General features: G+C 43.5%; 1 long non-coding RNA gene across 4 annotated transcripts; it reads left to right on the forward strand.

Moving 5' to 3' along the window:
- Positions 1 to 12,165: 12,165 nt before the first annotated feature.
- On the forward strand, positions 12,166 to 45,454 carry LOC146821302 (uncharacterized). Of its 4 annotated transcripts, none has more exons than XR_014962701.1 (5): positions 12,166 to 12,502; positions 13,029 to 13,163; positions 41,647 to 41,745; positions 41,945 to 42,068; positions 42,256 to 45,454. It is a non-coding gene; the product is annotated as an uncharacterized LOC146821302 (long non-coding RNA). The 4 variants fall into 4 exon arrangements; XR_014962699.1 differs by having other exon boundaries at positions 41,977 to 42,068; XR_014962700.1 differs by having other exon boundaries at positions 13,032 to 13,163; positions 41,977 to 42,068.
- The last annotated feature ends 26,635 nt before the right edge of the window (positions 45,455 to 72,089 follow it).

A 72,089-nucleotide genomic window follows, 5' to 3' on the forward strand; every position in this document is an offset into this window, starting at 1 on the left:
ATAGGGGCATGGCATGTGGACAGGCAGGGTGGAGGTGGCAGGGACAGGTTACAGTCATCTGACAATGCTAGGCAGGTGGGAGGGGAGTGGCAGCTCAACAGAACACTCAGAGTAGATAGGAGTGACAGGTCCATGGAACATAGTGGGCAAAAAGGATGGAGCAGGGGCATGCACAAAGACATTGGAGGGCAGGGGGAAGGAGAATAGGGGCAGCAAGCTAAGCACAGAGGCTAAGCAGGAGGTCAATGATGGGCCATAGAATTGGGCAATGGAGGGCAGGAGGAGTGGACTGGTACATCATGCGAAATGGAGGGCAGTGGCAGCACATCAGACCATGCATGGCAGGAGGGAGGAGGCTAGTCCATGGATTCAGACAACAGAGGATAGGGAGGAGGTGGATGGGGCAGCAAGCTAACTGTTCAGAGAAGGTGGGTATTAGGAACTTTATTGTTTTTAAAATGTGTGTCTGTGCGAACTACTTAAAATATGAACAAGTATGCAGCATAATCTCACTTTTATTCAGGAAGAAGAGGACGTTTGTGACTGTGACTCCGGGCTCACTTGGCAGAAACACCCCCTGACCCTCCACCCCCATCGCAAAATGTAATGCCCGTGAAAAGGGTAGGTGGACGCAGTGTTATATAGAACATAGTCCTGAGAGCACGATTGAAAATGAAAACTAGATGTAGTATATGGTATAAACTATGCACCAAAAAGTGTGATATAAGATGAACCGGGACATGAAATATAATATGCAATACATTGTGCGCAATGACAGATTCATTGGAGAGCGCGAGATAGCACAGGCACTAGCGCGTGCTATGCGATATGCGCCTTGGAGTGTAATATGCACAGGGCAGTGTTGTGTAACATAACTAGTCTCTAAAGTTGTAATATAAAATATGTGGTGGGGAGTGTAACGTTGCATATGCACTGTGACACAGATATGGATCCCAGATTGTAATATGTATGGCATAGTGCTGTGCGTTATAACATACACATCGAGGAAGGCACGTTAGATGGGGCAATATAACCCGTGCGAAGGCAAGTGTGGCATGACATATTCACGGGGTGGTGTTACAGTGCACATGGGCTAGAGAGTGTCATAGCATACGCACTAGCTGGTGGAATACAACACAGAGGTGTGAGGCAATCGGCGGGCACTGGTGGGTGTAACACAGCATTGGGCTCAGCCAGGAGCACGCTGTGACTCTCAAGTGAGGTTTGTCTCCTTTCCAGAGAGTAAAATAAAAAGTATTAAACATCCGGCGGTGGATGTGTTTTTTATTGGTGTGCGTGTATATTAAATGTGCCCGTCAATAGCTACCCATGTTTGTATAAATAAATGACAAGGGTGTCTACTTGGAGAGTACCCACCGGCGGGGGCGCCGGGATTAGGCACGGTAGGGCATCAGACACGTCAGAGCTTCACTAGCGGTGTAAATATATTCCATGTGGATTCATTCTATGCATAGTCGCCTTTTAATGAATATCACGCAAATCGTCATGGTGATAGGTACATACGGTTTGTCCAGCATGTCCTAGGTGTTCCTATAAATATATATTTTTTTAAAATAATAAAAAACAAAAGCCGGCCCCGGGGGATGGGGTCCCCGGAGCCATAAGTGGCCGGAGGAGGGGGGCAACGCAGCCCCCTCCTAAGAATTTAAATTAAAAAAAGGCCATGACCCGGGGGTTGGGGTCCCCAGGGCCGATTAAGGCCTTGGGAGGGCCAAATTTATTTTTTTCTGTGGTGCTTACTGGAGGTACCTAGTGGGCTAGTTGGACCCCAGGGACCCTCAGGATTCAAGGGGACTTAATCTCCCAACTTAAAACGGCCACAGGGCGTGTTTACACAGTGGGGAAGTGAGGGGACGGGGCCTGAGGTGACGTGTGCAAACACGCCGTGTGGCGCGTTTTAAGAGGTAGTTTTAATCCCCTGCCCTATTATATACTAGGGGCTTACAGAGGAGGTCATGCTGATCACAGGGGGACCCCAACGCATAGTGTTCCCTAGTGTATGTAGGTGTTTTCACTGTATTCTGAGTGTCTTTTAACATAGCACTGTCTCTAGGACTGGTTAGTCAGACTCAGTTACCACCAGTATCCGTATGAAAAAGTTGAGGGTACAGGATGATTTTGCAACAAGGCTTATTTCTGCTCTTCTGTTTAGCTGTTAACTCGCGCGCCCGCAATGCACTGCTGATGACGTCACATATTACATCACTCATGACATGGTCAGTGACATCTCAAATGACATCACTAATGACATCACTGATGACATCATCCTTGTGATAGAGTGGCAGACCTCCTCTTCCCCTAATATAACCTTCTATACACACATTCAAAAATAGAAACTGCAATGTTCAAAACAATGGACATACCAATACCAGTTACAACAACCTATTCAGTAATTCTAAGATCCACAGACACATCCACTCATTCACCAACAGTCCTATACAGTCACTCATACATGTACTCATTCATCATATGTACTCACACACCTATACATCCTGTTACACAACGCCACTCATCCATAGAGTTACTCACACACATAGTCACTCATGCTAATAAAGAATCAAACATCCATTTACTTGCATATACAGTTATACACACACCACCACACTTACTTCTACAGAAACTTACACATACTTAGTCTTTTAAACAATCACTCATAGAAACACATATTTATTCATACAGGAACTCTTTCGATCTCTCACTCTCACATATACTCTCTTATATACACCAATAGTCACATATACTAGTTTAAAACATATGTAGTTACTCATAAAGACACTATTGAGACAGTCTATCACTCACTAACACACCCATGCACACACTCATCCACCCATACAGTCCTGCACACATGCTGTCTTTAACACATACAAACAGTGAGTCACTCATTCATGCACCTATGCACTACGTAATACCCCCTACCGAACCATACAGACACTCAGACACTCATACTGATACTCAAAAAAACAACTAATAACCTATATAGACACTCATGTAGCTACTCACTAACCCATGCAGCCACTTATACACAAAGTGAGAGACTGATACAGATATTTACACATTTAAACATTACTCACTAAGCCATGTATTCACTAAGATACACTTAATCAGTCAGTTATACAATCAATTTTTCAAAAACAAATCATCCATTTAGACACTTATATACCCATTTATTCTTCCATCGACCTTGAGATATACATATATAAAACATAAGTAATTTTCAGAAAAACACACATTCACTGGATGATGTCATCAGTGATGTCATTTGAGATGTCATCAGTGATGTCATGAGTGATGTCACTGACCATGTTATGAGTGATGTAATATGTGACGTCATCAGCAGTGCATTGCGGGTGCGCAAGTTATAGTTAGCTGAACTAACTATAACGGGGGAATTTCAATGGTTTTGTACGAGTGAAAAGTCCAGCTAACTATAACGCCCCTGAAACCTATGTTTTTTTTCAGAGAATATATATATTATCTACTGGCGGTCGCCAGTAGATAGTTATAGTTAGGACCGTGTTTCCATAGGAAATCTCAAAATTCTATTTTTAATAACTTTGGCGCCGGTTGACGAATCTTCGCGAAATTTTCAAAACTAATGGGGCGCTCCGCTCAGCTCCTACCCTGAAAGTCTCGGGGGGATTCTTCAAGCGGGGGCCAAGAAAAAAGGGGGGTCCCAAAACGCATTTTCCCCATGCATTTTCTCATAGGACCTTTAGTCGAAGGTACAGCCCGAACGGCTGAACATAATTACTTGAAATTTGGCAGAGAGGTAGTCCTCAGGTCAGGGATGTGCCTTTTGCATATATGGAGTCAATCTGTTCAATAGTTCCTGAGAAAATTACATTTAAAAGCACATACATATCTATAGCTGCGCACCGTGCGCGCACCCTAACGTGCGCGAGCGTAATTCTGATTGGTTGTTACATGTTAGTCAACGTTCGAATCGGTCGAAATCAGGAAGTGTCGGCCGCCATTTTGTTTGTTTTCAGTGCGAGAGTGGAAAAGGAAGGTGGCGAACATGAAAAGGGGGCAGGGTAGAGAGTTCCTGACCCCCTAGCCTTTGTCAGGGGGTCCCTGAAGGACCCCGAAGGCAGAAAAAAACATTTTAATTTTTTTTTTTTAAATCGCGGCGGTGCGCGCACCGTGCGCGCACGGTGAAAAACCAATAAAAAATAAATAAATAATTTAATACATAGTTTATTGAAAAATAAATATATAAAAAAAATAATACATACATAACTTAGCATTTAAAAAAACGTACAAATTCACTGAAAAAACCATAGGTTTCACACACGTTATTCTTAAGAATTAGCATTTAAAAAACCTTGCAAATTCACTTAAAAAACCATAGGTTTCACACATGTTATAGTTAGGTGGATATTTCACTACTAAAAAAACCAATGAAATTCCACCGTTATAGTTAGTTCAGATAACTATAACTCGCGCGACCGCCACTCTATCACAAGGATGATGTCATCAGTGATGTCAAGAGTGATGCCACTGACCATGTCATGAGTGATGTAATATGTGACGTCATGAGCAGAGGATTGCGGGTGTGCAAGTTATAGTTATCTGAACTAACTATAACGGTGGAATTTAATTGTTTTTTTACGAGAGAAATATCCACCTAACTATAACATGTGTGAAACCTATGGTTTTTTAAGTGAATTTGCAAGGTTTTTTAAATGCTAATTCTTAACTATAACGTGTGTGAAACCTATGGTTTTTTCAGTGAAAAAAAATATATATATATATATATATATCAAAGTAAAAACGTATTTTTAGCACTTCCACATCAACGATGGGCGAACAGAGAACCACGAACCACTGGAAATCTTGACACTTTGATCTTTATTGCTCCTCAGAACGACGCATTTCGGACAACACTAGTCCTTGATCACGCTGACAGCGATCTTCAGCCGAGTCCCAAAAAATAACAGAAAACATATAAGGGGCAGGGTAGGAATACTCTGACCCCTAGGCTTACTGGGTGGTCCCAGAGGAAGCCCACCAGGGCAAAAAAACATTAAAAAAAATATATATATTGGCAGGAGCCGTGCTGGAGTGCCTCTTTAATAATAGGCCCCTGGGTGGACCACGTCCCAGGGACATGCGGAAATTAAAGGAGGGGGTGCACAGGCTTACCATCTCCCTGCGCTTATGTGTTAATAAAGGGAGGGCTGTTAAGACCCCCCTGGCCCTGGGGACAACCACCTCCATAGGGCCACATAGGAAAACTAACCTTGGGGCAGAGCAGAACCCCCCAGCCCCGGGGACCACTACCTCTAATGGGCTAAATTAAAGGTAATAGGGGCTGCGTGGACCTCCCGGGCCCCTGGGAACACCATCTTCCGGGGAGGGGAGGCAAGAAGTCCTCCTCCCAGGCCATAAACAGCTCAAGGGACCACCACCTCCCCGGGGCCAGCCTAGCTACTTCCTGGAGCAAATAATAGTCCTAGGGACTGCCACCACCCAGGGCCGGGTTCTACTAGGTGTCAGAGTGCCCACCCCTGGGCCATAGATGTTTACTGTGGCTTGGTGGGAGCTGTAACCACTCTTGCCAAGCTACAGAAAACACACTGCTTTGAGCAAGCAAGAGCAGTGAAAATGATCTACCCCTGCAGGAAGTGGAGCATATGTCTGTTTCCGTGCCCGCTGTCAAGACACAGGGAGCTGCATGTTTAGTAGCTCTATTGTGTCTAGAAGCAATGACGGCTCCCACAGGAGTCAGGGAGGCAGCAGTCACCACTGCGGCATTGAGGCTCCCCCACAGACCCAATGCAAACTGGGTGCTCTGGGGGCATAGAAGGCAAATGGCCGGGGCCCAGGGGATGGGGTCCCCGGGACTGAAATTGGCCCAGAGAAATCGGCTGTGAAGCCCTCTTTCCCATTTCTAAATGGTCAAGATCTGGGGGATGGTATCCCCGGTGCCAAAAGCGGTCCTATTAAAAATAATTTTCAATAAAGCCCGGGCCCTGGGGATGGGGTCCCCAGGGCTGTAATTGGCCCAGGGAGGGGGGCCGTGTGCACCCCTCCCCTAGTATAAGTAAATAAAACAAGCATTTGCAATGCAATCGGCCTCGTCTTTGGGACCTCATATGTATTTAGCTATGCAGCACATTAGCCTGGGCGCTGAAACATCTACTGTTGTTTAACATGGAGGTAAAGTAAGCACCAAACTGCGTGACACACCAGGTATTATTTTTGTTTTTTAAAACATAAATAAAAGGCTTTGTCAATTGCAATGCCAATAGCTTAAACTCATGTAAATGCGAGACCCATTGCATTGCAAATGCTTGTTAAAACTTCATTACCAGCAAGACCCGGCCCACTTAAAGCCCTGTATACTTGCCAACATTTACATGCATGGTGATAAATAGGATGGATAAATAAATGGAAATGTGATCCGGTCCCCAATCAATCCTTTAGTAAGTCCACTTCATTATTGCCAGCAAAACCTCCCGGTCTTTGAAGTGACATTACAAATTAGTGAAAACGTATTTAATATATTGTAATTTTTAAAGTGTGTTCATATAAATAATAATGAATTTTCAGTACTCTTTCATTGGTTGTATGTATTTAGAGGAGCAATACTATTTGGGAGAGTTTATTTACATTACCAACCAATGTGGATGGACAGAGTGGGATTGTTATAATGCTAGCGAGCAGTCCTGGCTCACAGACTGGAAGCAATATTCACCTCTAAGAACTTGGTAAATTACGTTTTGTTTCATAAAACCAGCATATGAATTTGTTGGAGATGTACTGACTGACACTACCTTTTTGAAGTGATTGTTGGTATGAGAAAATCCCTCATCCACTTGGAATAGATGATGACATTTGGTCAGAATGTAGCATATTTGTCTTATTTGCAATACTAAATCTGTCAAAGTTTTTTGGGCTGGACTTTCCTCTTCGTTTTGTGTCTAGAAAGATGTTGAGTCCATCATTGGGTCTCTTTTTTCTTGGTCATATATGTTTTAATTTATATTGACTTAACAGAGATGACATCAAAACTCGACTATACAAAAGAAGTTGAGGCAGCAGTAATGTCTGTACGGACCATTTTTAAGTTTGTAATAGAAGTTCTCACACTGGCATTTGAAACAAACTCTGGAATTAGATTTGAACAGAAAAAGAGCCCAGCATCAGTAAAATACTAGCTTATTTAACTTGCTGGTTTGAAAACAGCACTAAAATGACATTCACCAATACTGTGGAAGCCCTGAAAAATTGACACACAAATGATGGAAATCAACGGACATACCACAACTTGTTATTGAGTCTTTATTGTTTGAAGATGGTTACCAGGACATTTGTCACAGAAAGTCTTGCCACAGACATATTGACCTGTTACATGCAGCTCAGGGTAGACAATGTGGCTTCATTGGAAGGCTTCATTGAGAAAAAAAATGATGAAAAAAAATCTAAAATGTTCACGCTAGAGTTCAATCACTGTAATAGCGGAATGCAGCCCAAGGCCAACCAGAATTGCTACCTTTTTTGGTGCAGAGCAAAAAAATGGTAAAAAGTAACATAAAATGACTGGCTTCTACAAAGACCCCAGCCAAAGAGCAGCAATGTCTTATTGATTCAATTTATACTGTTGTAAATAATCATGCACCATTGTTATATAAAAGCTACAAGGCAGCATATAATTTTCATTCAGCTGTTTCGGCTTTAATGGGTGGCCCAACTGCCCAACACTATGGCAATCCATTTATCAATCTAGATGAAAGGTCAAGTAGGCCCCACCAGGATCTGTTTCTGTGACCACAAAGTAACAAATTAATCTAACAGGCACATTAGCCGGCAGAAATAGGTTATGGATGGCGAATGTTCATTTAATGAGTACTAGAAAAAGAAAACAAATCTGGAAGAAAAATAAACTTTAAATATGAAGTAGTCAGAGAACACCCTTTAAATGACAGATCTACTTAAGTTCAAAAACTGCATTGCTTAACATAATGTTCTTTTATTAAAAAAAAAAAATTAGATTGATAAATGAGAACCCTGTCTATAACACGAGAGTCAGTTGCGCACTGGCCTCATGATGGCTGGGGTATAACACCAGCAATATTTGTCAGTCAGAAATGTGTTCACTTTGATAATACCAACACCAGCTTTCATACACTTACTGATGATTTATGATGCAGATCTCCTTGGTGGAACAGGTTACATGCACACCCGTAAGTCACTGTGAAGAGGAAAGGATCAGATATTGCAGATGACTGAAACTTCAGAAGGATGACGAGACAGAGCAGCTCTGCAGATTTTACTGAAATAATGATCAGATCTGTAGACTGCGTGTGTGCTGCTGTACTGTGACATAAAGGTATTGTAACAATACGACTACTGTAAAGTCAGTGGCAGGCTGCCACTGACCAGAAAGTACTTACTTGTTGTGAACTTCAGTCTGGCTGCACTGAGTCGCAGGCGCACAGCTGTGCAGCACTGCCGAATGCAGTCTCCCCGCAGCGCCCATGCCTCTTGTGATGATCATGCCGCACGGCCATGCTGCCTGACTGACTGACCCTGAGTGAGAGAGTCACACTGTCAGGTGAGGGTCGTCGATGCTGTGCAGTCCCGCCGACTCTAATGCCACGGCAGGGTTCATATAATGTCCCTCCTGCGCAGGCAGCAGCGCACTCAGTCAGTCTCAGACTATCAGCTGACTGAGAGGGACGCCGGCCGCGCTGACGGGACCGTGACCGACAGGCTGCACAACTCCCCTGAGTCCAGTCGAGTCACCGGCACCGCTGCTTCTGACCGACCTCAATTCCTGTTCCAGGAGGACGTGAGGTCACATCCCCCCACGGCACCAGCCTGTAATATTCAACCCACTACTGAGGGCAGGCCCTGCACCCAGGTCTCGGTATTTTAATTGGGCAGTCAGAGTGACTCACAGCCGCGCAGGCTCCAGCGCAGCGGGATTTGGCAGCAGGCAGGCCAATATTGTGACATTGTAGCACCGAGGAGTCTGAGAGCAGAATGCTGTTTAACTGTTGAGCTGCTGCTGGCAAGTGAAGTGTCTGCTGCGGCCCGGGGTGCACAGTCCACAGTATGTGTGAGAGGTGCTGGCGCACACTAGCAGCTGGTGTAGTGGGCAGCCAGTTTCAGCCGCGCTGTCAGCAGAGTGCAGTGACAGTCAGTGGCAAATGCGTGACAACAAGGCAAACTATCCTCATCAAAGGCACAGGTGTGGCACTAATGGTGGGCATTTGCCGCTGAGAATGCCAGCCCCAGATAAACAGACAGTGCTTGGCAGGGGGGGCTATGCGCACGCGAAGAAAGTGCATGAACGGGAGTGTGGGTGGGAGGTGCCGAGAAGGACGACTGCGGGAGGGGGAACAAAATGAGTGCCCAAAGTAAAGGGGCCAGTAGCAGTGGCAGGATACAAATAACGACATGGTCGTCATGAGGCGGGACTAAAAAACATAAAACCTATCGGAAGGCTGCATTGAGGAAATAAACCAATAAGAAATATGGGCGGAAAGTAGGCGGAGCTTCCACAAAGCTTCCCCACTATAGTGTATACTGCATGCCTCGCAAAGCGAGCAGAGCATGCGCTGCAACGCTAGCCGAGGCCTAAAAACAGGCCGGTCCCAGGAGAAGTCGATGGTGGCCCCGCCCCCTCTCTCAACCACTCAGTTAAGGGGCATCCTGGCACACAACCGGTTAGGGGATGAAGAGGGTCCTTAGGGGCCCACAATCCATCCTGTTACCTCCAGTAAGTCCCACGCAGAGGAATTGCTGAGAGGTTGTCTGAGGCCCCACCCCCTTTCTCCACAACTTTCCAAACACATCTCCTGGTACACTACATGTTGGAGGATAATGTCCCCTTGGATGCTGAGGGTCCTTTGGGGCCAAGAACCACTCATGTAACCTCCAGTAAGTCCTACACAGTGGAATGGCTAAGAGCTTGTGGGAGGCCTCGTCCTCTTTCCCTACTAGTTAGGAAGCAGATTTAAAAACCTTGAAAATTCACTGAAAATATTAAAGGTTACAAGGACGTTATAGTTAGGAATTAACATTAAAAAACCTTGGAGGTTCACTGAAAAAAACAAAGGTTAGACAGACGTTATAGTTAGGAAATATAATTTTAAAAACTTTAGAAATTCACAGAAAAAAACAAAGGTTATCACAATGTTATAGTTAGTCTCAGATTTCCCTCATACAAAACCAGTGAAATTCAGCAGTTATAGTTACCTGAGCTAACTATAACCTATGCCCCCACAATGCACTTCTAATTACTTCACATATTACATTACTCATGAGGTGGTTCAGTGACATCACTGATGACATCACTGATGACCTCTCAAATGACATCCCTGATGACATCACTGATCCTCCCATGTCTCATCCTCCTTCCCTGCCCAGTCTCTCATTTCCTTTGCACTTTTTCCTCTTCCAATTCTGCCCCTTCCTGCACCCCTCAGCTTTCCCTTTCTTTCATTGACACCTTTATAACCTATATCTCTCCTCCTGCCTCTTACTATATAATGTGCATCTTACTATTTCCTCTTGTTTGTCTGTCCCTGTCCTTTCTTCCCCTCTACCTTTGCCTCAGTATCTGATCAGAGCCCCCTGGAAAAATGTTGGGGGATACGTATTCCTTCTCTCCCTTACCCATCCTGTCCTGCTTTGTAGAATACAACTCACTTGTTGCGTGACTCACTGGCCTGAATTTTCAGCATTGGAATAATAAGGTTGGATTTCTCCAGAGACACACAGCTCCCCAGCATGACAGAGTTTATACACACTGAGCACAATCATAGTAAAAGCATTCAGCATATGTCATGTCGAGTTGAGTGTGTGCCGCACCTTTACTTCAAACAGCACAATGCCAGCTGCTTTCTATTCCAGTGCACAGGTGCAATCCAGTGCTTAATTTGTAATAGAATAGGCTCCTGTTTTCTCCCTTTATGTCAGGTTTTCCATCTTTCTCTTCATGCATCTATCTGCTTTGTTTGTTTCTATGTCTCTTGCTCTCTGATGCAGAAAAACAAGTGCCAGTCCCCAAATATAAGTGCTGGTGCCCCCCACTGGTAACCTCAGGCTCAAATTAAGCGCTGGTACAGTCACAAAAGTGGGCCAGCTGTAATTACAAAAAAACAGTGCTTTCTATAAAAGCTGTACAAAAAAGTGCACTTTGCACTAATTAGCATGCGCTGCATGGATAGCATGGCGGGTCGGTGGTACAGAACTGACTGGCTTGTACAGACTAGTCACTTGGTGCAACAAAGGGCCCTTCTAAATATTTCACTTCCTTCTTCAAAAATGTCATGGTCATTCAACCGCCCAAATGGCAACATCCACACCACTGAATCCTTATCTGTATTGTGACAACTCTTCTCCATGATAATGAAGCCAGAGCCTCCAGTTGCCACCCATCACCAACCAACTCCACTGGTCCACCTTTTAATGACCGGCTCTCCACTTCTTTACTTGTAGGTTATGTGCAGAATGCAGATAAGGAGTTTGCAGAGCTGGGCTTCCGGGCTGTGTGGGAGCCCTGGCAGTATTATGAGAGCAGTGGGCAATGGAGACAAACTATCAGGACTCACCTGATGTTTCCACAGTAACGAGATGTAAGGAACTGATGAGCGAGCCCCTAGATCCACTCAACACTAGAATGCTCAACTCAGTCAAAGCAAAACCAGTGTACAAGAGGAAGAGGGGAAACAAGGGGAAGAGAAATGATGAAGATCCCTCTGAGAAACCAGGTGAACAAGAAGTCATCACTGGAGGGTATGTGTAACCCTGAAAACAGAAAACGAGAGTGAGACTAGGTAAGGGTAAATGGGTAGGTTGTGTGCAATTACTAGGTACTTAATATCTGTACTACCTGATTTATTCCCCTCTTCCACGATAATCCAAAAACTATTCCCTCGGAGTCCAGTATAGATCTGTAGGCAGGGATAAGCCAGTGTCTACATGTTCATATGCACTTAAAGAGTGCTTTGTAACATGTTTACCCTTGAAATAGAAATAGAAAAAGAAAAATATAGCCCAAAAATAATTCTCATGAATACATATAGTCACAGAGTATGGTTGATACATGTATATATTCAGAATCAAAAACAAAAAGTGTAAAAATGTGCAGGCTGTAATATATTTCTTTTCTTTATTTTACAGGAAAACTATTCACAGGCTGCTTTCCTCAGACTCAGCCATTAACAGGCAACAAAAAGAATACAGATGCCCCTCAGAAAGTTTTTGCAAAATGAAATGCAGCACCTGTGCTTTACCACCATTAGAAAGGGCTTAGGTTCTTTCATGTGTTTCTTGTCCTTGGCGAACGAAGCGACGAGGTACCCGTAAGGAGCCCTACGAGAGAGAGGGGGTAACAGGAGGCGTAGCACGTATCCCGGAAGATTCAGGAGGAGGCAGAGCTCAGTAACCGCCATCCGCCATCAGTGAGGTCAATGCGAAAGCAGCGAGGGAGTATTCCCAGGATGCTGCGATGACCCAGAAGAAGGTAGGTTTCACACGGATGTGAATGAATACTCGTGGATCTAGGACAAGAAGCGCTCCTTCCGTGTTGTCGGGGGATTTTAAACCTTTGCGGCTCCGCCCCTGCTGCAACCTGCAGTGGGCACGGAGCAACTCCGACACAAACTCACTCACACACACACTTCATGTTTGCAAGCACACAGTACAGGCACTTGTACACTCCGCTGCCCATACACAGCATTCAATATGTTAAATACATTCAAATATTATGAACAAATTCATTTTGACAGGCAGACAATATTGCTCTATTTTACAAAAAAGTACACTCCGCCATGTGGAGAAGGCTCCATTGCACCCATTCGAGTCGAACCTGGCCACAGGAAGTCGCCCTCATCACTTTTCCTCAGGACACACTGCCTGGCACGAGACACATAATGTGATTGACTGTGCAAGGCCTAATTAGACCCTGCAGTTAAAATCATGGAGTGGTGGAGTCTTCAGCAACAACTGCACCTATATAAAGTCTTGTACGCTTCCAATCTCCTCCACAGCAGATCCCTGCCCTGGTAAACAAACCTAGCATGAGCCTGCCATGCTGTCCATCTGAGTACCAGTACTCTACCTGGCTAAAGAGAAGTTCCGGAACCGATGGGTGGAAATTTCAGAAGTGCCGGTTCTCAGTACCGGTGAGTACCTGCCCATTTAAAGCACTGTTCTGAAGAAAAACAGTTACCATATGTCTCTATAAAAAGGTCCATACTTACCTAGATGTGTTACCTGGGCAGAAACGTCTACCTGTGTTGGTGAACTGATGCAGCAGTTCAGTACAGTAAAACTTGAAGGAATATGAATGTTTAATGTGGCCAGGAAGCAGGAAAACCATGTGAAAATCTACTCATGGAAACTTTTGAAGTTGTGTAGTAATTCAGCATCCTGAAATTACCCAACACTAAGTTGGAAGGATATGCTCAGACGTGAGTCGCTTGCTCACTTTGCCACTGGATTCATGCTAGCCTGGATGAATAGGGGTGTTGCCCTGTAACCGTCCCAGGATGCTTGTTTCCGGTCCAGGGAAGACCTGGCTTGGTAGGTCGGGCTACACTGTTTCCATGAGGAACAGGGTCAAGACTGATTTGCATATGGCTGGGTCTGAACTGGGGTGGCAAAGTGAGCTAAAGAACGATGTAAAAAAACGTCATTGCCACCACTGTCAGTACTGCACTGCCTGGTGAGCAGACAAAAGGAGGGACTGATTGGTGTGTCCTCCCAAACCAAAGAGCTCAGCTTTGGGTCGTAAACTGTTAAACAATCAGCCCCCGGCACACATGCTTGCAATGGCATTGCCCAGTTCAGTCTGAGGGATCAATGGATTAGATGAAAGGGCCTCAAAACAAATAGTAGCAATGTGTTTTCATTCTTGAGAGGCACACACTTTTTTATGTATGGTTTGCTTCTGGGATAAAAGGTGTTCCTGAGCACTGTGACAGATTTACAAGTATTGGAACTGTTCCTTAGTTCTCCTTCAGAACACCCTGTAAAAGCTGAGGCTTTTTAGACATTTTACTTGAAAAATTGTAAAATACGCGTCAATTCTCCCAAAATGTTTTAGCAGTTAGAAACAACCCTGTCTAAAGCTTAAAGGGCAAAGCAGGGTTTCCTGGTAAGCTCAACCTCTCAGACCAATAGGGCTGATTTCATGTGTCACCAGTGCTGCTTTTAGTTCCATGTCCAGCTATGTACACATCTAAAAATCAATAGATTTACAGCTATACAGGTATTAATGGTATATAGTGAATGGTCATCCCAATATAACTACTAATTTCTGCACTTATTGCAACACTGTACACAGTACTTAGGGGCTAATTACTAGTTTGGCGGTCTTGCAGCATGAGTTTCCCCCATGAAAAGTGTGGCATTGAGGAAACTAAAGGGGGCCTACATGGCCCCCTGATGCCTCAGAGACTGGGGTGCATGCAGTGGGGCACATGGTGTGCCCCTCTGTCAGTATGCATCCCCTGTTCCTGTACAGAAGGAAATGCACAACGTTTGGGTCGGGTTGTGGAGATCCCACAGTGGTGCCCTTCTAAGTCTATCAGGCACATGCATCAAGCCAAAATGTGCTCGCAAAATTAGCGAATAGCAATTTGCGAGCACATTTTTGCGTCTCCCAATGCATCAACCAAATAACCAAAAATCGCAATAATACCGACTCGCTAATACCGGGAAATAAGATATAGCGAATCCTTATCAGCGACAATATGAAAAGCGTGAGCAAATAACGAATCGCAAAAATTCATCGCTAATTGATGCATCAAAAATCGCAAAATGCGAATTCCCTGAAAATCGCATTTTAGCAAGTGCAGATTAAGGGGAATCAGAAGCAGGTGGTAAAAAAAATGTTTTTATTTCACTACAGCTGATAAGCTGGTGAGGGGTATTGAAACTGACCAATGAGTCCATAGAGGACGCACACAATGGCGGCACTCTACATGTTTGTGAGGAGGATGAGGATCCATGCAGCAGGCCAGGGCAGAAGGAGAATCCAGGAGAGGATATTCCGCCTGCGCATCACTCTGTTGTGACAAACTGATGAGGACATATATGATTAGTACAGGATTAACGCTGCCATGATACTTTAGCTCATAGCTGAATTCGAAACACTAATGCAGCGCCAGACACGTAGGACCCATGCCATCCCTACCCATGTCCAGGTGTTATGTTGCCTGCACCTACTTGCATCAGGAGGTTTCCAGGGGGTAGTGGCAGTAGCGGGAGGGGTATCACAAGGCTCCCTCTCACGTTTCTTTAGATCCTTCCTGGCTGCCATGATGACTCTGATCCACAACCACATCACCTTCCCCACAACCCAAAGGGAATTCAACCCACCAAAACTCCATTAATATCGATTAGCACAGTTCCCTAATGTGATATGATGCATAGATTGCACCCACGTAGCCATATGTCCACCAGCAGTCAATGAGTAGATCTTCCGTAACCGGAAATCGTATCACTCCATCAATGTCCAAGCAGTGTGCAATGTGAAAAACATCATAACCGACATCGTAGCGCAATATCCTGGGAGCACCCATGATTCATACATCTTCCGATACATTGGCATACACACACTCCTGCTCAGGGGGGTATATGGCGAAGGACACCTGCTAGGTAAGACAATATACTTATGCACACAAATTCATTCTGAAATGGCAATGCATACCTGACACTAACACATTGCACACTACCCGGTAGGTGACAGTGCATACGCCGTGAGGAACTATATAATGACCCCATAGTTGAACCCAGGCTCCCAACAAGAGCAGCGGTACAACGCAGCACACACCAGGACAGGTAATGTGATTTAACGGAAATTTGGATAGCTCATGTGTCGCTTCCACATCCTGCACAAAACTGGTGGTGCGATGCTGTACCAGCCGGTAACCTGCTGTAGGATAGTGGCAGCATGTGCAATGTTGCAAAACATAGCTACCAGGAGACGCATACCCATAGATGCGTACGGCACTGCGGACAACCAGCCCCCTGTACACCCACGACACCCGCATCCTGCAAACTCAGCGGAGGGGCAGAGGAAACGTGCAGACTTCACCCAACATTACTTCAGAGGTACGTAATCATGAGACAGAAACTATCATTCTTTACCTGCACAGTTTTTATTAGCACGTGAACATGGACTGTTGTGTGGCTAAACATAGACGTAGCTTAAGGGTACATTCACAGCATGTACCAAGGCACAAATCAAATAAGGATTCGGACTTCATTCCCAGTCCCTTGGTATGTCATGACCATGGTTACGCCACCATGGCTAATTGTCCGGACGTATGTGTGTGCTCAGCGTTCCTCCCACGCACACCGAGTCGTCTTTCGCCTGCATCGGCATCCCCGCCCATGGGTGCAAGTGTAGGTGTCGAGCGACGTGTACTACACCTCCTGCCAGTGCTGACTGGCGCTGACATGCTGCTCAGGCTGGATGACCCCTCATTACCCTCATCTCCAGTGACATTGCTGAGGCCACCAGCACCAGCCTGGAGCTGTTCAACAGCAGTGGTAACTTGGCCAAGGGCCTTGGCCACATCCCCACAACAATGCCCCATGTCAATCTGCATTGCCACCGACCTCCTTGACAGCAGTGCAGTAGCTTTGCACAACTTATTGTTGGATCTGGTATAGCCAGCCAAGCACGCCATGAATTGGCGATGCCTCCTCCTCTCGGTGTTGTGTCCCTCCTGCATCACACGCACAAGCTCCTGCAATGTGGCGTTGGTGTGCCTGTTGCCTTCCACAACTTCTTGAGTCAGTTGACTCACACGATCTGCCATGGTGGAAAAGTTCTTGTTCAATTTCGACATTTGCAGGTTGATGGCTCCCATGTGTCATGCTTGCTGGCGCTGCACTCTCATCATCTGCGACTCCACACCTCCCCAGACATTTTGAGTCGATGCCTCCTGTGCTGCTATGTGGCCCCTTGACCTGCGTCTTCGCCTCATCTGGACCTGTGTCTGAGGTGTGGTGGTGGTGGTCCTGACACTAGGCAGGCTTTGTGCAGGTGCCCTTTCAGGTTCCGGAATGCTCTCCATTGGCTGAAGAGGAGGGACTGTAGCACTGCGTCTTCGGGGTGCCTGGGATGTGCTGGGAGGTGTGACTGGTATGGCAACGGCAGTGTCTGCAGTGGTCTGTGTGCTCTCCCTGCATTCATTCTCATCAGTGTCTACTTCCTCTGCACATGTGGTGTGAAACAGTGCAAGATTAATTTTTGTTTGTGCTAATGTTTAGCAACATAATGATTTCGTTAGCTCTTAAGTTCTCACTGTCTGTAATCACTGTCTGTAAAGCATTTTTGGCACAATGGCCACACAATGTGGTATTTGACTCACTATTTGGTTCAGGGGACTACAAATCCCATGATGCATTAGTATCTGTATGTGAACTGTGGCCTGGGGTTGATTACAGCTGCTTGCCTTTTTATTACTGTATGGGCGCAATTAGTATTTACATTGATTGGTATATTATAGTGCCTCTTACCTTGTGTACTGCAGGCCGCGCTGGATGTATCCATCTGCGTCACTACCACTGCAGCTTCTGGCAGGATTGTGCCCTCCACCAGGTCCTCCAGGGCTGTGTTGTCCGGGACTGTTGAGGGTCCTCCTCCAGTGCTCTTCGCCTCCTTCAGCCTCTGTGCAATTCTCTCCTTGGCACGGCTCCGCAGGTCATACCACCTCTTTTTCAACTCTTCGATGCTGCGGTGTGTCACACCCACAGCATTGACTTTGGTTTTGATCCGGTTCCAGGTCCTTCTTTTTTCTGCCTCTGGGACTTTTAGTGAGAGCTTCCCAAAGAGCTTGTCATGGCTCTTTACAACCTCTTCAATGAGGTACTCGAGTTCCCTCTCACTAAATTTGATCTTTCTTTTTCTGGCCCCTGCCCCCTCTTCTGCTGATGTGTGGGCCATTTCTGGTGTTTGCAGTTGTCTGGATACAATGTATTCCTTTGCACAGCTCTCCACAGGCACTCAGCTTCCTGCTCTGGCTTCCTCTGGGCCCAGACTGCAACATGGGAAGAGTTGCTTCCTGGTTGTGAGGTCATCAGGCTGCTCCCAATGCGACTCGGTAAAATTGCGATCTCGCAAATAGCGATTTCGCTAATAGCGATCTCGCGCAATTTGTATGTTTACCGAGACTTGCAAATTTTTATGGTTTAATCGCTATTGTGTTTAGCGATTATTTGTGATTCGGTATTTTTTCGCTATCTGCATCATGCATAGGAGATACCGAATCCTTATTTGCGATTCCTTAAAAATCGCAATTAAGGACTCGCTATTTCTGAGCTTAATGCATGTGCCTGTATGAGCCTTAGAAAGGCACTGCCATGGGAACACAGCTGCAGGACCACCCCGACTTGTATTCCAGTCGGAATACAGCGGGCGGATTGACTACAAGTTTGGCAGTCTTGCAGTGGGGCAGTGGTGTGGCGGCCCGCTCCAAGACCGCCAAACTCGTAATCAGGCCCGTAGTCTCCAGGTCTATCCTCATTGTTAGCCTTCATCCCATAGTTAAAAAAATATTAAAAGCAGGTACAGACCACTTCCTCATCTTACGTGTTGTCACTATAGACTCTTCTTAGGCTCCAGGTATCCCTTTTCTCTCACAATATGATTAAGTAGCGGGTCATTTGACCATTTCAGTGTCTTAGCAAGTGACGGGATCCCCATGTAAGCCATTATTTTTGGGTGCGGCAGGGTTAAGTGGGACTACAAGACTCATTAAGCTCTTGACCGGCAGCCTGCGGGACTGATGGGCCAGAAGAGTTCCTCAACTCCACCTTCATGAAGGAGCGCCGTCTGTAATATTTTATAATCTCAAAATGATTGGTGGGGGTCGTTTTGCAAAAAGTGCATCTGCTAGAGTGACAGATGCAGTTTTGGGGAAAACTGAATAGTAGGCAGGATGAAGTGTTGTTAGTCCATTCAGCATTATCTTTGTTCTGCACAAACAAACCTCAGAAGTGGTGGTTTCTCTCAACAGAACAAAACATTTCTTTGCTGTGAAGAAGTTTTTTTCATTGCACATCAGGGCGAATTTTCTATTTTTCTGCCCACTGTCACAGTGCCTCATGCATTCATTATAGGCAAGAAACATTAGTGGTGAAGCTCTGCCGTAAGTATGGTAGTTTATCCACCACTGTGACTTGGCAAACTTTTGAAGGTAGGGCCGCTGAGTCAAAAGTTTCAGATTGCGGAAACAGTTGAGTCTCCACTGTTGGAAACTTGGCAGATCCTCCACTTTTAAATGAGGTGAGTGAGCCACAGGTTTGGCTGGGCTGACGCTTCAACAATATGTATCTGGGCTCCTGGTCGGCCAAATCTTAACTTGGACTATAAGAGTTCTGTGATTCAATGCTTGAAACATATGTATGAAGAGGGATCTCTACCACGTAATAATTCTCTGCGGGTACGTTGCTAAGTCTCAGTAAAATGGTCTTCAAGCTCACCCACAAAGTGCACTTTGAAAAGGTTAAAAAACAATGCAGAAGACTGCTGATGCACTTGGAGATGGCGCACTAACTGCATTTGGATTCCTTTGAAACTGGGACACAATCAGGTTCTGCATTCCTCTTCTGCATCTCCTGTCACTCCCACGCTCAGATTTACACTGAATAGTTGCAGTACTCACTCTCTTGTGTCATTGCAGTACTCACTCTCCATTGCTGAAAGCCAGGGGCCATTGAATGCGCTAAATCATAACATGGCGGAAGTGAAGCTAGAATGTTCTGCCCCGGTTAGAACAATATCACACAACACATGACCTGACAATACCTTCCAGTTGTCTACACCAATGAAAGAGGCCAACCAGTCAGAGCAGTGATACCGTTCAGTGCAGTGTGTTAAAGGAATCTAGCAATAGTGAGGTAGGATCAGGCTGACTGGTGTTAACTACAAGCTGACGCAGATACTCGTTGAGATACGACTAAGGCCAAGCAGTGCTTAATTTGTGCCAGTGTTTTCCGGTGCTCTGCACCGGCACTTAATTGTCAACACCGGCACTTAGGGCTGTCTGCCACATGCTGGCGCTGTTTGCTTGATATAGAGGTGAGTACAACAACGGTTGTTTATTAATTCAAAATACATTAGAAACGACTAGCGCATGGTATCCAAGCTATTCTTGTAGCTTTAGGGCCTGGAAGAGTCTGAATTATCACTCTTATAGGAGTGTGATTGTTGGAAGTTGTGTTGGTACTGTCCTTGAAAGCACAGGCAGGGGCAATGGGTATTTATTGCTTTACAAATTAAGCTATGAGGCCTAGCACCATAAAATAACTTGGTGTACTTGGCAGAAACCTATTAAAATTGTCTTCAAACTCAACAAAGGTGATCACAGAGGAAAGGAAAATAACTTTTACCAAGACAGAGAAAACCATAAGCCACAGCAGCTTCATCTGTCCATAGTTTGATGTTAGGGCCATGAGAATTGGAGAATGTAGTCGTGGATCTGCTGTTCGCCATAATTGATGAATTTCAGTGGTATTTACTTTTTGGACTGTGGCTATAGCGTCTATCCAACTAAAGCAGGAAATATTATTGTGTTTTTTGGGAAACATTTTTCTGTCATCTGAACGAATAAATAGCATGTTACTCTCTGCAAATCTGCATATATGCGTGTCCTAAACATTTTTCATGTGTACTTGTTTTAACAAGTTGTATTTAATCAAAACCAGGATGCAATCGGTTAAATGTGTACTGTGCAGCAAAATCACACTGAAGGGACGTGTGACTTTTAGGAGAGTTGCTTCTCTGTGTAAAGTAATTGTTACAGAAATCTGAAAGACACTAAAAAGGGATTTTCCAGCTTCAATGTAGCTGTACTTTCGCAATAACCTTGAATTTCACATTTGTAATGTAGTCATTAACGTGTGACTATTTTTACTACAACTGTTGTAAATAATTGTATTACTGGGCCACATTTATTTTTACTGCCACGGCATAAAGATAGACTTTAAATCTTTACACTTTTGTCAGCGGAATGTTCTCTATCCACAAAGTCGCAATCGACCTTGCTACAAAGTGGTCAGGTCTGAGGGAAGGTCCTTTAAAGAGAGTTGCTTTCAATCAGAAGTTGGGAAGCAGTACAACTACTTGACTTCCACAGGTTTTGTGGTTTCATCAAATTTACTCAAATAAGCACCTTTTATTTTCAAAAGCATATCACTGCACCCTATTTATAGGTATAATAAAGAAGTAGCTTTATAAACATATGTAATAAATGGAAAGCCATTTTATATTGTTAATGTTATGTTAAAAAAGATTTGTAAAGCGCACGTACACCGATTAGTTTCTTGGCGCTAGTTTATGGATTAGCCGCGACCAGGTGATAGGTAGTTATTCGTAAACCGGTACAAACAGACACGTTTTCAGGAACTTCCTGAAACTTAGTAGGTCAGTGCATGAACGGATCTCCAAGGGGAAAGAATTCCACAGTCTTGTTTCTTACTATCTTCCTATGCGCCAGTGTAAGTGAATTGGAGCAGTGAATTTAAACCTCCCAATAAATATCTAAGCGCATTTACAGAACTTGCATGTAGGTTCTCACGCCCCACCCCAGACCCAGGTTCTTTAAGTGAAGGATAAAATACACTAACTGCTGGCTATAAACATGTTTTCTCACCTCCAGGCAGTCAGCAGCGCCTACAAAAGAATTTATGAGGTGCTAAATAGTTCTTTTATTTTACCCAGTGGTAGTCTGCTCCAGCAATTAGAAAGTAACTGGCTGCCACGGATGCAGTGGCTGTTTTGGGAGTAATTGTTGATAGCCAGTTAAAACGATGGACAACTAAGCACTCACGCAGCATTTCCCTTTCAGGTTTTATGCCCTTATCGATGTGTGGCTGGGGCGGACTGACCTTTTATCTCATCGGGCATTTCCCCGGTGGGATGGGGTGCTTCTGTGATGTTAAGAGAGAGAGAGAGAGAGAGAAAGAGAGAGAGAGAATGGATGGGTTGGGCTGGAGTGGGGAAGACGTGTGGTGGCTGGGTTGCACATTTCTGCCGGGGCTGCTTTTGGTTCCCAATCCGGTCTTGTGTGAGCCATTGGAAGACTTGCAACAATCACTGCGTTACATTAAAAAAAAAAAGGCAAAATATCACATTAGACTGCATATCTAATATATATATATATACAGCATACAGCAGTTATGGTATTGATTCTGCTATCATGCTGCTCACTCAACTCTAAATATCACTACACACCTCAAAGAAACACACCTCGCTTCCCTTGACGGTAAAGGAGGTAAAGTTACAGATTCCGAGGAAATTAAAGAGGTTTTTAGGCAATTTTATGCTAAATTATATAGCGAAGATCAGTTAGGAGCTCCCTCAGATATCCAGCGGTATCTCTCGGATCTAATTCCTCCTCAGCTTTCTGATCATGATAGGGAAGCACTTGATGCACCTCTAAAAATCGAGGAAATTCTCGTGGCTCTTAATAGTCTCCCCTCTGGTAAGGCTGCGGGGCCTGATTTAATTCCTATTGAGTTTTAAAAAATGTTTCAAAAAATAATAAGTCTTGACCTGGTCGATACTATTTTGCAGGCTCAGTCTGAACACTCTGTCCCAGAATCATGGGCAGGGGCAGATATTGTGGTGATTTTAAAAAAGGGTAAGTCTTCTTTGGAACCAGGTTTATATAGGCCTATCACCCTCATGAACTCGGATGCCAAAATCTTCTCCAAGGTAATGGCTCTTAGACTGTCCAAGATAATAGCGCAATTGGTCAGCCCTACACAGCATGGGTTTATACCAGGGAGAGGAACTGCGCAACATGTTAGAAAAGTAATTACCTTACTCGACGCTACGGAAGTCTCAGGAGAACCCATGGCGGTTATGTTTTTAGACGCAGAAAAGGCATTTGACCGGGTCTCCTGGGACTACCTTTGGGCTGCATTATCATGGTGTGGTATTGGAGTAGGTTTCATTAAGACGATACAGGCACTTTATCGGTCACCCACAGCCCAGCTTAGAATTAATGGAGGGCATACACTGCCTTTCCAGATTAATCGAGGCACCCGACAGGGGTGTCCATGCTCGCCCTTGCTATTTGCGGTTTATATCGATCCGCTGATCCGTAGGCTCGAATCAAATAACCAAATTGCCCCGATTCGCTTCCAGGGCCAACTCTGCAAAACCTTGGTTTATGCAGATGATGTGGCGATAGTGACACCCTCCCCTACCAGGGCAATTTTGGAAGTAGAATTGGAGGCTGAGGTACTTGGACGGATCTCTGGATACGCTTTAAATGGTCCTAAGACACAGATCATAAAGAATTTTCAGGCGACCTGCAACGATGTGCGGGTAGTGAAATCGGCGGTCTATTTAGGTATCAATATTTCGGCAGACTTAGGAAAGATCGTGGAGCAAAACATTGAGCCTATAATGGTGAAATGCAAGAAAGATTTCGATAGGATTGACAATCTCCATCTTTCTTTAGTGGGGCGTTCTAATGTGATTAAAATGCTTATTTTGCCCAAATTCCTTTATTTGTTTAGGACAATCCCTCTGATATTTGAAGCTAAATGGTTTCTGGCAATTGAACACCTGATTAATAGATTTATTTGGGCACAAGGGAAAACTAGGAGAGCTCTTCGATTTCTAACTCTTCCTAGGGATAGGGGAGGATGGGCAGTACCGGACTTTAAGTTATATTATTGGGCATCAGCCATACAATATATGAGAGGGCTTATGGGAGGAGACACTTCAGATAGCCAGGTCAAGTCAGGATCAACTGACATTTATGCAATACTTATTGGTGAAGATGCTGGGAATTGTTTCCTGAAATATACTGATCCTGGGTACTATAAACGAACCAAATTTAAGACACTTGTAGCAGGATCTAAAATCTGGGCAGCGGTGAGTATAAAACTGGGGCTGGGTAGATTCAATGCCTACACTAGGATTGAGGGGAATAAATCTCTTCCAGTAGAGATATTTGGGGATGGAATTATGAGTGATTGGGGACGGCGGGGGATCCGGAAATTCGGGGATTTTATGGGAGATCAAGGCTTTTTAGAGTTTTTGGAAGTCCAAGGGAAGTATGGTATTCCTAGGAATAACTTCTTTAAGTTTTTGCAAGTTCGGAGTTTCTTGATGAATAAGAAGGGTGGGACTGCTGGGTTTAGTAAAAATAGGGTTCTGGATATGATTGAGGCTGGAGCAGATTGTTCTATAAAGAAAATTTATGCTGAGTTATCTTTATTAAAAGGTGACGATTTGGGAAAATATGGAAGGAAATGGGGAGATAAACTCCAGGTTGATCAGGAGTGCTTCCAGGATTCTCTTGAATTAGGGCGGACTATACTCTGCTCAGCAGCTCTACAGGCCCAGCATTATAAGACGATGTATTCACTTTATCATACACCCGATAGGATCGCTAAATGGGGGGGAACGACGGGAATTACGTGTCCCCGGTGTGATAGTAGTGAGGCTGATATTGTTCACATATTTGCGTTATGTCCCCAGCTTAAATTGCTGATTAAGGCTATTGAATCTTTTCTAGACGTAGATTTAGGAATAAATGTTGTTCTTACACCAGTATGGATCCTCCTGGGGGTAGGAGGGGCAGAAGAGCAGTCTGGCTCACCTTTCTTTTTGTTTGTGGCTATGTCTGTTTTTAGAATTTGTATTGCATCAGTATGGTTGGATAAGGCAGCTCCAACATTCCATCAATGGCTGGCCAGATTGTTGTCAGCATATAATCTGGAAAAGGGGATATACGATAGAAAGGGGAAAAAGGGTAGAGTTCTTGGCAAGCATATATGGGAACCTGTTAGGAGATGGAAGGAGGATCCTTTAAAATAAGGAGATTGTTTTGGGAAGTTAAATGCTGGGGCTGAACTAATGACTCCCTTTTCTTTCTTGGTTTTATGATCAATGTTCCTCCCATGCATTGACTAAATGCTGTGTGCAAATTATTTTGATTTGTTGAGTATGGAAAAAATTTAATAAACATATTTAAAAAAAAAAGAAACACAATAGAACTGAGAAAAAACTCTTTCTGTGTGTGGAAGCATTGAGATGCACTGCTCAAAATATGATGTTAGGGGTTCGTAATAGTGCTGAAAAAGGTACCCTCAACCTTCAACCAAAGGTGTAGATCTGCTGAGAGTACTGGCTGTACCCAACCATTTCTGAAGGTACTGAATAACAAAATACCTCACAAGAGAAGGAAGCGAAAAGAGAGTTAGGAGAGAGAAAACAAAGGAACTCTTACAGTCACTAGTAAAGGTATCTTTAATTGCACCACTATAAACATACTTGTTGAAAAAAAGTTTACAACACTAAGCCAAAAATGTCTAGAAAATTGAATATTGTTCAAGAGAAGATAGCCAAGAGGCCGAAACTCCATGAATAGTTATGGCTGATGACTCTGGGAGAGCATCCTGGCCCTTACACAAGGAATCTCTCAGTCAAGTAGTCGAAGATTTTACTCAATAGTTTTGATTAACCTTTGTAGCTGACATGAAGCATGAAAAGGGAGAAAACATCAACAATACTATTTAACTTGTGAAGCCTCTGTGGCTCCAGAATGAGGATCAGGAATCAATGAATATGATCAAAGGGTTTTATTTGGATTATCAATCAATCCTGTCAATATGCAAGCCATATGCAGATTCAATAAGTACACTAGTACAATAGGCAAAGTAAAATATCTCAGTTGATTGAGATGCAATTAAATGAGATACAAAATGTAACCACCACAAGCATATAACCAGCGTTCCTTATTCTTCAACATGCCAGAGAGTGCTTGGGATTGGCTGGACAGAAACTTCCCTGACACCTTACCCACTAGACACCCTGAGAACTCACAACAGAAACTGCAATGACCCCCTCAGAGGCGAAGAAAAGGACTTATGACACAAAGTACCGGGACTAGTCCTCCTTCCCGTCAGGTGGCATTGGAGGGCAGACAGAAAGCCCTCCGGTCTGGCTCTGCCTTGCGGACTCTCCGCCTGCCTATCGGCACCAGTCCCTCTGATGAGGTGAACTCCGACTCAGACTTGGGGGGAGTTTGGTGTTGTTCCCATCAGAGTCCTCGCAACTAAGTAATGATCCGCTGGCCTGAATCTGTTGTGGATGCACTGGGAGAATGTCCTTCCACTACTCAGATATTATACATATGCTCTGAGGAAATTTCTAAAATTGTTTCAGTTGGGGCCCCGGCCAGTGAAAAATATACCATGATAGGGATATATGCTAAGAGTCTGTACGGTTGTGTGACGGAACCACGCATGCGTTTACCACACATGCCGGTTCTATACGGTCTTAACCATGCATATGCCTTTACCATGTATGCCTTTACAATGAAATATGCGTTGTTAAGTCATGTATGACAAAGACAAATGTATGGTTAAGACTTTTCAGGTAAGTGCTACCCCCTGACCCCTGCACTCACCCTGAAACCTGAAACTACCCCCTCCCTCCTGCAAACCAACCCTCTACCCTCTAGCCCTAAAAACGTCCTTGCCCCAGCCCTAAAACTCCCCTGCCCTGCCCTCCCCTAAGCCCTTACAAATACACGACCTCCCCAAGCCCTAAAAACCACCCTGCCCCCATTACCCTAAAAAGTATTCCGATCCCTGCCTCCCACCCTGAGCCCTAAAACGGCCTCCCAAACCCCAGTCCTGAGACCTAAAACTACCCCCCTCCCTCCTGAAAACCAATCCCTTACCCCGAGCCCTAAAAACTTCCTTGCCCCCAAAGCTCTAAAAGCTACCCTGCTCTCCCCGAAGCCCTAGCAACTACCCTGACCACCCCAGACCTAAAACTCCCCCAAATCCCTCAGCCCTGGAAACAACCTGACCCCCCCAGCCCTGAAAACTACCCCAACCCTTAAAAACTAAAAAAAACGACCACAGCTCCACTTACCTCACTCCTTCCTTCCTCCTCTCCTGATCCTTCCTTCTTCCACCCATTCCAGGCAGCAGCTAGACCACGCACTGCCTTAACCACGCAGATGCATGGTTAAGGCATATGCGTGATTAAGGCAAGCGTGGTAGAGCTTGCGATATTGGAACTCACGTGGCTCTGCCCGCGTTGTTCCGACCGTTTCCCATCTGTACAGTAAAAATAGTTTGACACGTCCCATGGCCCGGGCTGTCCTGGGCAAATCCACCCATTGCAAATGATATATACGTATAACAGGTACGCAGCTTACCCCACTATCAAAAGCAATTGTTTCCATGAAGGTGTATTATGTTATTTTTTCTTGCACAGTTTGATCAAGCGAAGTTTAATCGTTTGACCCAGTATTGGGATATTGCTATATTAGTTAAACTGCCGCTGGTCTATCTGCTCGCAATCTGGGGGGTGTGGTCGGGGCGGGTGGATTAAAACTGCTCCTGTGTTTTTTACATGATGTCAATCGCCAAATCTTACACTATCATCTCCTTGAATGTTCGGGGGATGGGATCGATATACAAACACCATAGGATTGTAGCTCAATTACACCGTCGTCAAGCTCAAATAGTATATTTGTAAGAGACACAATTGATATACTCAGAAACTTGTAGATTACAGAGACGTTGGAGGGGCCAACTTTATGCAACTGCTTATTCCACCTTTTCAACAGGGACAGCGATCTGGTTACGGGCCGGGATTTCCTTTTCTCTCAATGAGAGCAGTATAAATGACCAAGGTAGATATATGCTACTACGAGGAGCCCTAGCTGGCAAACAAGTGGTATTGGGGTCCACTTATGCACCTAATGTTGATCAGGATGCCTTCCCATCCCGATTGTCCCATGCTCTCTCAGACTGGACTCAATATCCGTGGATACTGGAAGGGGATTTTAATGCGGTATTCGATGTCCAGATAGACAGAGCCCACCCTCCTCTATCGAACACAACTGCTATAGCACAAGCCACTAGCTTAACTGGATGGACACAGGGGTGGGGTTTACTTGATATCTAGAGATTACAGCATATTGGTATGAGAGGATATTCCTATTATTCCCACCTGCACTGTTTGCACACCCGTCTGGATCACTTCCTTTGCACACCAGACTTATTACCATCAATCATACAGAGTACTTATTTGGGGTAAACCATCTCAGACCATAATCCAATAGAATTGATATTTAGTTGGGGCCGGGTCCCCTCGCCTATTCCAACATTGCATTTGAAGCCCTTGCAATTAGAAGATCCAGTGTTTCATAATACACAGGCAACTGCCATCACTACATATTTTGACAAAAATGAGGGTACGGCCACGACTGGATCAGTGGAATGGAAAGCTGATAAAGTAACCATACGGTGGTCTCCATGGGGACGTTAGTAGGTTTCAGAAGGGAGATAGCCCGAGACATAACAGAGTTGGAAAGTAACTTGCAGGCGCTAGAGGTAGCTACCCAGACGGATATGAGGGAAGCAGAACAACTACAAGAGGCTAGAATAAAATATGCAGAACTAATAGATCGACTGCGAACAATTGATTTGAATGCATACACATTGCGCACATATGCAGAGGCTGATAGGGCCAGAACATTATTAGCGTGATTGATAAAACCACAAACATCACTCACACCAATCCTGGCAGTCCATGATAGTCACCACACATTGGTCACCTCCCAGGCAGAAATATACAGGGCATTTCAGGAGTATTATATGACTCTTTATGCAGTTCCTCCCCTTCATACAACAGAAGCAACCACTGTATTTCTTGGATCTATAGAGCTCCCTCTTTATTTATTTTGAAAGTTTTATAGAGCGTGAACAAGATCCTAAACGGATATCAGAGCGCTATACAGTCAATACAGTTACTATACAACAAATAGATGTCAAACAAAGCACATATACAAAGCCTCTTGTAGAAGCAAAGCAGTCAGGAGAAATGCAAAAACTATCCTGTTGTATTTCAGACGCAGATGCCAAGGATTTGGTGGCCCCGCTTTCCCTTGCTGCAACAAAAGCACTTGCTCGTAATAAAACACCGGTCCCGGATGGGATTCCCATTGAATTCTATTCAACATTTGCGATACAACTAGTTCCCAAAATATGACAATTCTATACCACCTCACTCACAGAGGGCGCTCTGCCCCCCACAACCAGAGAGGCAATAGGGACTTCCTTATTGAAACCCGATAAGCCCCCGACGGAGCTCACATCCTATAGACCCCTATACTCTCAATACAGAATATAAAATTCTCAGTAAAATCCTGACATCAAGACTGCTTCCCCTGCTCCCCAAATTAATACATACAGATAAAAGTGGTTTCATACCCAAACGTAGCCCCTCACTAAATATTCGTCGTAGCCATGTCCTGTTACACGTAGCCCATACCCTAACTCCACAAGCGGAATGTTTGTCATTGGATTTTCGTCAAGCGTTTGACACCCTGAGTTGGTCATATATGCTGGTTGTGCATACCAAGTTTGGGATTTCCCCGGAATACTGCAGATGGGTGGGTTGCTTTATACAGGACCTACGGCACGTGCAAAGACTGGCACCACCATCTCTCCCACATTTCTTATCTATTGTGGTACACAACAAGGATGCCACTTGTCGCCCTTACTGTTTGTGCTGGCATTAGAGCCGCTAGCGCAACATCTGTGCCGCGCTATGACCCCATATGTCATCCCAAATGGACCGACAATTTATTCTGTATCGCTCTATGCCGACAACATGTTGTCATATTTTGAAGACCTAAAGGCAAACATGCAACCAATAGCCTCCCTATTCTCGCAGTTTGGGGACGTTTCCGGCCTACATCTCAACGCTTCAAAGTCTGTGGCATACTCCTTTTATGATACCTATAATAGACCCAGTCTGCAGTTTTCCCTGTTACAGTTTGGCTAGAGCCCACTACTTTTAAGTACCTTGGAATCCACATCTACAGGACCACCCCCAATACTATAGATGGAAATGTGGTTAGAACGCTCAACTCCCTCCAATCTCAAGTAGCATTGTGGAATATCTTACCATTAACGATAGCTGGCCGACTGGCAGTGTCTAAAATGGTCATGCTGCCCAGACTCTTTTATCAGTTTGTGAATCTCCCTGTAGCCCTCCCAGCATGGATGTTTTAAACACTTGATACATTACAGTCATCATTGCTCTGGGGGACGGGCCGACATAGATTGGCCCTTGTCAAGATGCAGTTGCCGAGCAGCGTGGGGGGGTATGCGGGCACCGGATTTTAAGGCATACTGCATTGCCGGGCAGCTACAGTGGTTGGCATACTGGTTGGCCGGCCACAACTTATTTGAAATTAGTTACTCCCGCGAGCTGCTAAAACTTGGAACACTGCAGGCATTGTTGTGCCCCGGGCGGGAAGAGTAAGAGATCCTCCTTTTCTCTTCCATATAGCACTCTATTACTGGAAGCTAGCAGCAAAATATGTAAAAATGCCTACTCCATATGCCCCATATATTCCACTTTGTGGCCTGCCCACCCAGCGTGGAATATTATCAGCTGCTAGATTATGGAGTTGGACAGGGGCCGGAACTGAGAGAGTGGGCGACTTATTTTTGGATGGAAATTTGATGGCCCATGATGAGTTTTGTACGATCTAATACAGTCCCAGATCCATTTTTCCTGACTCACGCTGCTCTCACACAGTTTATATGCAAGCACTGGTTGGTGGACCAGAAGGAACCCCCTACTTTCCAATTGTTATAGACAATCCACATGATGGGTCACAGGTGTCATTTGGTCAGATGGTTATACCGGGGATATGGGAGCATTTGAGCACCCCACCGCTGGTCCTTCGTCAAAAATGGGAAACTGCGATAGCCAGGGAATCAGATGATAGAGAATGGGCACAGGCCCTAGAACATCCCAGATGGGTCTTTCGCAAAAACCCGGCTAGAAACAATACAGCTGTTAATTCTGAACAGGGCTTACCTCACACAGCTGGTGATACAGAAAATGTACCCCACCGCTTCCTTGGACTGTCCTGGATGTTTCTGTCGGAAGCTGACTTTATTCACATGCTAGGGGCTTGCCCCTCACTGAGAGGGTTTTGGACTGAAGTCACACAGGGCTTATCCAAATTACTGAGCGCTCCCCTGAAACTACTATTGAGGCCTGCCTCTTGGGCCTTTTCGCCTCTCCAAAAGAAGGCAGTTGTGTTATGCCGCTTTGCAGGACTTGCCCTGATGCTGGCTAAAAGGCTAATCACGCAATGCTGGAAATCCCGCGCTGCTCAGCACGAGAGAAAGTGGAGGGAAGAAGTTATTAAAAGGGCCTTGGCAGAAAGGGAGGCGCTGCAGCACGAAGACTATAGGGGATTGAGGAAAAAGCCGATTTCCATGGAATGTGCCCAATTTTTGTAGAATAATTTAGATTAGAGTCTGCAGAGGAGCGTGAGGACTGACAGAATATTCAAGACGTCCCTATCTGGAGTTCTTGGCTTGTGATTGATATTTTAGGTGGAAAGACGCAATCGATCCCCCATCCCTTCTTTCTCCTTTCTCCCCTCCACCCCCCGTCCCCCTTGTTTCGATAATGTCACCCCAGCTGGTTGGCACCTTGTATATAGATGATCAGACCATAGCTGCATTGTTTTCTTGGTTGTTGGGAGGGTGGGATTTGTGGGAAGGAGTTAGAGGGAGGATTAAAAAAGAGTTATAAAAATCTTACTGATATGCATAAATATCCTGACAACTGTATGTAAATACATAATCAGTTACACTAATGTTAGTAATGTTTTGCAGAGGTGCAAAGTTCTATCAGATATCTGTAATGTTACATGGGACATTTGTCCAATACCTGTACTATATAATAAAAATGAACAATATGCAATGTAATCTGCACTTGCAAACACTGAAACCGAATAAAGTTTGTGTTAAAAAAAAAAAAGAATAAATGATTCATGTTTAAACTAAAAATATAATATTGGTTATCACACTATAGCTTGCAGACGTTTGTGAAGAAGGGTATGGTTGATTGATCCACTTAAGTAAGAATGCTCTCTCATGACCAGCCTTAACAAGTTTGGCCTCAATTTTCACAAAGGCTTGAGCCATTTCCTGTAGTGGACTCTCAGCAGGATCCATGTCCGATTGATGGCCTGGCAAACTGTCAAGCTTATAGCTTAGATATAGAGCCACTGAGATTACCAGCTGTTCCCATTTATCTCTGGAGGTACTGAATAATTAAAAACCTCAGAAGAGAACAAAGGCGAAAATGTGGAAGAGAGACAAGAAAACACAGGAGTGCTTGCTGCCACCTGTCGTTGTCACCAAAACCCTGTGTGGAATAGCATCTGCTTGCAGTTAAGCCCAACAACTTACTCTTAGACTTCAAAAGGAGTGAGTGGAATAAGGGTGAGACAGAGGTAGAGGTCAGTAAAGGGACAGGCTTTTCAGGTGTAGTTTCACATAATGCCTTAGCCCGTGCAATTTATTAAGCTCACCCGAGCTCCAGGCTGATGGTGCAGTCATGAGAGCAGGCTTAGACCTGGATACAGGTGTTTCTCCAAGCATCAGTCACCAAAGTTTAACAGTGGATGGTCAAAGAAATGACATAAACTTACACAAACAATTAGGGAAAGACAAGTAGGGATGAATGTCAAGGAATACATGAGGGAACCAAGGAAGGGAAAAGACAACAAAGGTGAAGGACACAGAATCGGGGAAAGAAATATTTGAAGCATAGAGCCAATACGCCTACGAAGTGCTTCCAGGAACAGAATGTCATGAAAGGAGCAGTTAAATACATTTCTACCTATATTGACCCAAGGAGCAACTTGTAAGCTCCCACACCTGTGGTGGTAAGCAGTCTAGCTTTCATACTTCCCATTGCCAAGTCTTTCATAACTTATACCATCTTCCTTGTCAAAGTTTGGTGACCCTAAAATTCAGTCAAGGAGTCTTACTTAGTTAAGCACTTCCTGACACTTTACTTTCATTGTTATAGGGTGACATAATATTGCATGGCATTGGAAAGAATCCATGCACCACACATTTGATTACTGGTGATGCTTGTTCAAAAAATGCTTTTTTACACAAGCAGTGTTGAGGGACACCAAAGAATAAAGTGGTCGATCTTGGAGTAAATGTAAACCAAAGGCAGCTTATATTGATGAAGGTACAAATTAGCAATTAGGTACTTAATAATCTAATGTTCCACTTCCTGTGTAGGATATCTTGTCTCACCTTCTCTACTGTCTCCATTCATCTTGATTTGATGTTTTGTTCTTTTTTCAGCTGGTGATCTATTTAAGCCATATAGTGTAACTGTTTTGTATTCTGTAACAATAACATTTAAAATAACTTAGAATACAACACACACAAAATCACATTGGCCAGACCATCTTCAATACATTCAAAATACACAAATATGTTTTATGGTCTCTCTTCCCATTACACTCAACTGTACAAGCCACTATGGGGTGATATACACAAAAGAACACATTAGATAGATCATCTCACACACCTCCAACACATCTCAGACATAACACGTCGTAGGCAACATGCATCCTGAACTGAAATCATGTACTGCACCTCAATGAGAGATTTACACCTACCCATTTACCATTACCACTCATTTGCCTCCTGCAACAGAGCCCATTGCTCAATATTCACATCATACAACAGACACAGGGCAATATTGAAAGTGCACTAGAATAAAATCCCTGACATTCACCATCATGGGTCAAGTCAGACTGTTGTGCAACAAAACCACATTACCAGGTATTTCAAACAGCCCACACTGCTAGAAGACGAAGCAAAATTCAAATAAAAGCTGCAGTAGTTTTGACCTTCAAAACATAATCTACTATATGACGCCATGATGAAGATTGGTCATTGTTAGAAATGTTTTTTTTTGGTATGCTAGGGCATGTGCCAAAGCCAGGCATAAAACACCACTCTAGTCAGCATAAGGGAGTTAAACTCCTAAAATAACTCCTGCTCACCCCCTTGGTAGCTTGGCAAGAGCAGTCAGGCTTATCTTAGAGGCAGTGTGTAAAGTATTTGCACCTAACCAACAGTAAACAGTGTAAGCGCTACAAAAGAACACCACAACTAAATATCCAATATTTTTATATATTTAAGACAAGACCAAAAACGATAAAAATCCACAATACAGTACTTAAAAATCTTCGGTTATCAAAATATGCTTGAAAAACAGTTCCTTGATGTCGATAGCTCCATCCGGAACTATCACGGAGTCATGAGCAAACAAATCCAAACAGTTCTGGATGACTGCGGTGTCGCGGGCCAGCTACGGTGTCGGGAAGACCCACAAACAGTACCTTTTAGAAATGCAGGGCGTCGGCGACCTCTCTTTGAACTTCTGAAAGCACGGCGTCTGCAGGCGTCGGTTCCGGAGGTCGGTGCAGGAGTCATCGGGGCACTTGAAGTCACACGGGTTGCAGATCAAACTCCTCTATGTTATAGTCAGGAGCGCTGGCATCGGCAGACGTCGGGTGCTGCAGTGCGAAGTGCAGCAGTGTGGCGGGCAGTGCCCTCAGGTCACAGTGCGAGCAGCAGCTCGGTGGCGGCATTAGATAGCGGCAGTAGTGAGACCAGGGTCGCCGTGCGAAGTTAATGCGGTGCCTGTCATGGTGTTGACAGGTCGCGGTGCAAGCAGCGGCATCGTCATTGCTGAAGCGCTGTCGTCGGCTGGCGAACTGGAGTCGATAGCGCAGGAGTCGGTAGTCCAAGGCTACGGTGTAGGATGAGAGCGGTGCGTTGTGTAACTTTACGAGCGGTGCCCTCGAAACACGGTGCAAGCAGCGGCATCGATTTCGGCGTGGAGCGTCGTCGTCGGGGATACCAAGGCGTCGCTGTGAAGCGAGGCGGTGCAGAGTGCGGGGCTCACAGGTCGTGGTGCGAGCAGCGGCTCGGTGGCTGCGTTAGCAGGCATCATCGGTGAGACCAGGGCTACGGTGCGGCGTTGCGGCGGTGCCCTCTGTGGTGCCTTCAAGACACAGAGTCGGCAGCAGCATCGTAGATGTCGTCGGGTTGCTTTTCTTCTTTTGCAGCACAAAACACACAGTTCCCAGTGCTGAGGGCAGAGAAGCTTGAAGTCTTTGCTGTTCCTGAGACTTCTTGAACAGGGTGCAAGCTCTACCTCAAACCCTTGGAGAAACTCACAAAAGTAGATTGCAGAAAGTTCAGTCCAGTTCTTTCACTGCCCAAGATAGAGGCAGCCACTGCAGGCCAACACAGCAAGGCACACAGCAAAGTGGAAGTTCCTCCTCACAGCTTCTCCAGCTCTTCTTCTTGGTAGACTTCTTGGTCCAAAAGAGTTCTAAAGTTCAGGAGTCTGGGCCCCAGTATTTATATCCCAAAATCCTTTGATCTCTTATCCAGAGAGTGTCTGTGCCCAACCAGAACCAGTTCTGCCTCCTCTGGTGTGACTTCCTGGTAGGAGGTGGAGACGGCATGGTCAGAGGCAGACCAGGCCCTTTGAGGTGCCAGGACATTCCCTTCCCCTTCCCAATTGCAGCCCAGGTCTATTCAGCCCTTTCCTGACCCACCTCGACTATCTGGAGCCACTCTTGCTCCCCAGCAGTGGCACACAGGATGACTGAGCAAGAAAATACCTACTTTCTAAAAGTGGTATTTTCAAATACAGAATGTAAAAATCACCTTCACTAAAAGAAGCATCTTTAGATGCTGAGTTCAGGCATACTAAACGTTATTTTCCTACCTAATTCCCCAGACTAGTTATGTTTATAAGATGTTATAAACAAACTCCCCATTCTGTCCTATGGGGAACAGGTAGCCTTGCAATAGCGAAAAACGAAATTGGCCATAATTCACTATCAGGACATGCAACATACACCAGGCCATGCCCTATCTTTCACATACACTGCACCCGGCCCACAGGGATAGATTGGGCCTAACTTAGGGGTAGCTAACATGTAAGAAAAGGGAAGGGGAGGGACTAGCAAGTGTGTGCACTGGCCAAGTCGACATGGCAGTTACAAACTCAGCGCAGACTCCACAATGGCGGGTCTGAGATACCTTTTCAGGGCTACTCACGTGGGTGGCACATTCAGTGCTGCAGGCCCGCTAGTAGCATTTAATTCACAGGCCCTGGCACACTCAGTGCACTTTACTAGGGACTGACAAGTAAATCAAATGTACAATCATGGAAACACCAATCCATAACACAATTTACCACAGGAGCACTTGCACTTTACCACTGATCAGCTGTGAATAAGTAAAAACTGGGAGGTCAGAAAGCAAAAACTCAGGGGAAACACGCCAAAAGATGCCAAGTCTAACAGTCATTATACATTTACCACTGTAGAATGAGGAAATATGCGAGAGATCACAATGACCACAAACTAGTATGGGTGTGTATCACAGTGTATTTCATCAGTGTGCTCACCTTTGGGGTATTATCAGTGGCGGCTGGCATGGATCGGGTTGGTAGGGCTGGGATGACTAAGGGGGTGTAAGAAAAGAGAAATAAATAAAAAACAACTTACCTTATCGCTTCGTCTCCCACTTCGTCTCTCTTCCACATCCAGGTCAAACAGGAACCAGGAAGTACACCCAGGCTCCCCTGAGCCTATCACAACACAGTGTTGTTATTGGTTTGAGCACCAGGGAATGGGGGTCTAGGCATGTTCTCTACCCAGTCTGTAATTCAGCCAGCGTGGACAACATGCAAAGTGCACATGACGCTTTGGCCAGCCCGAGACGGCCGGCCAAAGCATCATTTGCACTTAGTGTACTCACCACTCCTCCCCTGCTCTGCTCTGTGAGCAGGGCAGACCCACCAAGACACAGGAGCAGGAACAAATAAAATGATAATAACATCAAGTTTCACTACAGTGGGGCAACGCTCCTCCGCCTTAGCAGAGGAGCCGTCACTGGGTATTATGTTTGCTTCGGAATACGAAAGCAAAATCTCCAAGGATAGAGACATATTGGAGTCAGCTGAGAGACGAACAACCGAAAAGCTGTACTGTTAACACTACAAGTCCAATGAGGAAGGTTGAAGAAACTAAAATAAAATGAATTGGAGGAGGGTAGAACAAAGAGATGATGATAAACAAATTGATTTTTGCGAGGTAGTGTGCCTCTCACTCTTAAAGCCCACATAGTCACTTCTGCTGTACCCACTAGGATACTGTGCTGTTGAGCAGTATGCTACCAGAATATCGAGTCCTAAATATATTGCTTTATAAATATTGTAGCAAGAATATTGACAACAAAAATATGGTGAAGCTAGGTATACATAGATAAGTATAGATTCACTATGCTTAATTTCACATTTATGAACCTATACATCATATATACATCAACAAGGAATGTAGATGCAGAGTTAAATATATTAAACCTGTACTTACCTATGTATATACTCACCTTCAAGATATTTTGCGTGTCAATATTCTAGCCATGATAGGTTTGTAGAACAATATTTTTTGTGCTCAATATTTTGATATTTAACCCTTTCCTGGGCATTTTTATTTCAAGCAACCTTACAAGAGCAGTTGCAAACATATCAAAGTCAAGGATGAACCCCTGAAATTTCAGGAAATTTCAAAGAATGCCAAAGTGTGGACTTGTCTCATGAGGGTACTGTAAAGGAGAACTCGGATTTCTAGAAGTGAACCTAAGTTCTTGGCTTCATAAATCTGAGCTTTGTGTTTTGAGTACTGAACTCACTTTCTTTTTCTGCATCCAAAATCCTTAGTTCGTTGAACTGAACAGAGAACTCATGAACCTTAGTCCAAGTTCTCTATTACCATCATATGTTCAGCTCCGTGTGCTCCGAGTTACAAAATTAGAACCAGGTGTATAAAGCTTTTATGCCATCGCAAAGCCTATGATTCAGAAAATCACAGGGTTTTTGATTGTGAAATAACTTCTTACATTGTACTAACCCTCCTATTGCATTTAGCAATATTTCAAAATCCCAAAAAGGGTTTTTAATTCATTCCAAATCAGAAGAGTGCATGGAAGAGCTCCATCCTGAACTTGAGATTTGCCCTGAGATGTATCCATAATTTGTGACCACAACTGCAATCACACAACATTAAAAAGTTCCCAACACCTGTAATGAGATGGCAACTCATTCACAAAGAGGAAACTGCCCCGCTTCACACCTCCCCCTTTTTGAATTGTATTGGCGTCCTTAGATGGAGTAGGCTATGGTTAGGGAAACTACTGACTCCTAACAACTCCTCCCCCTCACTGATGTCATCCTTAACAGAAAACGTTTTATAAGGAACACAAGTTGCTTTAAAAATTGCTTTCAATTTGGGAATGCAAATGCAGGAATAGTGGTTTGCTGTCGCCTGCAGGCCAGTGCCCCTTTGTTCGGAGCAGTCACCGGAGCTCGCAAATGGTGGCCTGGGCATTAGGCAGGTCAATCAGCAACCCCCTACCCTCGTGAAATTTGAGGGCAACCTATTAGTATATAGTTTACATCACAAAATTACTTGTTAACAAAAACCTCAGTGCACAATTTGAGCATACTATTTGCACCTGCCTGTTAGTACATGTGGCCCTATGGTCCAAAATAATGGAGCTGGCAAGGAAAAACCAGAGAAGAAATGTGGAGTTTCACCTGTGAGAATCCCACAGTCCTTCACAAGAAAATGATTAATCACTTGTTTCATGAGTAGGCAACATTGACCTCTAATTTTTATCTCATTTAAAGTATTCCTCATGTAGAGATCCCATCTTTAGTTTGTTCCAGCAACGGTGTAACAAGTCAACAAACCATGCAGTTCATTTCTGACTTCTGCTAATTCCAGGTTGATGGAGTCCACAGAGACCTATTTCCAGAAAAGTCTATTCCCCCCTCTCCCTTCCACCATAGCCATTCTGTTGTCCATTTGGACACAAAACAATCAGGTTTTTCTTGGTCGTGAAACACAGCTGGAGGGGTTATGCTTAATTATATAATTGTCTACTTAACAACGCAGGGAACCTGTTAGCCTTTTTCAGATATATTTTTCTACTGGGTGACTCATAGCAGCAAGATGTTTGAGTGTAACGGCTTTCCTGTGTTCACATTTAGCAGCCTGCTAGCTCCATAACTATATATCGTTCATTGATACTGTTGACCTGTAAGATTGTTCCACACTCAGAGGAAAAATATATTGCTCTTCCCATGAAGATCACAGTACTGGTATCTTGTTAAACTATTACTGGCTGTCCTCCTGAATGGTGCAACTTGAGCAAGCATTGGCAAAGTAAATAGGACTCACCTGTAAGAGAGCAATTGGCTTTGTCATTGTCTTTTAGCCATGTTATAGAGCAGTGCAGTTACTTTACAGCATGGTTGAAAGTTAGAACAAAAAGTGGTATGATGTGGCCAACACGGGTCGTGGCACAGCATTTTTTTCTGTGGAGGGTTGGGCAAGCAACTCAACATGGGAGAGAACAGGGCAAGTAACACAATGCTAGAGGGGTGTGCGAGGGACAGGAGAAGCACGCAACAACAGCAGGGCAAGTATCGACAATGGGGCAAACAATGATAACATGCAAGCAACGGTGAGGGGGCATTTAAATAAAATGAAAAAAAGTACCTCCAAAAGTGCGAGCAGTCGAAGGACACAAACTGGAACAAGGAAGCAGTACTTGGGCCAAGCTCCAGGGGAGGGAAAAACACACAATGAGGAAGTGAAGCTAGCATGCACGCACCAAAGAGAAGCAAGGAAATGCGAGAGATGAGGAATCCATTCTATGGTAAGCAATGGCCAGCCTTTTTCACCTCCTGTAAGCTATCAAAATGTCTCGCAAGGGACTGTGCTTGCACTGCCTCAGGAGAAACCTAAAAGACATGGTTGAAATGTTCACCTGAAAATCAAGTTTACTAATAACTTAGTACCTCTCCTAGTGATGGTAAACACTGAGGGCCCGATTCACAAAGGTAAAGTTAGACCAAAAGTCTAAGTTTAGACCAAAAGTCTAAGTTTATAACTTTTCAGTATTCACAAAGGGACTTATGAGTAGTATCTTTGTGACTGCAGAGGTAATGCACTCGGGGTGGAGGTTCCGCACTCGGGCGGACGTTCTGCACTTGGAGCATAGTCTCTACACTGGAGCAGAATCTCTACACTTGGGGCGTAATCTCCGCCCTCTGTAATTTCGTGCACCTACAGACAATGAATGGCACCTATAACCCCTGCACTACAAACCACATAAAAACAGCCCACATCCAAGGCTCTGGTTTTTCAACACCCACACTTCACCTGCCTGCTCTGCGTCTTACCATCAGCATGCTGAATGTGAGGAAGAAGAAGAACTTTATTGAGGAGGAGACACAGTTGATTATTAGTTTTGTAGAGAGAAACTTTAAAAAACGGTATGGTTTTCCTCCGTACATCAGTAGTGCAACACAGAAGGCAGCCCTATGGCGGAAGTTGGCTACTTTAGTCAGTGCATTGGGGAAGGATATTTGGTCCATCACAGACATCAAAAAGAAGTGGCAGGATGAGAGGAGGTGGGTAAAGGAGACATCATCAGCATAGAGGTGGCCAGAGGGCTCCCTAGTGGACAAAATAGACCCAATCTCTGTCTCACCCCACATGAGGAGGACGTCCTCTCCACCATGCAACCCCGTCTGCTGCATGGACTAGCTATGAATGATGACCTTAATGTGGTGCCAGGTAATATGTGATACTTGAAACAATTACTTATTTTAATAAATGTGTACTATGAACTGCAAATGTGACTATCGAAGTCACTTCAAGTTTGTGCAGATATTCATGGTGATTTAAATTCTCATGTCTCATTTTGTCACACTACAACTCCCAGAATCCTATGTGATGGAAATGTTAACTTTCAATTTCTTATTCACAAACAGTGGTCCATCAGTGCTGGTGATTTTATTTTACACTGGTATATGGCACATGAAAATGTGAATGCTAGTAACCATCACAGTAGTCTTGTAAATGCAATTGAGTAAATATGTGAAACGTTGTACAGAATCATCATTTGTTGGTATTGTTTGTTGACTACTTCTTTTTCTTTTCACATACAGACAGAGTAGATACACCCACTAGAGCAGAGATCGTTGCACTGGCAGGAAGGCAACATCATGGAGCAGATCAATCTATACCACCAGTGCAAACTGGTATGGAAATATGGCCAGTAGAGGTTTCCATTTATTACAATGTGATCAGACAACCTATAGATATTTTACATACAATCCATCAATAGTCTCACACATGTGAACTGAACTAGACTATGTTGTTCATAACATGTGTCAACTAGAATGTAAACTAAATACAATCATATCATTTTATGCCCTGTGACGTTGGCCAGGAAAAAACATACTACGGCGATCTCTGCTCAACGTACGGGTGTGACATATGGTCAGGTACCACACACTGTGTGGATGGTAGACCCTAGTAAGTACACTTAAATATTACGTTATTGATGGCTCCTAGTCTTTAAAATTGGATAATATGTTAGCAGGATGTGGTGTGTGTCTAATGTCTCTGTTGTCACGTATCTCCATATGCTCAGATATGGCTCATACGAGTATACTACTTCATAAAGTGTTGGCTAATGAAAGAATGACTCTACATTTAAATTGAAATAACACAGTATGTAACAAATTGCTTGTATTTTCTCACCTATAGAGGAGTTGCCCCAACTGTGCAGAAGATGTATACCTATGACATATACATGTAAAATGATTCACATTATCCTTTGCATTAAAATATGTTTATGTATGGTACATTACAGCTGCTGTCAGGAGTTCCTCAGTGATCCAAAGTACCTCATTCAGGGATTTGGGAGACTATCTGGCTGCAGCAGTCAAACCCACTGCCATTCGTCCATCAGGTAAGTATGCCTTATTGTGTTGTAAACCATTAATTCCCAAATACTGCACAATAACCACATCATTGTGAAAGGAAATTAGCATGTATTGCCACTTTTTTGAAGCGTCTGATGTTGGTGTGTGATATAGTCCCAACATAATCAGTGATATCTGTGTTCATTTTGCATGCTCGCTTACAATTCATGCTGAACATTAATTAAGGTGTCACTTCCTTCTGAATTTGCTTGATCGAGCACCATGTCTTCTGGCATACAATCAAGGAGCCAGGTTCATCAGCTGACATCATGGGGGATCTCAATTCTACACAGACCTGTGGCTGGAGCTGGTGAGTTTGATTTTGCATTGCACAGCTACACTGAACACCTCAATGCTACAGTATTAGTGGTCAAATGTAGCTTTTCACAATCTAGATCATATGTGGAACTTCAGATAGATGCAACGGTTCTGAACCTTGAGTTGTAGCACAATATACTATGGCAAATACTTCTCATGTTGCAACCTCTGTCTTTCAGGTGCTGAGGACAGTGAGTTGCTTGATGAGGCTGAAACCACCACCAGTCTAGAGCAGCTGACAGTATGAGGAGAGAACCCAATCCTACTCCAAGCAGAAATGTCAGCCTCCAGCACTTCTCAAGAAGAAGAGGATGAGGAGGAAGAAGATGAGCAGATGCTGGTTGCGGGGGAGAATCTGTATTATGAGCAATGCATTGTTGGCCAACTGGCCAAAACACTAAAGCCTACATCAGGACTGGCCAACATTGTATATCCCACTTCACTTCTGAGAATTGTCCATTCCCAGCAGTGACCCAACCAGACACAGCATTCACCTACCCCAACACAACCATCGCCTCCTCCCAGCCTTCACGTCTAAGACAGACGTGTCACTTCTCCTTCACACTTCTCCCATGACAGTGCATCCCAGGTCTCCTCTCAAGCATCTGAAGGACCTATCTCCTCTGGTGAGGAGTAGGCATCCTCTAGGCATGAATCTCCTCCCCACAGCTGCACACCTGCAACCCCTCTCCATGCTGGTTGATCCAACAGCGTATCCAAGGTCATCCCCTGTGAAGTGGGCTGGCAGATGGGCATGGTAGCCAGTGGAAGAATGAATTTTTCCAACAACAGGCTGATGTGAGGCAGATCATTCGTGCCATAGGGGCTACTCTGGTCAAGAATTCAGACTCACTACAGGAAGTCCCTCATATGATTGACAGGCAGACCCATGTTTTTAACAGGATTGAGACATCCCATGAAGACATGTGTAGAAGAGAAAATTACATCATATAAAACTATAGGAGAGTGCAAGGTGCCATGCTTTGGCCATGAAGATGAATGAGGGTATGTTGAATCTGTTTTAAATTCTTCCTGCATGTTCAACACATAGAGGGTATCCGACACACCTACCTGCACCCACCCCACCCAGCCACCTGTACACACAATGTGCACTGGCACCCCCATGCACATGCCCCCCTGCACAGTCACATCCCCCCTGTGCCGTCACGTCCACCACTGGTACAGGCACATCCCCCTACACAGGCTCGTCCCCCACCTGTACAGGCACAACACCCACCTGCAGGATCACCCCTTGCCCCTGTTACAGGCACAAGCAAAAACTGTACAGGCTACCTCTGCCCCTGTACAGGCACAAGCAACAACTGTGCTAGCACCCTCTGCCCCTGTACAGGCACAAGCAAAAACTGTGCAAGCACCCACACCCCCTGTACAGGCACACCCAACAACTGTAAAGGCAGCTGCACCATACCCACTCACACATCAGCACCAACACAGTAAATTCACTTACTTACAGAGATGCTCACAACCACAATTGCAAAGTCGCAAGAGAGAGCCCCCATGATCACTGTAAAATATAACTGCTCTCAATATTTACAGATAAAAATATATTTTTCACAATTCAATACTAAGTTGAGTAATATTGATGATGGTCAATTGGTTACTCTGGTTGTATGCCATATATGTGACGATAAATGTGTGTTAGTAAGACGTCGATTTGTAGGACCATCTGTGTAACAAGGTATCATGTTATAAGAAAAGCTACACACCTACCGATGTAGACTTCATTACTTTGAATGTAAGATGTATAATGAAAAACACAAGACAGAGATGGTGTTGAAGAAAAAAATATATATATATTGTAGGAAATAATAAAATACTGTCCATTGGAAAGGGAGAAAGGAAATTAAATAAAATCTTCTGGCAGAATGGGCAAGGGAACTTGGAAGTGTGTGGGCAAAATAAATAAAACATGCCAGGAAGCATGAGGGGAGCCAGGTTATTTCCAAAACATTGTTCAGTCACTGGCCATCCTCAATGGCATCCTTGGAGCACAGTGTCCAAATTATCTACTCCAGTGGACTATTTCTGGCTGGCTGATGCAGCACCAGACACCCCACGGGAGGAGAAAACATGAAGTGCACTAGGGGTAGAAGGGGAAATAGAGAGGGAAGATGTATTTTGGGACACTACAACAGATGTCAGGGTGGGTGCTTGGGCTAATACGGCACCGAAGGAAGTGATGGAGGAAGTGAGGCTGTCAAAATGTCTGAACTGTGACTCTCAGAACATCCCAATTTAATCTTTCAGTTCCTGGCTCCATCACTCCCTGGGATGCAGACACCGGAGATACAACACACGGAGAGGTTTGGGTTGAACATGAAGGATGTGGGGTGTTGGGGCAGATGTCTCCCTCAGCTCTACTGGGCAGGAACGTGGAGGAGGAGTAGTGGTAGGTTGTGCAGCTGGAGGCCCCGATATGTGGGCCTCAAGAGTTAGGGAGGGGTCGGTGACAGGCCCAAATAGTGTTGTGGCCTGCTCCAGGAACACCATTCCAATGTCCAGTTCTTGTGGGTTAGGGGGAGACCCAAGTTCATCTTCTCCCTGGCTGGTGGTTTCCCTCTCAACGTCCCTCCTTTCAGTTTCCTCAGCCTCCACCTGGCTGATGATGTTGCTGGTGTTGGCTTGGTCCAGGTGGGTGCAAAACTCCTGACTGCTGCTTGGTCTCCCTCCTCCTCCTCTCTGGTGGTGTCTAGAGGACATGCCCGCTGACAAGCCAAAGATCCACTTGTCTGCCCCAGGTCCTATCCAGATGTACCTTGGCCAGCCTGGTTCACTGAAAATGCAGACAAAAAATTATGTATTTGGAGTACAATTTATGATAAAGGTTGACACAACATAAAGCAAGTTCTGACTTTGTACTTCTTGGATCTCACTAGCCAATATTATGTTGGTTGAACCCAAGCATAGGTGTACTGTCACTGTAATGTCCAGAAATTAATTACAAATTGACATGTTTCACAATTGTGGACAGATGATCGGTTGGTGGTTTTGTTCATAGGGAAACAGCGCCACACGATATATCCATGGTCTGTATATTTCAATATCCTCTATCTGTACGGTGCTAAAAGGTGGAGAGAACCACCTGCCTCCCCAAACTCTGCGGCCTGAGCTGCAAATATAACATTAACAAGGATCCCTCGAGGGAGCCAGCGTGAGGGGTTTGCATGAATCACTGTGAAACGGATAAGTTACCATTAACAAGACATTGAAGGAGTGACGGTCGCTAATTGGACCCTACCACATTTATTTCCCCACGCTGGATAACCATGTGGGTCGGAAATATCACCACATGTTAACAGTTGCATATTGAAGATGATTGAGCCTTGAAAAAGTCACACGTATATGTAACAGAAGCGACGAAACACGTGTTGGCTATCGATCTGTCACAGAACTCATACCTGAGAAGGTCTACACAAAGAATAAAAGATTGAAAAAATCTCTTTTGACCAGTGTATATATTTGTGTTGCCATACAAAGTTACTACTGTCATTTATTGTGCTGATGAAAACTTTTACGTGTGCTAGGGATCCTTGTTAATGTTTCTCAATTTTGGTCAGTATACTCTTCAATGTCTACTAACTCTCACATTCAGCATTACTGCAATGTGAGGTCCCTACCGTTTACACATAGTTACCTTCCAATAATTTTACAAGTGGTCATAGTACACAGTCTGGATGGATATCTCCATGCCTAAAAGTGGATCTAGTTTTATCCTGTAAAGCGCAGGTGCAACAGTTGTACACTTACTAAAAACTCTCATCTGTTGTGTAGCATAATGAAACACAACATACCTGCTAAATTTGGGCACATTTGCAAACAATGCCTTGGATATGACCTTTACTAAGTTGTGATTCCAATGTATGGATTATTCCATGACAACATCAAACACTATATGGCAACTGCCACATTTTGCATTACAAGACTGCTTTGTCTGTACACTGGCGAACATATGTGCTTCTTAGTACAGCTACCTATATTTTTGAAATGACATATGTGCAGCTGTTTCGATTATGTGTGTATTTTGGCCAACTTGGATATGTTTTATAATTTTGAGTTAGACAAGTCACACAATGTCAGCCTTTACTTCATTGCACATAAATATAATAGTCATCATGCAAAAAAACATTCATAAAGCATGCATGATACAGCATACAACACCCAAACCCCTCACATAGCAACAACAGGCAATGACCAAGCCATTCATTTCCCATAGCATACAACAATAATAAGGCCCTTATTTCACTAGTCATGATTATGTAAGTACTTCCTTTCACAAATGCAAATGTAAGCATCATTTAGCCAGTTGTTTTTAGAATGCTATTAGACCCAGAATGCCCTCAGAAAACAGCATTCCTTTTGCTCCAATGATGCATAGACTTAATTAGTATTGCAGCCATTACTCTGATAAGGTGAAAGGTGACAAAAGAGACATGATGGTACATCTCTCTCACCATTCACATCATACTGCAAGACCCATAAAGTAGTTCATGCCCTTACCAGGTCTCTGCTGCTCAAACTCTTCCAGCTGAGCATGGAGGGTCAGTCAGGCTGTCTTCAAGTCCCTCCTGTACAGTGGACTCATGCGGGGCCTCTGTGAGTGGGGCTGGGAGGACACGCCTATGAGGTCCTGGTCCTTTACCCAGGCCCAGCGTAGCAGGTCCACCCATTCCACTAAAGCGTACAGCCATATCTCGCCAGATTTAGCAGCGTTCTGCATTCCTCAGATGGTCTTCAGGGCCCCCATAAAGCTGAGGGTACTTATCAAACACCTCCTCAGTTAAGACGTTTAATTCAGACTCACAGAAAAGTGGTGACTTGTCCTCAAATCCCTCAGCCATGTTGAAGGCTGGATTGATTAACAGAGCAGCAGGATGGCAAAGGATGTTGCTCTGAGGCGAGAATGGCACAGAATGATAAAAAGTGTCTGCCTGCAACTTCCTGTATTTAACTTTCTGTTTTTTTATTTCCTGTATGTCACTTCTTGTGTATTATCAATGGGTTCCAGCCTGACTGTGGAGTCTTGCTCCGAGTGCAGAGTTTCTGCTCCCAATGTGGAGATTCCATTCGGAGTGCGGAGATTCTGCTCCAAGTCCAGAGATTCTGCCCCAAGTGCCGAACCTCCACCCCGAGTGCGGAACCTCTGCATCCATAAAGATACTACTTTTAAGTCCCTTTGTGAATAACAAAAAGAGGTTAGACTTTGGTCCAACTTTACCTTTGTGAATCAGGCCCGGAGTAATTTTTATTTTACATGAGAAGCCAATTATTTCATGCTTTTTTATTTCACATACTCTTGGGAAAAGCAAGGCCTATAACACAATCCCCTTTTTAGAAGAAAAAAAAAAATACATGAACGATTGAGCTAAAATCTTCAAGAATTTAACCTTATTCCCACCAGGTTGTATACATCAGTTTTTGGCCAGTGCTTTACTCAGTGAAGTGTTTTTCAAGACGATGGTAACTTGTGATCTTCAACCAATTATGTCAATATGAAAGCTTTATTATCACATTTTTAAATATTGTCAATATCTTTAGAGGAAATTTTTGTAAAAACAATGGCTATGTGCCGGAAGTCGACAGGCTGTCATTGATGCTGCTCCTTGTGAAGCCACCACCAGGAACCCACCCCTCATGATTCCATGATTCGTGATGTAATCATCTTATGGCTGTCATCACTTTCTCCTCATAAGATGTGGGCTTGCTGAGTTAATTATTTTTTTCATCATTTTCAGCACTGGGGCTAAAGACAAGGGGAGTGAGTAAAGATTGTGGTGGATGACTTTCCCTGCTATAATTAGCCATAAAAACATAATTCAAAAATGCAACGCACTGTAGGCTAAAAAGCCAGAACTAAATAAAGATGTAAAAAATAACACCTGGGTAACTTAGCAACTAGGGAAAGTCCTATAGGGTCTTTGTTTTTTTACTTTGATTGTTGATTTTGTTTTTCTACTAAATCAAACATGAACTGTGGTCTCTAGCTGGGTAATCTGTAATGGCAGCTAAAAAGCCTTTAACCCTCCAAGTGACATGTTGTTTCTGATGAGTAACTGGCAGCAAGAAGTTCTATAACCTTTTCACCTCGCCGTTTACATAATATTTAACCAGGCTGCAGCAGTCACAATTTTCTGCAGACACCAAGATGTTCACGAAGTAGCAGCTGCTACTGGGGAGTAGTGGTGGGGTGGGGAGGGAGGGAGAGTGTTAAAAAAGAAAGAAAAGGGGAAGGAAAAGAAAACAAAAAGAAAAGCGCACTTAACTACCTGATGGCCGGTTCTCCTCCATGCTCTTCGTCCATGAGTCGTACAGGAAGCACCCAGGTTCCTCATAGCCAAAACAACGCTGCAATGCAGCGCTGTGATTGGTCTGTGCACCATGGATCGGAGCTCAAATGAGGACTTGGGGCCTGGTCCTACTCCCCACCAGGCTGTGTAATGCAGCCTCGTGGGGAACATGCAAAGTACACATGACTGTTTGGCCAGGCCAAGACAGCCAGCGAAGCAGTCATGCCCATTTTAGAGTGTGCAAACCACTCCTTCCCCTTCACAGCAGCCGGCACAGCCCTGCCCCGTCCACACCTTTACAGCGGCAGAGAATAGTGAAAAATAAAATTATAATAACATTGTTATTATCAGATTATTTTTCTTATGTGGTGACGCTCCTCCGCCTTAACAGAGGAGCCACCCCTACGTTCACGAAGGTTCACACACATTGAAGGATATTTAGTCATCCATCCCAGGATAGAACAAGTCTGGCCTAGCCTATTTGTAATGTGTGTGTGTGTGTGTGTGTGTGTGTGTGTGTGTGTGTGTGTGTGCGTGCGTGCATGCGAGCATGCGTGCATTCATGTGTGTGTGTGTGTATATATAAGGGCATAGCTAGTAGACAGTAGTGCAATCTTAGTTACCTAGGTGAGAGTGTGTTGGTATCTTCAAGACAGCTACTGGCCAGATATTATTTGCTTACTCAGGAGTGCCAAGGAGTGCCAATGCCTATAGGGGCATTTGGTACTCATCAGTACAGTGCTTTTGGTTGTCCCTGTCTTTTAGCTGTCATCAAATTGTAAAATAGCCATTTGGCTCTGTGATACTTCCCTTCTGTCAGGGGTATTTTCTATAAAATGCTGAGCCTCTAACCTAATCTTGTATCACTCTTTCGCAAGTTTTCTTGACATACCAGTCAGCTAACTTGCTGGGAATAACACACTTTCAAGCCATCAATGTCTATGTCTGCTTTATTACACCTATTGGTTTACCATCTGCCTTGGCAATCCTTAAAAATCCCATGGTCCTCCTCAATGTCATGTCATGTCGGCTTTGTATGTTTTCATAAACCACAGCGACATTAACTTTGCTCAAAAATGTAATAAAAGTTTGGAGTGACTGTCACTGGTACAATGTGGCTCAAGTGCTGAACCACATCAACATTAGGAAAGGAAGGTGTAACTACTCCCACTAGGGGTTTATGGCACTGTGAATGTGATGTTTTGGATGCTACCTTAAATGGCCCTCCAGGACTGCTGCCTCTACGTTGGACAATAAAATGTTAGCTGATAAGCCATTTAGCCCTTTCCAATTCATAGCTTGGAAATAATCATGGAACGCATTTACCTAGCTCTATCATGTTGTGTTACATGTATTCTTGAAGAGTGATTGTCTTCTATACTCAGAGAGCTTACCAAAACTGACCAAAATGTATCACACAAAGCATTAATTTACTTTTTTTTTTTTTTAATTTTATAATCATCATCCTTTGATCAATTCAATATTACACATAGTTATAAAAATTAAATGGACCCGACATGAGATATATTAACATATGATACATCATCCCAACATAATTCCATGATCATATATAATTAATAATAGAACCTAAATGCAATTCACCCATTCGTAAGAGGAGCAAAATAAGCATTCATGAAAATCAGCGATCCCCCAAATTCATTAAATTTGATACCGCGGTCCCATCCAACCCACCCTTCAGTGACATAATACTTGAAAAACATGCTATTCTACTAATTATGACTATCTGCCACTAGATTCTATCCAGCCTACATTTCTATTCTATTACTGGAGCCCATATACGCTTCCCTAGCTGTCTAGCTTTCCATCCTTTTATTTCATATAATCCTTTTTCTAGGCTATATATAGCTAGCAACCTCGACAGCCATTGTTGAAAAGTGGGGGGGTCGGGGTCCTTCCATGCTGATGCTATACAGATCCTAATAATAGCCGTTGCCATTAAGAGAAATTCATGATGAGCTACAAAGGCCCCATCCCTAGCCACCCCCAAAAGCACTAGTTCATTAGTGAGGCTTATTTGAATGCCCAAAATCTGTCCCATAAAAAGCTCTATTGCAGTTTTCAAGGGGGTCAACATTGGACATGAGGCAAACATGTGAATTGTGTCAGCTTCTATACTTTGACAGCGCGGGCAGCAAATACCGCTTGTTCCCCCCCAACGAGCTATTCTTGCTGGTGTAAAATATAGTTCGGAAACAGTTTTATAATATTGGGCCTGAAGGTTCGCCACCTTTAGGACCGTACCCCCCAATTTGAGCGAGATTTCAAATTCATTCCCTTCCGTATTCAATTTTGCCCGCCATTTTTCAGAAACTTTATCCAGATCATCGTTCTTATACTGGTTCAATTCCCCGTAGATCTGTGTTATTGAGCACCCCTCTAGGTCTTGCAATCGTTCCATTACCGCATCTTTTTCAAATGCCTTGTTCCCTCCTTGCTTCTTTGCCAAGGCCAACCTAATCTGCAAGTATTTAAAAAATTCTCTGCGCTCTATGTTATAGAGATGTTGTGCTCTTTCAAAGGAAATTATGCCTTCAGAATCAGTGATATCTCCAATTATTTTGACTCCGAGCGCATCCCACCGTCTCATTACCTCATCATGAAAAACCTCTGATAGGGCAGGATTTTTAAAAAAAGAGGAATAATAGTTCATTCTCCCGATTCCCAGCTTCTTCCGAATTGAGGTCCAAACCATTATAGCTGCCCCTAGCGTCTTAAACTTGACTTTTTTGTAATAACTTGCCTCGCTGAATCTTAAAAGCCAGTTGCATGCTTCACCACTTAATAGTAGCTCGTAAACATCTGGTATAGCCTCTCTGCTCTTCCTTTGATCTATGATCGTACCACCCAGCAACCCACGCATGTACTGAAGAGCCGAGGCCCAGTAATATGCCCTTAGGTCGGGTACTGCCCAGCCCCCTCTATCCCTAGGGAGGGACATATATTTTATTGCCCTTCTTGTTTTCCCATGAGACAAGATAAAACGGTTGACTACTCCCTCCATTTCTTTAAACCAGTTGTTGCCAAACTTCAGGGGGATAGTCCTGAACAGATATAGAACTTTTGGGAGAAACAACATTTTAATAATGTTGCAGCGCCCTACTATTGTCAGATGTAAATTATTCATTCTGTCGAGATCTTTTTGGGATTTTTGGATTATCGGGCCTAAATTCTTTTCCACTATTTTAGTTAAGTCTGATGTTATGAAGACACCTAGATACGTAGCCGAATCTGTCACTCTTGAATCTATCATGTCTACCTTGTTGTTAATCACAATTTGCGTCTTGCCCGAGATTGCCCCATAACAATCCGCTTCATATTCTATTTCATCCAGAGCTGAAGACGGGTCTGCTGAAGTGATTGCCAGGTCGTCTGCATAGCCTAGAATCTTTGTTTCAAACCCATTCAATTTTATCGGTAAAATACTTCTGTTTAGCTCTATTCTTCTAATGAAGGGATCGATATAAAACGCAAAAAGAAGCGGAGAACAAGGACACCCTTGTCGGGTTCCTTGCCGGATGTTTATTAGATCACTCTGTTCTCCCATGACTCGAAGTCTAATCTTAGGATTCCTGTACAACGCCTGTAGAGCCCTTATACACCCTATACCAATGTTTAATTTCTCCAATACTGACCAAAGAAAACCCCACAAGACCCTATCAAATGCCTTCTCTGCATCCAGCAGTAGGAGAGCTATAGGGTCTCGTGAGGCTGCCGTACCATCGAATAAAGTGCATACTCTCCTAATATGGTCTGCCGTTCCCCTCCCTGGGATAAATCCGTTTTGTCTAGGTGAGATCACTTTCCCTATTATAGGGCTGAGGCGATTTGCTAAAATCTTGGAGTAAATCTTCGTATCACTATTCATAAGGCTGATTGGTCTATACGACCCTGGATCAGTTGGTGGCTCACCTTTCTTCAAGAAAACCACCATAGTGGCTTCCTCCCAAGACTGTGGAGGTGTTTGTCCTCTTTGGGTTTGTATCATTATATTACACAGGTCTTCCCTCAAATATGGGAAGAATTTTTTATAAAATTCCAGGGGAATAAGATCTGGCCCGACAGCCTTACCAGCAGGTAAATCATTGATCGCTCCTTGAATCTCTTCAATTGAAAAACTAGCCTCCATATCCGCTATATCCTCCCCGGAAAATCTTTCCATTAAGGCCGATTCTAGATAACCATCTATTTCCTTGCTATCCGCTACCATTTCCCTACTATATAACTTTTGATAAAAATCTTGAAATACTCTACATATATCCTTTGGAGTTGTAGCAGCTACCCCAGCTTCCGAGATAATTTCGGAGATATCCCCTCTAGTTGCTGCCTGACTAGTTCTAACAGCTAAGATGCGTCCTGCTTGCTCGCTAAATTCATGTTGAACCTGTCTCCAGGCCAGAAATGCTCCTGCTGCTTTGGTGGCAATAATATCCCCGGCCGCAGCTTTTGCAAGAGCAAGCTTTTGAGCTATCTCATCTATATTAAGATTAGAACCGATGGCCCGAGCTAATTCTTCTTCGAGACCAATAATTAGTCTCGATCTTATCTCCATCTCGTTCTTTTCCAACTTATTTTGTCTCAATGAGTAGCTCATAGTTTCTCCTCTGATACCTGCCTTCAGGGCATCCCACATTATCCCAGAATGGGTACTTCCTCTATTGATTTCGAGAAAATCCTTGAGCCACTTCTCAATATGTACCACATAATTTGCATCTTGCAGCAAAGCGCGCTCAAATGACCATTGTTTGTAGATTGTGGGGGTTTATTTAGATTTAAAACCTCTAGCACTAGGGGATTATGGTCCGAAACAACCCGTGGCAGCCTACTAATTTTACTAATAGAGATAAGGGTAGAAGAAATCAAGAAATAATCTAATCGTGCTATAGCCCTATGTGGTGCAGAAAAATATGTACTACCTGTCCCCGGGGGGTTTTTTTGTTCCCACATATCTATGAGTCCATTATCTTTCATTATTTGGATTAGAGCTCTATGGCTTTTCTTCTTTCGTCCCGTAAACTTAGTTGGATCCCCTTTCCAAAGCCCGTTTAGTCCATTAATGTTGAGATCTCCACACATGATAATTGGAAGAGACCAGTTCGCTAATTGTGTATTGACTTGGTTAAGCATCGCTGGGTCATCTACCGTTGGACCATAGACAGTACAAAGGGTAAAGTTAAGCCCTGGTGTTTGACATTCTGCTATGGCCCATCGACCGTAAGCATCTGAGAGGCGTCTCCTAACTGATACTAGATTTCCCCGGGTAAGTATCGCCACTCCCCGTGTCCTGGTCCCTTGTGTGGTACTTACTATTAATTGAAAACCCATCTGTTCCAAAAGAAACTTGCGAGCCCCCTCGACATGAGTCTCCTGTAGACATATAAGATCAGCCCGCAAGGACTTAAAATATTCTTTCATCGTCCTGCGTTTTGCAGCATTATTAAGCCCGCATACGTTAATAGTTACAATCCGCATGCTATATCTCTAGTTTACCTTTTACAATTATGTGAATCTTTTTGTATTTTTTCCCTACAGGATGATGATTTTTCCCCCTCTTTCCCCCCCCCACAAACCTCCCTACCCCCAGTCTCCCCCCACCCCCCACCAAAAAAAAAGAAGCAAACAGACTAAAGGTCTCTATGATGGAGCCTGAAGGTCGACCCCCCTTTGCTGCTTTCCTATCTACATTTATGCTGACAATATCTTAGCCCTTCCTCCCCATTTTCTTTTTTTTGTTTTTTTTTAAGCTACGCTCGCTCTTTAGTTTATCCTTCTCAAAAATAAAATAAAAGGGATAGCTTGTCGAGCAGATATAGCCCATCTCTATGCCCAGCAGGGCGTTACCACTTTTATAATTTTAAAGTATCCAAATAGGCCTTAGCTTGGACTTCAGATACAAAGACCCTTGAATTGTCCTTATGTATGATCTTTAGCCTTGCAGGATTCATCAAATAGGCTTGTAATCCCATAGCTCGGCAAGGCTCGATCAGTTCTCTCAATCGCCAACGCCTTTCCACAGTGACGTGGCAAAAGTCCGGTGTAGTAAAAAATTATTGATTCTCAAAGGTCCGTTTAGCATTCGGGCGAGCTTTAGAAAATACCTCCTCTCGGAGTAAAACATTCCCAAAATAAACTAAGATTGCTCTTGGCTTCGCACCACCATCCTTGCCTCTTTGTGGATTCTTCTTGCGCATCATTGGGAATCGATGGACCCGTTGTACCTCTGCCTCCCAGTTCCAATGTAGGAGCTCTGGAAAGGCCCCTTTCATCAGTCTCAAAGTGTAAGCCCTGATATCTTCCCCTTCAACCCCTTCTTCAATGCCAAGAATCTGGAGGTTATTTCGCCTTTGTCAATTCTCAAAGTCCTCCATCTTCCATTGTAAATCCGTGAATCTTTTGTCAAAAATCTCCATCTGGCAAAGATCTTTTGCCTGATTATCCTCTAAGAGACTTGTGAGATCTTCCAACTGAGTTGGTCTGGTATTTATATTTGAGCACGCCTTGGCCATTTTTCTAACTGCCCCCTGTAGTTTGTTAGTTGCCAGCCTATTCTTTTTTCCGTCATTTCTTGTCTCCTCCTGAAGTTGTTTTATTGAATCGAATATCATTTTCAAGGAGGGCGCAGCGTCACCCGCCTCCATCGCCCCCTGCCCGGCCCGGTCTGGATATACACTCCTAGTGGCTGAGTAATCCCATTTTAGAGCATCATTAGCGTTAGCTCTACCCCCCCCTGCCAAGCTCCTCGCCCATTTTCTCCAAGGAGTGGATATCCCTTTGTCTCCTTGAAAGTTTCTTTTTCCTAACAATTGTGTCTTTTTGTAGGGTATCGGTATCAGTATCAGAGCTAGATATAGAGCTCGAGAACTGAGCGTTGCTGCTACCTTCCACCTCCGAAGGACTTAGTTTAGATCCATCTGTTACTGAGAAGAACTTATCGCCCAGGTCAAGTGTATCCTCTGGGTTGCTACTAGCTATAGCCCCCTGCACTAGCTTACTTATATCCGATTGTGCTGTATTTCCTGGGTCTGTTAATGGCCTGGCTGTTTCAAAGACCGTGTCCTGTTTTTCACCAATTTGGAGTACTTGAGATACTTGAGGTTGAGGTTGAGGCTGAGGCGGATTTTCTTTTGCATTGCACTCCCTTTTATCTTGGCCAGTATTATTTCTTTTGTCTCCGTTACCCCCTATGAGCTCAGACTCAGCGATATAGACAAACTGTACAATCCCAGTAGAGGCTATCTGGGGGGGCGGCGTGTGTCCATGTACATAATTCTCCACTTCTTTTTGCCCGCATTTCCCCTTGTTGGGCGAAGTTTTTTTTCCTTGACTGGGTGTACCTTTCTTGGCAATGGGGGGGAAAAAAATTCAGTTATATTCTGGTGACCCCCGTATGTGGCCCCCGGTCTTTGACCCTTAGCCCCGCTCGTTGCGGTCATATTTTCACTTTTTTTTTTAAGTGTTTCTGAGTTCTCACCTACAACATCCAGATGGCTCCCATTGTCTCTCAGCTTCGCGCCGGTAGTCGTAGCTCTAACATTTTTCGACAATATTCCCCCAGCGCTGCTTCCAAGCTCAGAGGGATCAGGAGCTTTTCCTCGCCCACCGCGGGTTGTTTTTGGTGGCATCCTGGGAGCCTCAGCGTTTCCAAAGTTTTGGATGCACTGCGCCGCCGAAAGCCAATCAGCCCTCCCGGGCGTCTTGCTCCCGATCTCGGCTCCGCCTTTGCGCTGATCACAGAACGCCGCTCCCTGCAGCTCCACCAACACCGCCCGTACCGTGTTCGTGACCTGTACCTACGCAGGAGGAGCGTAAACAACTGTTTTTTGTTTTAAGAAACCCCTCACCCACCTACCTAGTAGGTGGCATGCTTCCTCATCGGGGTCCAGCTGGATTAACGAGTGTAATCCAGCTGTGCTTCACGCCTGAACTACAGCGGAGTGGTTTTTTTTTGTGTAAAGTGTACAGTGCTATGTGCAGTGAAATTATGTGCTAAAAATGTCTCTAGGAAATTCCCTTGTGAAAGTTTTATTAAAAGGGTCCTAGGACATGAGTTAAAAATTATATTCACGATATACTGGAGGTTTTTAAATTGAACCTCTATATCTTAATTATTTAAAAAGGGGGGGGTATGTCTACTAGTTTCAGCCTTCAAAAAAATGTTCAAGAGGCTTTCGTCAGGACCATAAGTGCGTGACCCAAAAGAGGGCACGTCAGTGTGAGTATCAACGCACGCCCTACAGTGCTTTGTGAGTGTAGTGGGATCTTGTTACTTACAGATCCTACGCAGCGTATACCTGTAAAGGAGAAAATGCATAGTAAAGCTTGTATTGTCACATTTTAATTCTCTGTCGGTATATCATGCATTTCTTACTTGTGTAGCGCTCCTATGTGCGTAGAGTAGTGGGGACTGGTTTGTAGGAAGCATCATGCATGTGACTTGGCGGTAGCATGCATGATGGAAACGCCCTCTAAAGATATCACTGGCACTACATGTACGCCAGCACTATCTGTATTACAGAAGAGGCCACACTAGTGTCTGCGGCCTCTTCTGTAAAACCAAAGGGCCCCGAGGGCACACATGCCAGTTGCACCCTGGCACACTATCTGTAATAGGGCCCCAGGACAGGCTTGACACTGGCATGCTGTTCTACTAAATCATCAACAGCTTTGGAGAAGTCACCTCGTTCTGACCCAGGGGATAGAAAGTGAGAGCTGGCTGCCAAATGTAACTCTCAGTGTTAAATGTGTCACAGTGATTACATATACTTCAGACAGTTACTACTTGAGGGGTCTGATCCTTCTTTTTTGGACAATCTAAAAAAGTACATACAGGAATATCAGTTGTATGCTGTTTTGATGCGTCCATTTTTTGTGTAAAGATAATTAAATTTCTACTATGAGAGAGTTTACTTCTGATATAAATACCATGGAGGAATTTGATTGCCAGTCGTGGGGCAATTGTCACGTGGTTCAGGGTTTTATTATGCATATAAGGAAATTTCTGTTCACAGCGAAGCATTCAACAAGGTATTTTGGGGGCCATCATGAGTTACCAGTGTTTATGTTTTTTTGTGACAAGTCTTTAGGCTGTGTACATCATTATTTATTCTAAAGCATGTACATTTAACAAAAATAGCAAGTAGAACCTTCACAAAAGTGCTACAGTGGGTTTGAGTGGAGATTATTCACCACAATTATCAGACAACCTGAAGTCATTACTTTAAACAAAGTTTTCTCTCAAAAGTGTACAGTTTGGACAAAAAAATGGACTGGATGTGTTGTTAAATAGAGATGTGCAAACCTGCTAACAATTCCGTCCACACATAGGTTTATTAAAATCTTCTCAAACATTGAAATGATTATTGGGGGGTTTAAAAGAAATTGAAATGAATGAATAATACTAGCAAACCCATGCTTTGGTGGAAGGATTCCTGTTCAAACCATGTTTGGTGTGATTATTCTTCCTCAAATAAATTATATGCAAAAATGATGACGTCAGTAAGAACATTGTAGTAGTTTCTTTTTGGGCAATATTCAACTTTCCACACCTGAGCCTGAAAGTGCTCTATTTTACTTCTTTCTCTTGTAAAACTTATTTGGTGACAAACCCATATTCCTGCTTTCACAGTTGCTTTGTTAAAATATATATCTGAAATGCCTATTGAAGAAATGCTTCTAAAATGTATCTGAAACGTATTCATTTATTTATTTATATAGCGCAACTAATACCCTGAGGCATCTAGGCGTTTGGCATCTAACCACATGACATCATTGAGATTCCAAATGAAGGCTCGAGGTCTGTGTTTAGGAAACTATAAGGTAAATAACCAGGTCTTTATACCTTTCCTAAAGGAGAACCGGTTAGGCGAGTTTTTAAGCTTAATAGGCAGACGATTCCACAGTCTGGTCGTGATGTTTACAAAGTTTTTACCACCCCAGTTCAGGAGTCGGGATTTGGACACCTCTACAAGCTTATGAGAAGAGCACCAGAAATTTCTGGATGGAGTATATGGAGTATACTATTGGAAACGATCAATCAAATAGTCAGGCCCATAATTATGCAGCGCCTTAAAGGCAATGCATAGTGCCTTAAAATGTATCCGTTTTCCGTAGCCAGTGTAGAGCATTAAGGGCCTGCTTGGCTGAAGAGTGTTTAGATTTGCCAAAAAGCAACCGGGCCGCAGAGTTTTGGTGAACCTGCAGTTTAACAAGAAATGCCTTATTTATACCAACCAGAAGAGCGTTACAGTAGTCCATCTTAGACAAAACTAGCGCAGAGACCACTGTTTTTTGTAGTTCTGGTGGTATAAAAGGAAACAAAAAATTCTGAGAATTTTCAGCGCGTTAAAAAGTGGATGTGGTAAGTGCCTTCACGTGATGGGAGGACAGGGTAGTTTCAATCAGAGGACCAAAAGGATGGGTCTCTGCCAAAAAGTAAAACTTCGATTAGAGTTTAACTTGAGGCAATTCTCCGACATCCATCTGCTCTCGTTTTGCATTCAGGCATGAAAGTTGTAGGCTGTGTCCTGAATATTATTAGAAATGGAGACAATAATCTGAGTATCGTCCACGTAAGATACCATAGCAAAACCGTAGGATTTAATCAAACTGGCCAGAGGTGTACCATTGCACATTAAAAAGGGTTGGACTCAAGGACGAGCCCTGTGGGACCCCCCATAGGAGCTTCAAGCTATGGGACCTGAAGCCATCCATTCCGACAATTGTTCACTATCTGTCAGGAAGGATTTGAAAAGTGAAAGGGCTGTGCCTGCTATACCTATTTCATGAATCAAAACCTATGAACTACCGTATCAAACGCTGCTGAAAGATCCAGCAGTATCAGGGCAGCCATGCCTCCTTTATCAAATGAGCACTTGATTTCTTCTATCGCTGTGATCAAAGCAAGCTCAGTACTTTGCTCACTTCGGAAGCCATACTGCGTCGAATCCAGGATATGGTTATTCTTAATGAAAGTGAATATTTCTTGGTTCATGTATTTTTCAGGCAGTTTTGCTGGTAAAGACAGGTGAGAGATTTTACAATAGTTGCTTGGATCTGTTTTATCCGAGTGGTAGAATGGAGGTCTTTTTCCAGATTTTAGGGAATGTCCCAGTTTTATTGGCTATGTTGGATATCTCTGTGAGGTGAAGTGCAGCTATTTCTGCCACTGTGTGCATTATTTTAGGAGGACACGGATCCAAAGGCGATCCGGTTTTAGTGGCCGAGAGAAGTTTAGCGATGTGCTCATAGGAGACAGGCAGAAAATCTAGAAGTTGCGACGAACCGGAAGCCCGGGGCATATTGGGCACTTTTAATTCTGCTCTTGTTGCATCAGATTGTGAAGAATAAGTGCTATTGTCATTTACAGGGCATGAGGCACGCATATCACAGATGCTAGAGACCTTTTTGCTGAAAGAAGATGCTAGGGTATTGCAAAAAGCTTGGTTTATTACATTATGTCGTGTCTCCTGTGTGCGGCTAAGTTTCTGGACCATAGCAAACAGTCAGTCCTCAGCTAGCACTAACCCCTGAGCTTAGGAGCAATGTCGCTCTAACGCCCCTCCCCACTCAAACAAATAGCCTAGGAGGCCGGCAACTGTGCCAACTGAGCCAGGCTCCGCAACTCCTATCGAGAGATTCACAATCTGTGCAGCTTGGATCTGAAAACACGGGCGAAACTTTGAGTGAAGCTGATACAGACACAGATAGAAACAGAGACAAGGATCAGGATAAGGATAAGGAGCCTAGCGATTTTTATTCTTTCTCTGACGAGTTGGGATGGTCAACCGATACTGCCTCTAATGTTACTGATTCTACTGATGAAGAGATTAATATTAATAAGGTTAGAACTGCTCAGAAATTGGAACTGAAACACAGGAAAAGTCACCATGAATCGATAGACTTAGCGTGGGACTATATCCCTGTCAGCGACCTCCCCCCCCCCGGGACAACTTCGATACAATCGCGGGGACCTATCCCCAGTCTCAATCAACATCAGGAGCAAGGTACAATTCTGGACACAACTACACCAACGTTAGAAACAATTTTGTCTGCTATAGCTGCGCATAGGGAGGAGACCTCTCACGATGGTCGCCGGGCTCATGCAGAGCTACGTAAGGTACAAGGAGTGGTCCGTAAGTTATCAAAGAAAATTGACTCCTTCAATGATCGTATGACTGAGATGGAATCAAGATTACTCGCTAACGAAACGGAGACTGCATTAAATCATGAGAAGTCTGAGGCACATGATAAAGAACTCTCAGATATGAAGTGGAAACTCGAGGACATGGAAAACCGCCAACGGCGAAGTAACCTACGAGTCCTGGGAATTCCGGAGGGGATTGAAGGGGGGGACATTCGCTCTTTCATGGTTAAATTGTTTCAAGACTCTCTCCCAGAATTGTCAGCCTGGAAGTGGGATATTGAGGTACAACGTGCCCATCGGGTACCCCTTACCACGAGAAGTATCCCTAAACCTGGAGCATATTCAAGGGCAGTCTTGGTATATTTTGGCAACTTTCTGCTTAGACAGGCGATCTGGGAGAAAGCAAGACCCGAGGCAAAAAAAACTAATGGCAATATAACTTATTTTGTACGCCCAGATTTTTGTCATGTAACGGTTGAGCGGAGGTGGCGTCTCCGCCAACTTATTAGACCTTTTCAAGACAAAAAGCTCCAGGCTTTTTTGAATAACCCGGCCTGTCTGAAAGTAATTAATGGTAACCAGACCAAATTCTTTACCTCTGAGATAAAGGCCAGGGAATATCTTGACACTCTCTAAGGTTGAAATTAGTTTTCTAGCCCTTGGCTAATTATTAATTTTTTTCTTTCCCCCGTCTCCCTATAATCCTGACATTAGTTTACATTAAACCCCCCGGGGGTTCAAGGTCCCAAGGTCTGGGATATATATCCAGATGGGGAGGGGGAAAGGTGTGTTTAGGGGGAAAAAAAAAAAAAAACTATTAAAAAAAAAAAAAAATAATAATAATAATTAAATCTTTGTTAAAGATACACTACTAAGGAGGTCTTTAGATTTATTAATGAGCACTGGCCTTTTACTGCACGTCCATCATCACAGACTCTTATGGAGTCTAATTGCCCTAATGCTGGGGGAGTGGGGGGGGTGGGTGGGGGTAGGGAGGGTAATGGGGGGGAATTCTGGGGCAAGGACTGGGGGGTGAAAACATATAAAATATGCAACCGCAGCTACAGAAATGAATATGGTAGCAGAAATGGAAATGGATTCTATGAGATTATTATTGGTAAATCTGGTCACATGGTAAGACTTCGCTGGTTAATAGATACAATGGAGTATGGCTAGCTTAAAATTATGCTCGTGGAATATCGCGGGCCTCAATGACAGAGGGAAAAGGGATCGAATGTGGGGAATGATCTCCCAGAATACGTTCAACATAATATGTCTTCAAGAGACACATATCCCATGGGTAGAAAGAAATATATTGAAGGTCCCGGGGTTTGACTTAATGGCATGTACAACCTATACCACTAGAACAAGAGGAGTTGCTATTCTGGCAAAATCCTTTTTAGGACCACCTATACGCAAGACAGTTGACCCTTTGGGTAGGTGGGCGATTGTTGAGCTCAAAATAGGCATTACGATATGCTCTATCTATGCACCTAACCAGGATGATCCATCTTTTTTTTTTAATCTAGAGTTGGAATTAGCATCCTGGACCTCCACATTAATTTTTTGTGGAGACTTTAACATCTCTCTGACCCACAGAGCCCCGATATGTAACTATGACCAATTTAAATATGTTGGATATAAACCGAAGGTGTATAGAGCCATATTACAATTAAAGGAAAGTCTAGGCCTAGCCGATGTGTGGGACACGAAACAACATCAGGATCCGGGGTATACATATTTTTCATATCCACATAATAAATATGTCCGCATCGACTATATCTGGATGACAAGTACTCAACTCAATGACACACAAATAAATAAACTTCCAAAAACTATTTCGGATCATAATCCCTTAGTGCTCACAATAAGGACTAATAATATTTTAAGACCCCGGTCAAGCTGGTCCTTCGATAGAAAATTATTGGTTAATCAGGATTATATAGAATATATCAAGATATGGGCACAGGGATTTATAGACGCTAATCGATATAGCGCCCCACGAGATGTGGTCTGGGACTGCTTCAAGGCTTCAATCCGAGGGGAAACAATGAGCTATGGTGCTAGAAAAAGGAAGGAGCTTCTTAGAGCAAATGAGTCATCTCTTCTAGAACTAGCTAGAAAAGAGGAGAAGCACACTGCTATCATGATGCAAGGTGGTGATGGAGGGCCGATTTTAAATGAAATGACGATCCTCAAAATGGAAATTAATAGCAGGCTGACCAAGAGAGCTGCAGAGATCTACCAATCCCGTCGCAATGAGATATATGAGGCAGGTGAGATGGTCGGCAAGCAATTAGCTCTCCGCACTCGACAAAAACAATCCCTTAACCTAATTGCTAGTATTAATGCAGATGGTCAAGAACACACAACACCTCAGGCTATTTTAGAAGCTTTTAAGAAATACTATCAGAATCTTTATCAAAACGAGGATACGCAGGACCCCCTAACAATTAAGGATGAACTCGCTAGGTGGGCAACTGAGCAGGGGGGTAACCTAGGACTAGATGATGATACTAGACAAGATCTAGAAAGGGATATAACCCTTTTAGAGGTGCAAACGGCCCTTACAGATCTGGCTCCAGGTAAGGCCGCAGGCCCAGATAAAATACCATTGGAGCTAAACAAAATTCTTGGTATTATTATAACACCCCTCCTTTTAGATTTATTTATAAGTATTCAGGTCCGAGCTACACCACCAAGCTCCTGGAGGGAAACGAATATAGTTGTCTTCCTAAAAAAAGATAAACCACCCAATCTAACTACATCATACCGCCCAATCTCTCTCATAAATGCCGATTCGAAGCTCTATTCTAAGATCCTAGCCAACCGTCTCGGGGGGATCGTCGAGCGTCTGGTCTCCCCATGGCAACACGGCTTCATTCCGGGCAGGGGCACTACGGACCACATCCGCCGTGCTATTGCTCCGTTTGAGGCTGTGGGTGTCTCGGGCGCCCGGATGTCGATGATCCTCCTAGATGCGGAAAAAGCTTTTGATAGGGTTTCATGGGCATTTTTATGGGCGGTACTCGAACAAAACAAAATTGGTCCATGTCTCATGAAATCCATCAAGGCTATGTATTTTACACCAAAGGCGAGGGTTCTGGCAATGGGTCTCGAGTCAGGGTATCTAGACATATCTCGAGGGACTCGTCAAGGGTGCCCATGTTCTCCGATTCTCTTCGCCCTTTATATAAATCCCCTAATACTGAAACTGTTAAAAACAGAGTCTATCAAACCCGTTACAATAGGCCCATTTGACACTAAAATCCTCGCTTACGCCGATGACGTGGCTATAATAACATCTCACCCTGTTAAGGCCTTATCGACAATTGAACAAATTACTCAAGTCTTCGGCCGCTTCTCTGGATACTCTTTAAATAGAGATAAAACAATGGTCATATGTACTCATAATACCCAATTTGCTGACCCAAGAAGAGTTGACAGTGCAATCTACTTAGGAGTTCGGATATCCTCAAAAATAGAGGAAATAATTAATATAAACTACGACCCTCTTTTCCAAAAAATTAAGAACGACTTAAAAAGAATTGATAGTCTACATCTTTCAATTATTGGAAGAGGGAATTTCCTCAAAATGAATATACTACCCAGGGTTTTATATTTATTTCGTGCAATTCCGCTACTAGTAGACGATAAAATCATTAAGGCCATGGAATCCCAGATGGTTAGATTTATCTGGGGGTATGGGAAAATAAGGAGATCAATCCGCTATCTTTCTCTACCAATTAGGAGAGGGGGCCTTTGTGTTCCGAATTTGAAATTTTATTTGTGGGCCACCATGATCCATCAGATGACGACGCTATTCTTCGTTAAAATACCCGAAGAAGAAATAGGGGATAAATATATACCGTCAATCTATGAGCTCCTCATAGGAGATAAGGCTCACGGTCTCCTAGTAAAACAGTTGGAACCCTCCTACTACAAGAAAACTAAGTTTAAGATCATAATTAGTGCTTGGGGTATCTGGAGGAAAATAATGCGTCATCTTAATATACCCAAATATAATAAGTATATTTCTCTGTGGCACTCTACAGCTTTACCAACACACATATACGATAGTATGGCTAGGAGATGGGAACACCTGGGAGTCCTAACGATAGGGGATTTTTTGCTACCATGCAATAGAAATAGATTTCAAGCCCTGCAAGGTAAATTCAATATCCCGGATAACAATATATTTAAATTTATCCAGATTAATACAATCTTAAAATTAAAGAGTATTGATCTCTCTTTGATTAATATTCCTATATTTGCATGTTTGGCCAAATCTACAACTAGGATTGGCACGTTGTATGGAATTCTAATTGAAAATTGCCAGGATGATCTGGAAAACACGGAAAAGAGATGGTCAAGCAATTTAAATAACCCCAACGTCGACATCGATATGTCCCTATACCTCTCAATGAAAGTATTTGTTTCGTCCAACTTGAAAGCTCAGTTATATAAGACCATATATGATCTTTATTTTACACCAGCTAAGCTCTACTCCTGGGGAAAACGGGCAAATTCAGAATGCCCGAGGTGTGGAAAAAGTGGGGCACATCTACTCCACATGCTTTATGAATGTAGTAAACTTACTCCTCTAAGAAATTTGATAACTGGTTTTTGGCGGAAGTGTTTGGGCATTTAATATCTGAATCCCCCACTCTATACATGCTGGGCTATGACAACACACTTGGTCACACAAAGAGAGAAGGAATTTGTTTGTTCCTGGGGACAGCGATCTATAGAATAATTCTAACAGCCCGTTGGAAATACTCAGATCCCCCCAACTTCCAGGTCTGGTTAACTAGGCTGTTGGCTATGTATAACCAGGAGAAGGCTATTTTTGCCTGTAAAGGTAAAAAGGCGAGAGCCTTAGGCAAGATGGTTTGGAAGCCGATTGAAAATTGGAGGAATAATAACAGAAATTTATGAGTATATTATGTCTAGTCATAGTTTCAATGGTCCCCGTGATTGCTTGTTTGTTTTCAAATGTAGTTATTGTATATCTGATTTTTTTTATATATGAATAAGGTCTAATTTAAATTTCCATCTCTGCAAGTACTTTCAATCCTTTGTATATGGAATGGAATTTTTGTAACGGTTGCAATAAAAATTATTATAAAAAAAAGGATGTGTTGTTAAATAGAGATGTGCAAACCTGCTAACAATTCCGTCCACACATAGGTTTATTAAAATCTTCTCAAACATTGAAATGATTATTGGGGGGTTTAAAAGAAATTGAAATGAATGAATAATACTAGCAAACCCATGCTTTGGTGGAAGGATTCCCGTTCAAACCATGTTTGGTGTGATTATTCTTCCTCAAATAAATTATATGCAAAAATGATGACGTCAGTAAGAACATTGTAGTAGTTTCTTTTTGGGCAATATTCAACTTTCCACACCTGAGCCTGAAAGTGCTCTATTTTACTTCTTTCTCTTGTAAAACTTATTTGGTGACAAACCCATATTCCTGCTTTCACAGTTGCTTTGTTAAAATATATATCTGAAATGCCTATTGAAGAAATGCTTCTAAAATGTATCTGAAACGTATTCATTTATTTATTTATATAGCGCAACTAATACCCTGAGGCATCTAGGCGTTTGGCATCTAACCACATGACATCATTGAGATTCCAAATGAAGGCTCGAGGTCTGTGTTTAGGAAACTATAAGGTAAATAACCAGGTCTTTATACCTTTCCTAAAGGAGAACCGGTTAGGCGAGTTTTTAAGCTTAATAGGCAGACGATTCCACAGTCTGGTCGTGATGTTTACAAAGTTTTTACCACCCCAGTTCAGGAGTCGGGATTTGGACACCTCTAAAAGCTTATGAGAAGAGCACCAAAAATTTCTGGATGGAGTATATGGAGTATACTATTGGAAACGATCAATCAAATAGTCAGGCCCATAATTATGCAGCGCCTTAAAGGCAATGCATAGTGCCTTAAAATGTATCCGTTTTCCGTAGCCAGTGTAGAGCATTCAGGGCCTGCTTGGCTGAAGAGTGTTTAGATTTGCCAAAAAGCAACCGGGCCGCAGAGTTTTGGTGAACCTGCAGTTTAACAAGAAATGCCTTATTTATACCAACCAGAAGAGCGTTACAGTAGTCCATCTTAGACAAAACTAGCGCAGAGACCACTGTTTTTTGTAGTTCTGGTGGTATAAAAGGAAACAAAAAATTCTGAGAATTTTCAGCGCGTTAAAAAGTGGATGTGGTAAGTGCCTTCACGTGATGGGAGGACAGGGTAGTTTCAATCAGAGGACCAAAAGGATGGGTCTCTGCCAAAAAGTAAAACTTCGATTAGAGTTTAACTTGAGGCAATTCTCCGACATCCATCTGCTCTCGTTTTGCATTCAGGCATGAAAGTTGTAGGCTGTGTCCTGAATATTATTAGAAATGGAGACAATAATCTGAGTATCGTCCACGTAAGATACCATAGCAAAACCGTAGGATTTAATCAAACTGGCCAGAGGTGTACCATTGCACATTAAAAAGGGTTGGACTCAAGGACGAGCCCTGTGGGACCCCCCATAGGAGCTTCAAGCTATGGGACCTGAAGCCATCCATTCCGACAATTGTTCACTATCTGTCAGGAAGGATTTGAAAAGTGAAAGGGCTGTGCCTGCTATACCTATTTCATGAATCAAAACCTATGAACTACCGTATCAAACGCTGCTGAAAGATCCAGCAGTATCAGGGCAGCCATGCCTCCTTTATCAAATGAGCACTTGATTTCTTCTATCGCTGTGATCAAAGCAAGCTCAGTACTTTGCTCACTTCGGAAGCCATACTGCGTCAAATCCAGGATATGGTTATTCTTAATGAAAGTGAATATTTCTTGGTTCATGTATTTTTCAGGCAGTTTTGCTGGTAAAGACAGGTGAGAGATTTTACAATAGTTGCTTGGATCTGTTTTATCCGAGTGGTAGAATGGAGGTCTTTTTCCAGATTTTAGGGAATGTCCCAGTTTTATTGGCTATGTTGGATATCTCTGTGAGGTGAAGTGCAGCTATTTCTGCCACTGTGTGCATTATTTTAGGAGGACACGGATCCAAAGGCGATCCGGTTTTAGTGGCCGAGAGAAGTTTAGCGATGTGCTCATAGGAGACAGGCAGAAAATCTAGAAGTTGCGACGAACCGGAAGCCCGGGGCATATTGGGCACTTTTAATTCTGCTCTTGTTGCATCAGATTGTGAAGAATAAGTGCTATTGTCATTTACAGGGCATGAGGCACGCATATCACAGATGCTAGAGACCTTTTTGCTGAAAGAAGATGCTAGGGTATTGCAAAAAGCTTGGTTTATTACATTATGTCGTGTCTCCTGTGTGCGGCTAAGTTTCTGGACCATAGCAAACAGTTTTTTGAAATTATTCTTCGCACCTTCAATTTTTTCTGAGAAATAGTTGATTTTAGTTTTATGAATCGTTTCTTTATATTGTCAGTAATTTTTTATAAGATTCTTTTTCCTTGGAGTAGTAGAACTGCCTCCAACGCCTTTCTTGTCTGCGACATTGCCTCTTAAGAGGCCTTAGCTCCTCAGAAAACCAAGGTTCAGTGGGGGCTGTCCTGCTAATTTTCCCTGCTTTCTGAGGGATTGTTGCTTGCACTCATGAGGCAATACAACTGTGATAATCTAGTGATGCTGTCTCTGGATACTGGGATAGACAGGGTCTGCTAATGTCCAGTTGGGTGTTAAACTTAATTCTATCCAAGCAATGCCATTGATATCTCCTCAGACTTCTAACTGGGAAAGGCCTGTTGCCAGCTGTAGAAGGCAATGTGAGCGTTAGCATAACTGCTAAATCGTCAGACCAATGCAGTTGCAGGTTATTATTGGATTTCAGAAAAGGACAGTCTGTAAAAACGGCGTCCAGAAGGTGCCCAGCTCTATGGGTGGGGCCTCCCGTAATCTGTTCTAAACCTGCACTGGTCAACAGATCCATAAGGGCACTAGAGTCTTTGCTTTGAAGGTTATCCAGGTGAAAATTAAAATCCTCAAGAATAGTGTAATCCTGGGAGTTAACTTTATGTTCAAGTAACTGCCCCACGGAATGTGTGGAACTAGCCCTAGGGCCCGGAGGGCGATAGACCAGCAGTCCATTAAAGGAATATATGTGATTAATGACTATCTTGAAGGAAAGCACTTCGCAATCAGGGCCTTTAGGTATCTCTTCAAAGGATGCTTTCAAAGAGTCCCGATAGATTATGGCCAGCCTTCCTCCTTTTTTCCCCATATGATCTCTCCTGGCGATTGAAAGTCCGGGCGGGATTGCCACCACCAGATCTGGTCTGGAGGTCTCATCGGCCCAAGTTTGCACAACAAATATTATGTCGAGAGCATGCTCTTCTGCGAAATCCGCAAATTCGTATTTGTGTTTAATCAGTGAACATGCATTTAAGAGGGCACAAGATAGCCCTTGTGAGGCCCTGTGTCCCATAGGATCAGATATATCCTTTCCTTTTCCTTTGTGGGGCTTTCTGGGATGACTATTAGCGCAAAGTGTACTTTACATTTTGGAAGCATGAATTTACAGATGGGGCAAGTCTGTGTCTGTTGCCACAGTTAAAAACTTAATATTAGATAGCTCAAAAAGCTTACTTCCTGAGTATGAGATCATGGTTTCCAAGTGGATCCCGAATCCGGCAGGGTGGCTGGCTGGCGAAACTTAAAAACATTCTTTCAAATAAAATCAAGTGACCTAGGTGAGCGAAGCTCAGAATTCTATAATAATATTCTACTCATTAAATACTAAATAAAAATGCACCTCTGTACATTTGTTACTCTAAAAGCGAGGCTATCCTTTTAACCCTGAGGCTCCTTTGTTTTCCTTGGAATCCCCCTCCACCGACCGACCCTATCAATAAACCCTATGTATATCACTATTCAGGAGCCATTCATGTGCAAGGGCGTCTGCAGGAATTTGTTTTTGAGACTGAGACCAACATTATTACTTGTAGTTTTTCCTAACAATAAAAACGAAAATTAGTATTCTGTCATTCAGTTTCTCTGAACTAATTGTACTTTTTTGGTCCCAAAAAACAACAGCTTGAGTTTAAGCCTAGGAAGTTCACCTCAATGACAGTTAGATTGAGCAGTTCTGTAATACTTCAGTGGTGCAGTGCCATACGTCATTTCCGTGTTTCAAAATTAAACACATTCGTCAATGGATTCCCCGGAAATCTAGATACAGTGTCTCTAAGTGTCTATTTTGAACTACTTATTTCTATAACAGTGCTTCATCGTGTACTTCTGCCTATTCTAAGCACTGTAAAAACATTTATTTACTCGTAACCAATTTAATGGGACCGAAATGGTGTTCTCTACGTCGAACTGTCCAATTTATTAATAAAGTCAATCTCAATCGGAAAACGAAATGGTACTGGTGAAAGTGGCCAGAGAGGGACAACAAACAGGGCGCCGGCGGGCTCGAAGCGTGGGCCTAGGATTATTTTTATACTTTGTTTGACAGACACTTCTGGAAATGTCTTCTTGTTTTACGTCGTCAGCAGAGCTCTCAGGCAAAGTTCCTTACGTATCTTTAAATACTGCTAAGCTGAAAGGCATTTGCTCTCCCACCCTCTCGGCAAGAATCATGGGGTCAGGCTTGGCAAGAATGACTATTATTTTTTTTTCTTTTTTAAGAGAACAGCTGTCCTGGGTGCCTCAGCCCACCCTGGTTTGCTAGGGGGAAAAAATGCCAGGGCCAGGAGTAGGGAAGGGATAAAAAAAAAAGTATTCTTATTAATTTGAGGTACACAGCATGTCAGAAGCTCTTATTGGTCCTTCGTGCCTATGCCCTGACATTTCCACAAAGAGCTTAATTGCTTGCACGGGCCACAAGGGTATGTTCTTTTTTTAAATTGCATATGCTGCCTGCCAAATACTAGCTTGGGCTTGCTGCAAGTGGTTTTTCAATCAGCAGCAGCCCCTGCTATTTTGGGCTCTGTCACAGCTTGAAGGTTTCTTTAATTTATTATTTTGATGATCCAGTCAATCAGGGTCCGAGGATTTTGAGCCCCACTAAAGCGTCTGCTTACCGAGAAAACCCGAGTCTTTGCAGTGGGAAAAGATTGTCTGCAACGACTCTATGGTCGGGAGAAATTCGAAAAGAATTCCATGTTTGTAGACATGTAGAGAAATGCAAACTCCACTGATCTCGTGTTAATGACTCATGATGCCTCGGTGTACTAACATATGGCATTATATAGAGTTCACCAGTGCCAATGAAATTTTGCACCAACATTTGTACTGACATTTTGGCCACTTGACCAGTGCTACATGTGGTTATGCACTTGTGAGTCAATGCAAATGTTTTTTATAGGTGTCAGACAATGTATATAAATGGACCCCCGAACTGAGCATATTTATTACTGGACAGGTCAGTCAAACTTTAAATCTTCATACAGCAAAGCTGCATATTTAACATAAACCTTTTCAAAATAAAGGTCTACAACACCCCAACATTTTTCCTCAAACAAAGATGTTCTCAAATTTAAGGGGCGCACAGTGGGAAGGTTGAGTAGTTGACAGTGTAGAATAAAAAGTCAATTACATTTTTTCTTATTCTTGGTAAGTTTTTAGTTGAAAAATGAAAATAGAATTCATTGAATTAAAAAAAAAATCCCAGACTTTAAGATGTGCTCCTTTGGTTTATATTGATTAAACTTAGCACACAAAAATAGTACTTGAAGCGTGACCTCGATTTTGTGTATTTAAGCAATAAAGTGCATTAATTGCTGTGTATATATTGGTTTTGCAATTACTAGTTTTAACATTAATATTTTAAACGTTATCCCTGTAATTTTAAAAGGAATCAAAATAAAAATAGTGTCAAAATGTCATTCAATTTCCTTAGAAAAAACTGAGCACCTCTACCATTGACATGTTTATGCTGTAACCTTTGCTTGAGAAACTTAATGCTTGAATGTCAGAAGGTTTTTAAAAGTTTAATTCGCAAAAAACAGTTCTTTCTTATCACTCTCAGCACAGAGATAAACGTGAGACTGCACTTTTATACATAATGAATACAAAAGACACCCACTGTCACTTTCCTCACAGTAAAATATCTGGCTTTTATCTCAGACACTACAGTAAATCTCATTCTCTCACATCAACCAAAAGGAAAAAAGTATGATAACTTCCTCCTTCATGCCTTGAAATAGTTAAAACATCTCATCTCATCTCTCTGCACCATCTGAAAACTTCTGTATACGCCCTCATCCATTTGAATCTTTGTTTTTAGAAGCCATTGCTGGCTGGTGCTCCACAATCCAGTGGCGTCCGGCACAGGTAAGAGCAGTGAGGCGGCGGTGGTGCGGGGCAGGGTGGGGAGGTTCGGGTAAGACAACAAACGATGGAAGAAATACAATTTTATGCATATGAGATGCAGCGAGCGCAAGGTAAGTTGTTTTCTTTTTTTAAATTTAATTTTACTTCTCCCGTTGTATGTCGACTTATACGACCATCGCTCAACCCCGCCCCTTTGTCTCACCGCTCTTACCTGTGCCGGACGATATTGCCACAATCACCTACTTCTC

This window comes from Triturus cristatus, chromosome 6 (assembly GCF_964204655.1).
Source record: "Triturus cristatus chromosome 6, aTriCri1.1, whole genome shotgun sequence".
Lineage (NCBI taxonomy): Eukaryota > Metazoa > Chordata > Amphibia > Caudata > Salamandridae > Triturus > Triturus cristatus.